Raw genomic sequence first — 72,089 nt, forward strand, 5'->3', positions numbered from 1 at the left:
CGGACCCATGCTTGGGCACCAAGCATGGCTTGGCCGACCCACATCTTGGGCACTAAGAGGGCTTCACTGGCCCCTTGCTTGGGCACCAAGCAAGGATGAGGTTGGCCCCTCATTTGGGTAAGAAGGAAAATCAAATCAGGTGAACACGAGGCTTTATAGAGGCTATAGCAGGGACCGAGAGGAGGAATTAGTTTTGACCTCCTAATGAGCTTTGAGCTTCCCGTGTTTGTCCCGAACACCCAACTCTAGTCCATCAATAATAACTCATACCACTAAAGAGTTACTATTGAACTACCGCACCAATCCCATATTACATTATGGGCTCCTTCTTATCATGAGTGCATTAATCTCCTTGTGTTTAAGATATCGAATGTCCATTAATTAAATGAGTTACTGACAACTCACTTAATTAATATCTAGCTCCAAAAGTAGTACCACTCAACTTCATTGTCATATTGGACTAAGTCCACCTGCAGGGTTTACATGACAATCCTTATGAGCTCCTCAAGGGGACATCATCAACCTAGATAACTAGGACACAGTTTCCTTCTTTAATCAACAACACACCATATAAATAATATTATTTCCCAACTTATCGGGCCTATTAATTTAACGAATAAATCTCATCCATTGATAAATTAAATAAATAAATACTAAGTATATGTGCTTATTATTATATCAGGATTAAGAGTACGCACAACCATAATAACATAGGTTATGTTCTTTTATGCAGTCAGTATAAAAGGAACAACCTCAAATGGTCCTGCTCAATACACACATAGTGTACTAGTGTAATTTTATAGTCAAGATAAACTAATACCAAATTACACTACAACCATTCCAATGGTTTGTCCCAATCTATCTTGGTTGTGAGCTACTATTTATAATTTGTAAGGAACTGATAACATGATCGTTTGTGTGACACCACACACTTGGTTATCTATAATATAAATTAAATGGGCAACTGCATTTTACTAAATACAGACATTTGACCAATGTGATTCTCATTTCAAAATAAATATTCATACAAAAAGCTAGGCTTTTAGTATACATCCTAACAATCACATCTCTATATTTCTCTTGTTCCCTTAGGGTCGAAACCTAAGCTTTCCCTCTTCTCTTTTCCTTGGTGGCCGGCCCTTCTCTATTTCTCTTCTCCCATTATTTTCTTCTCTTAAGGCCGGCGGCACATCAAGCTCCATCTTCTTGTGGTCGATTTGTTTGAAGGGGAAGAAGAAGAGAATGAATGTAACAACCCGCCTTCTACTACTAGGCTGTAAGGCCGATCGCTACATTATGCTGTGCTAAATTACTATTGCGGAAATCTGGATTGATTAAAATTTTACTAAACTGATTACTGTAAAATCTGAACTTCGTATTCTAGGTGTACCTAAGAGTTGTATGTTGGGTTCGTCGGGCTGCGAAAATCGCTTTTTCGCGTCGCGGAAACCCCGAGTCACCCAAAGCCATGGATCTCGTGCAAAGATTCGGAAACAAAACTTTTCAAAAAACCTTTTTCTTGTACGAGTTTGTAAAAACTTTAGATCTACACTAAAGTTAAGATCATTACCCTTGATGCGCGCCCCACGCGAATCCCGCTCGTCCAAATGGTGCCGGATCTCAAGACCGTCAAGCGTACGGTCCTCTAGAAGTATCCACACGGACACACTAGATGGAGGTGACCAAAAACCAAGGTGTGCTAGCACCTATGTGGTTTGGCCAAGGAAGGAGGAGAGGGAGAGAGCAAGAAGAACTCTAGGAGGAAGAAGAAGGAATGAATGATGGAATCATTTTCAAAAATGAAAATTGTTCTCTCCACATTCAAGTGGCCGGCCACCTTCACATGTGCAACTCCCATTTCCACATTAAGTGCAATTAATGTGGAGCCATTAAAGAGTTGTAACCCCCATGAGGTGGCACTCTAGGATGATGTGGATCAACACTATTGGTCCACATCTTGCCACCTCACTAAATGACATGGCAACAAGTGTAACTCCTCATTTAATGTGGGCCGGCCACATTAAATGTTATGGAGGCTTGTAACCTCCATGAGGTGGCACACATTGATGATGTGGAGCAATCCTATTGGTCCACATCTTGCCAACTCACTAGTGATGTGGCAAAAAGTCAAGTCAAACATGACTTTTTCTCTTCCTCTCAAATCAAGTCAAACTTGATAAAATCTCTCTCATGGTTGATCTAATCCAACCATATGATTCAAGCCAACTTAATATAATGAATCTAATTCATTAAATTAAGTTGATTTAATGAGTCATAATCTAAATTAGACTCATTGAATACATGAATCAACTTGAGTCTAACTCAATTAGCCCAATTTGAATTACTCTTAATCCAATATGATTCATCAAATGAATCTAATCCTCTTAGTTCATCATATGAACCATATCTCCATCTAATTGTCCTTAATGTGTGACCCTATAGGTTCTTGTAACGTTGGCAATGCCCTAAACCCATTTAGGAGCATAAGTAATGAGCGGTATCTAGCAACACATCATTACTACCCAAGTTACAAGAATGTCGAGATCCGACATCACCTGGTGACTACTAATTGTGACTCCTCACAATATATGTCATTGTCCTTCTATCCTAGACATCTAGATTGATCAATATGAGGCATAGTCCGTGTCATCCTCTAATCAATCAAAATCTTGAACTCCAAGTAGACTCACTCGATCAAATGAGCTCAACATCTAATGTTGACTCATTTGGGCATGGCCATGCACTTCGTGGTCTAACTCTATCAAGAATATTGATGTCGCTCCCGTCATATGGGAGGGATAAATCCCATCTACATCACTCACATCCCTCTGCATAATTTGTTACATACCCAGTAATCGCCTTTATAGTCCACCCTGTTACGGGTGACGTTTGATGAAACCAAAGTACATAACTCCTTATGTAGGGATCCATGGTGACTTCAGGTCTAAGGACTAATAGTCATACTAATAGCCACATGAGAAAGTATATGACACTCATATAACGATCCATGATACTTTCTCATGGCGGGTCATTCAGTATACATTCTCCAATGTATACCCATGTGTCAGCTTGATATCTCTATATCCATGACTTGTGAGATCAAGTCATCGAGCTGACCTACATGCTAGTCTTATTGCATTAACATTGTCCCTGAATGTTAATACTCGACTAGGAATGATTTAGAGTAGTGTTCCCTATATCATCTCACTATCGATTCAACTAATCGATTGATATAGGTATGAACCTTCTACTCAAGGACGCTATTATACTTAGTCTATTTGGCACTAATACAAATAAGTATAATAACCAAACAAATGCCTTTATTAATATACAAGAATATGATACAATGAGTCCATACAATCATCAGGCACCATGTGAAAGAATTCCTCAAAGAACTCCTTCTCGAAGTCAGCCCACAACATCTGGTTCACTGGGCGCTTCGCTTTGATTCTCTCCCACCACATGCGTGCATCCCCTGTCAGGCAGAAGGAGGCACACTTCACCTTCTCGTGTTCTGGCCAGTCCAGAAGCTCCATCGTACTCTCCAGTGTTTTGAACCAGGCTTGTGCATCCCATGGTTCACTAGTGCCTGAGAAGTTCTCTGGCTTGACTCTCTGCCACTGGATCAGATAGGCTTCTCTTCTTGCCTCTGTTGCTGTAGGCTGGACTGGTGGAACCTCTAAGACCACTAGAGTCATCAGATTTGGTTCCGGGGTGACTGTGGGGGTATTCTGCTGATTAGCCCTGAGGGTGGCTATCTCCTGTTGCTGTTCAGCTAGCTGCTGCTGTAACTGAGCCACTAACGTTGTAAGGTCTGGGGGAGGCACTGAACTGCCTGCCTTGTTAGTTAGAGCCCTAGAGCCAATCATTTGATGATTGTATGGACTCATGTATATCATATTCTTATATATTAATAAAGGCATTTGTTTGGTTATTATACTTGTTTGTATTAGTGCCAAATAGACTAAGTATAATAGCGTCCTTGAGTAGAAGGTTCATACCTATATCAATCGATTAGTTGAATCGATAGTGAGATGATATAGGGAACACTACTCTAAATCATTCCTAGTCGAGTATTAACATTCAGGGACAATGTTAATACAATAAGACTAGCATGTAGGTCAGCTCGATGACTTGATCTCACAAGTCATGGATATAGAGATATCAAGCTGACACATGAGTATACATTGGAGAATGTATACTGAATGACCCGCCATGAGAAAGTATCATGGATCGTTATATGAGTGTCATATACTTTCTCATGTGACTATTAGTATGACTATTAGTCCTTAGACCTGAAGTCACCATGGATCCCTACATAAGGAGTTATGTACTTTGGTTTCGTCAAACGTCACCCGTAACAGGGTGGACTATAAAGGCGATTACTGGGTATGTAACAAATTATGCAGAGGGATGTGAGTGATGTAGATGGGATCTATCCCTCCCATATGACGGGAGTGACATCAATATTCTTGATAGAGTTAGACCACGAAGTGCATGGCCATGCCCAAATGAGTCAACATGAGATGTTGAGCTCATTTGATCGAGTGAGTCTACTTGGAGTTCAAGATTTAGATTGATTAGAGGATGACACGGTCTATGCCTCATATTGATCAATCTAGATGTCTAGGATAGAAGGACAATGCCACATATATTGTGAGGAGTCACAATTAGTAGTCACAAGGTGATGTCGGATCTCGACATTCTTGTAACTTGGGTAGTAATGATGTGTTGCTAGATACCGCTCATTACTTATGCTCCTAAATGAGTTTAGGGCATTGCCAACGTTACAAGAACCTATAGGGTCACACACTTAGGACATTTAGATGGAGATTTGGTTCATATGATGAACCAAGAGGATTATATTCATTTGATGAATCAAATTGGATTAAGAGTAATCCAAATTGGTTATATTGAGTTGGACTCAAGTTGATTCATGTATTCAATGAGTCTAATTTAGATTATGACTCATTAAATCAACTTAATTTAATGAATTAGATTCATTATATTAAGTTGGCTTGAATCATATGGTTGGATTAGATCAACCATGAGAGAGATTTGATCAAGTTTGACTTGATTTGAGAGGAAGAGAAAAAGTCATGTTTGACTTGACTTTTTGCTACATCACTAGTGAGTTGGCAAGATGTGGACCAATAGGATTGCTCCACATCATCAATGTGTGCCACCTCATGGAGGTTACAAGCCTCCATAGCATTTAATGTGGCCGGCCCACATTAAATGAGGAGTTACACTTGTTGCCATGTCATTTAGTGAGGTGGCAAGATGTGGACCAATAGTATTGATCCACATCATCCTAGAGTGCCACCTCATGGGGGTTACAACTCTTTAATGGTCTCCACATTAATGGAATTAATGTGGGGGTTACACCTCCTTGAAGGTGGCCGGCCACTTGAATGTGGAGAAGAATTTTTCATTTTTAAAATTGATTCTATCATTCATTCCTTCTTCTTCCTCCTAGAGTTCTTCTTGCTCTCTCCCTCTCCTCCTTTCTTGGCCGAACCACATAGGTGCTAGCACACCTTGGTTTTTGGTCACCTCCATCTAGTGTGTCCGTGTGGATACTTCTAGAGGACTGTGCGCTTGACGGTCTTGAGATCCGACACCATTTGGACGAGCGGGATTCGCGTGGGGCGCGCATCAAGGGTAATGATCTTAACTTTAGTGTAAATCTAAAGTTTTTACAAACTCATACAAGAAAAAGGTTTTTCGAAAAGTTTTTGTTTCCGAATCTTTGCACGAGATCCATAACTTCGGGTGACTCGGGGTTTCCGCGACGCGAAAAAGCAGTTTTCGCGGCCCGACGAACCCAAGACTTCGAGTTCGTTTGTATTTTTATGAAAAATATACCTTATGTGATTTTCTGTAAAAATTGAGTTTTTAGAGTTTTTATGAGTAATTTTTCCGTAGAAGCGAAGCACAAGTGTCTCGACACTTGTAGGCTTCGGCTACCGGAAAGTTTTCTTTTAAACGGCTTCGTTTTGCCCCAAATCCGTTTGGGACAGCGGGGTCGGATGCCATTAGATCGCAAAGGAGCAACTCACGATGGTTAGATCGTGTGTAGGGGTACTGCCCCTAACCCCGCAAGGGGATTTGCTCGGCGATTGCACCCGAAATCGCTAAAAACGAACCCGCCGGGAAGATTTTTCCGAAACGGCAATGTCTCGGCCCAAATCGTTTTGGGACAGCGGGTTTAGGCACTGTTGGATCGCAAAGGAACCCTCGCGATGGTTAGATCGTGGGTAGGGGCGCTGCCCCTGGGCCCCTCAAGGGGATTTGTTCCGCGATTGCGCCCGAAACCGCTAAACGGGACCGCCGGGAAATTTTACTCGTAAAAATTTTAAAAATTAATTTTAAAATTATAGAAAATTATGAAAATATATAATTTTGAATTATATATATAAATTTGTGATAGTCATGGCCCAAAAACCCAATATGATTGGTTGTGTTGTAATTCATAATACGGCCTGCGTGCCGTTATGTGTTTGCGCGTGTTGTATGTTTTTATTTATTCGCGACCTGCACGTCGTGCCTTCTCTTATATTCTTGTTGTAAATTAGATTTAGACTCGAATGTAACTCGAGTTTCAAATTGTAATGTACAAATTGGAGCGGTGGAGGGTCCACACGAGACGGAGTTCCGAGGCGGGCACGAGCAACACAAGGTGGTCAAAGGGAGGAGCTTGGAGAAGCTGTTGACCCTAGGTTGACCATTCGATCTTCTCATTGGCTTGAGAAGATCGTAGTAGGGCCATGACTAAATCACAAATAGATTAATTAATTAATTGTTATGTATTTGATGCATGTTTAATAATTAATTAATTAATTAGTGCCTTAACGATTAGATTAGATCTAAGTCGTGCACATGATGCACCCTTGCGATTAGATTAGATCTAAGTCGTGCACAAGATGCATCCTTCTCGATTAGATTAGATCTAGATCGAACCAACTCTAAAATGCCTAACCGTGCCGTGATACCTATCACTACCTCGATCACATGTATTGTTGAATCTGCCAAAGCAGAGCAATACATATTATCTTGGTAGGGTACGGAGGGACAATTTTGGTCCCGCCTATCAACGCATGGGTGAATACAAACTCAATTAGATTGAGTATTCCTAGTTGCTCGGTTAGATCGAGTCAACTATAGGCATTCTTCCAACGGTTGGAAAAGATAGGTCAAAATCACATCTATATTAACTCTCGGGCGTATTAGCCAAAGCTAACTCGAGTTTTAATATAAATGCGGATATTGACACTATAAACAAGAGTTGCATAGAGATGTAATTGGTAATCGTTACCTACCGATCATACGAAGCCTTGGGCGTATTAGCCAAAGCTAACTCAAGGATTAGTATGATGTGGATCTTGTCCCACAAGAATTATAGTATTCAGTGGGAGCATCATTTAATTAAAGACCTAATTAAATGATTTTTTAAAGAATATGATATTTATTTCTGCAAATTTTCTGTTGTAGATAACCATGACGTCGAACACGAATTCCTTCTCCCTGCGATCTGTCCTTGAGAAGGACAAGCTCAACGAAGCGAATTTCCTGGACTGGTACAGGAACTTGAGAATAGTTCTCACCCAAGAACGTAAACTGTACGTTCTGGAGCGGCCCATTCCGGAGGCTCCTCCTCCCAATGCCCCGCGAGCCGACAAAGATGCTTACAAGAAGCATCAAGACGACGCATTAGATGTGTCCTGCCTAATGCTCGCGACCATGAACTCAGAGCTTCAGAAACAACATGAGTTGATGGGCGCTTACGATATGGTTGAGCATCTTCGCCAACTATATCAGGGACAAGCGAGGCATGAGAGATTTGAGATCTCTAAGGCACTGTTTCAGTGCAAGATGTCAGACGGGGCTCCCGTAGGTCCTTATGTACTCAAGATGATTGGGTACATAGAGAACCTACAAAGACTGGGGTTCCCACTTGGCCAAGAGCTGGCCACTGACTTGATCTTGCAGTCCTTGCCGGATAGCAATAGTCAATTCGTTCTCAACTATAACATGAACGAGATTGACAAGCCACTGCCCGAGCTACTTAGTATGTTACGAACTGCTGAGATTAACCTTAAGAAGGATAAGCCCATTCTGATGGTCCAGAAGCACAAGGGCAAGGGAAAGCCCAAAGGTAAGGGAAAGTCCCAAACCAAGGGCAAAGGCAAGGCACTGAAGCCTAAAGGAGGGGTCGCCAAGGATGCTACCTGCTTCCACTGCGGTCAGACCGGGCACTGGAAGAGGAACTGCAAGGTATACTTGGAGGATCTTAAGAAGAAGCGAAGTGAGACTTCTACTTCAGGTATATATGTTATAGAAGTCAATCTATCTATTTCTACATCATGGGTATTAGATACTGGATGTGCTTCTCACATTTGTACTGATGTGCAGGCGCTGAGAAATAGCAGAGTATTGGCAAAGGGCGAGGTGGACCTACGAGTAGGCAATGGAGCACGGGTTGCTGCTGTTGCTGTAGGAACTTATTAGCTATCTCTACCATCTGGGCTTGTACTAGATTTAGATGATTGTTGTTATGTACCTGCTCTTACTAAGAACATAGTTTCAGTTTCTTGTTTAGACAAGAAAGGATACTCTTTTATAATAAAAGACAAATGTTGTTCTGTTTATTTAAAAGATATGTTTTATTGTAGTGCACCACTAATAAACGGACTCTATATTCTAGACCTTGAGAGCCCTATCTATAACATTAGTACCAAGAGGTTCAAGTCAAATGACATGAACCAAACTTATCTCTGGCACTGTCGCTTAGGTCATATAAATGACAAGCGCTTATCCCAACTTCATAAGGATGGTTTGCTGGACTCATTTGATTTTGAATCATATGAGATATGCGAGTCATGCCTATGAGGCAAGATGACCAAGACTCCCTTTAGTGGGCACAACGAAAGAGTGATTGATTTGTTAGGACTCATACATAGTGATGTATGTGGCCCTTTCAATGTCGCTGCTAGAGGTGGTTATAGGTACTTCATCACATTTACTGATGACTTCAGTAGATATGGTTATGTGTATTTGATGACACACAAATCTGAATCCTTTGAAAAGTTCAAAGAATTTAATAATGAAGTACAGAACCAGCTTGGCAAGAGTATTAAGATACTTCGATCAGATCGAGGTGGTGAATACTTAAGCCATGAGTTTCGTGACTATTTAGCTGAGTGTGAGATTCTATCCCAACTCACTCCTCCTGGAACACCACAGTGGAATGGTGTGTTCGAAAGGAGGAATCGTACCTTATTAGATATGGTACGAACTATGATGAGTCACACTGATCTTCCGACATACCTTTGGGGTTATGCTCTAGACACGGCAGCTTTTATACTCAACTGAGTTCCATCCAAGGCCGTGATAAAGACACCATATAGGATATGGACTGGGAGAGATGCCCAGGTGTCTTTCATGAGGATTTGGGGTTGTGAGGCTTACGTTCGACGTCAAGTCTCAGACAAGTTAGAACCCAAATCCGACAAGTGCTACTTTATCGGATATCCCAAGGAAACTAAGGGATATTACTTCTACATTCCCAGTCAGCACAAGGTAGTTGTGGCAAAGACTGGGGTCTTTCTAGAAAGGGACTTTGTTTCTAGAAAGACTAGTGGGAGCACATTCGATCTTGAAGAAGTTCAAGATGCGAACAATAGCACTCATGCCTCGATGGAAATTGAACTGGAACCACAAAGTGTTGTGGATGATGTTGTTCCACAAAGAGTTGAGGAACAACAACCAGTTCAAGTAGACATACCTCTTCGCAGGTCTGATAGGGTACGTCATCAGCCTGAGAGATACTTATTTCTCTTGTCTGACCATGATGACATTGTGCTCATAGAGGATGAGCCCACCACCTATCAGGAAGCTGTGATGAGACTAGATTCCGAGAAATGGCTAGAGGCCATTCTCGGAGCTGGAATCTTCGATTCGATGATGCGATCAAACAGTTTAGTTTCATCAAGAACGAAGATGAGCCTTGTGTCTACAAGAAGGTTGTAGAAAACATAGTTGTCTTCCTCATATTGTATGTGGATGACATACTACTCATTGGGAAGGACATCCCTATGCTATAGTCTGACAAGACCTGGCTAGGGAGTTGCTTCTCAATGAAGGACTTAGGTGAGGCATCCCACATTCTTGGGATACAGATCTATAGAGATAGATCTAAGAGATTGCTTGGCCTAAGTCAGAGTACATACATTGACGAGGTACTCCTACGGTTTACCATGCAGAACTCCAAGAAGGGATTTCTGCCGATGTCACATGGCGTGAGTCTTTTGAAGACTCAAGGTTCCTCTTCTGGAGAGGAGAGAGACCGCATGGATCAGATCCCTTATGCCTCAGCTATAGGATCGATCATGTACGCCATGCAATGTACTCGACCTGATGTCTCGTATGCTTTGAGCATGACGAGCAGATACCAGTCAGATCCAGGTGAAAGTCACTGGATAGCGGTCAAGAATATTCTTAAGTACTTAAGAAGGACTAAAGAATATTTCTTGATATATGGAGGCAATGATGAGCTAACTGTAAAGGGTTACAGTGATGCCAGCTTCTAGACCGATCAGGATGATTACCGATCGCAGTCAGGGTTCGTGTTTTGCTTAGATGGTAGTGTTATGAGCTGGCAGAGTTCACAGCAGTTCTACAACATTTCCATCTTATTCGAGAGATTATCGATAGAGGAGATGTGAAGATTTGCAGAGTATCTATAGAAGCTAACATCGCAGATCCCTTGACCAAGGCTTTGGCACAGAGAAAGCATGATGGTCACACTAGGTCATTAGGCCTTAGAGCCTATACTGATTGGCACTAGTGCTAGTGGGAGATTGTTAGTTAGAGCCCTAGAGCCAATCATTTGATGATTGTATGTACTCATGTATATCATATTCTTGTATATTAATAAAGGCATTTGTTTGGTTATTATACTTGTTTGTATTAGTGCCAAATAGACTAAGTATAATAGCGTCCTTGAGTAGAAGGTTCATACCTATATCAATCGATTAGTTGAATCGATAGTGAGATGATATAGGGAACACTACTCTAAATCATTCCTAGTCGAGTATTAACATTCAGGGACAATGTTAATACAATAAGACTAGCATGTAGGTCAGCTCGATGACTTGATCTCACAAGTCATGGATATAGAGATATCAAGCTGACACATGAGTATACATTGGAGAATGTATACTGAATGACCCGCCATGAGAAAGTATCATGGATCGTTATATGAGTGTCATATACTTTCTCATGTGACTATTAGTATGACTATTAGTCCTTAGACCTGAAGTCACCATGGATCCCTACATAAGGAGTTATGTACTTTGGTTTCGTCAAACGTCACCCGTAACAGGGTGGACTATAAAGGCGATTACTGGGTATGTAACAAATTATGCAGAGGGATGTGAGTGATGTAGATGGGATCTATCCCTCCCATATGACGGGAGTGACATCAATATTCTTGATAGAGTTAGACCACGAAGTGCATGGCCATGCCCAAATGAGTCAACATGAGATGTTGAGCTCATTTGATCGAGTGAGTCTACTTGGAGTTCAAGATTTAGATTGATTAGAGGATGACACGGTCTATGCCTCATATTGATCAATTTAGATGTCTAGGATAGAAGGACAATGTCACATATATTGTGAGGAGTCACAATTAGTAGTCACAAGGTGATGTCGGATCTCGACATTCTTGTAACTTGGGTAGTAATGATGTGTTGCTAGATACCGCTCATTACTTATGCTCCTAAATGAGTTTAGGGCATTGCCAACGTTACAAGAACCTATAGGGTCACACACTTAGGACATTTAGATGGAGATTTGGTTCATATGATGAACCAAGAGGATTATATTCATTTGATGAATCAAATTGGATTAAGAGTAATCCAAATTGGTTATATTGAGTTGGACTCAAGTTGATTCATGTATTCAATGAGTCTAATTTAGATTTATGACTCATTAAATCAACTTAATTTAATGAATTAGATTCATTATATTAAGTTGGCTTGAATCATATGGTTGGATTAGATCAACCATGAGAGAGATTTGATCAAGTTTGACTTGATTTGAGAGGAAGAGAAAAAGTCATGTTTGACTTGACTTTTTGCTACATCACTAGTGAGTTGGCAAGATGTGGACCAATAGGATTGCTCCACATCATCAATGTGTGCCACCTCATGGAGGTTACAAGCCTCCATAGCATTTAATGTGGCCGGCCCATATTAAATGAGGAGTTACACTTGTTGCCATGTCATTTAGTGAGGTGGCAAGATGTGGACCAATAGTGTTGATCCACATCGTCCTAGAGTGCCACCTCATGGGGGTTACAACTCTTTAATGGTCTCCACATTAATGGAATTAATGTGGGGGTTACACCTCCTTGAAGGTGGCCGGCCACTTGAATGTGGAGAAGAATTTTTCATTTTTAAAATTGATTCTATCATTCATTCCTTCTTCTTCCTCCTAGAGTTCTTCTTGCTCTCTCCCTCTCCTCCTTTCTTGGTCGAACCACATAGGTGCTAGCACACCTTGGTTTTTGGTCACCTCCATCTAGTGTGTCCGTGTGGATACTTCTAGAGGACCGTGCGCTTGACGGTCTTGAGATCCGGCACCATTTGGACGAGCGGGATTCGCGTGGGGCGCACATCAAGGGTAATGATCTTAACTTTAGTGTAGATCTAAAGTTTTTACAAACTCGTACAAGAAAAAGGTTTTTCGAAAAGTTTTTGTTTCCGAATCTTTGCACGAGATCCATGGCTTCGGGTGACTCGGGGTTTCCGCGACGTGAAAAAGCGGTTTTCGCGGCCCGACGAACCCAACATGCCTCATGCTGGGGCTCAGTAGCTGGTGTCCTTCTAGCTGGGCGTCCTCGTGCCATTTCTAAAGACATGGAGGACAGGACATGCATAACTAATACAATTATAATTGTATAACTATTGCTATCATGTTATATACTATCACATACTAACATGCATCAGATATCTATAAACATGAGCTATAACAAGAAAGCAAGATACATAAATAAAGTAGAGGTATTCTTACTTGGAAGCTGCAGGTTCAATGCTGATGTGTGTGTATGAAGTATGGAACACTTCTCTGATACCACTCTGTAACGACCCGCCTCCTACTGACTAGGCTGCGAGACCGATCGTTACGTAATGCTGTGCTAAATTACTATTGCGGAAATCTAGATTGATTAAAATTTTACTAAACTGATTACTGTAAAATCTGAACTTCGTATTCTAGGTGTACCTAGGAGTTGTACACATGCTAGGGAAGATAATCTATGCCTCTCGGATGTCCTGCTAGCTTTAATCAGGCATTTCAATCGATCCATGAATCGATTGGGCTATCGGATCGATCCAGTGATCGATCCAGCTTAATACTGGCACGGAAGAAGACTCTGGATCGGTCGGCTGACCGATCCATGGCACGGAGCATTTCAATCTGAACTCAGTTGCTTCTGTATGCGTCTGGATCGGTCTACCGATCGATCCAGGAGTACACTGATCGGTCGGCAGACCGATCCAGTGGCTCACTGATCGGTCGGCTGACCGATCAGTAAGCTTCGATACTCACTGTTCGCATCTGGATCGGTCGGCTGACCGATCCATAACATACGCCAACTCTCTGTTCGCGTCTGGATCGGTCAGCTGACCGATCCAGCGGCACAACCCCCACTTTGATCGGTCTGTAGACCGATCTGGGTTCTGATTTCGAATCAGAACCCTGATTTCAGCACTAGTTCGTGCCAAAATCTCATATAAGAGTTCTAAAATCAATGGAAATAAATTCTAGCATCAATTAACTAGCATTGCAACATAATTACTAACAACTAAAACAAATCTTTCATGGTTTAAACATTCTAAGGTCTAAAAGTGCATAAAAGTACTTGAGAAAAGAAACTAAGTTCTTAATTTGCTAAACTCCCTAAGGATCTTCATTCCAGGTTCCTGCCACACACACCATCTTTGCATTGACCTTCAGCTTCCTCTGCTAATCCATTTTCCCTTTACCTTTATCTGAAGTATAAGGAAAAATTATCTATAAGCTTAAAGCTTAGTAAGAAACCAGCCACCTCACTAAAACATGCAACGATGCAAACATGTTTTTAAAGAATGCTATTTTAAAACATGCACTGAATTTGTTAAAGCATGGCATACTGAAGTTACATGGCATAAACACTGAAACATGGCATGCATAATAAAATCTAAACATGGAGCTATCTCCTGGTATCAACTAGGAGAACTAAACTGAAACTGAAGCTAAAACTGAGCTAAAACTATATTCACATAACTAGGTTGCGAATTTAAAAGCTATTATCATAATAAGTGAAAATAGTAATCATGCTGCTGTTTGGGCCCGACAACTGTACGTGCTGTGGGCGCATCCCTAACTAGACCCGGGTTTGCAAGTCCCGAATTTAGTAGGGTTACTAGGTTGTCTGAACCTAGGGACGACTATGGGAGTTCAACCCAATGGATATCTGATCCTGTACAGTGCCACTGAAAATAAAATACTGATATAGCTGAATTTACTTATCTTGCTATTACTAGGTTATCTGAACCTAGTGCTAGGTTGTCTGAACCTGGAGGCGACTGTGGGAGCCCACCCATTGGACCGTAGTCCCATGAAAGCTGTAGTAAGGCTAACTAAGCTATTTTAAATGCTTCTATTGCATTTACTGAGCTATTAAAAATGCCTAAGTTGCATTTTACTGAGCTAATCATTTAATCGAACATCTAGTGTGCTTAAACTCTCCCCTCTTTTAGGGAGACTACCTCTAGGCACCCGACAACATCTAAGACCTCCAACTGAAGGGGGAAAGACGTGTCCGACCCATCTAAAGGTACTCACTAAATCCCTAAACCTGCGAGGAGGGTTAAATACACCCTATGTGTCGAAAAATCTGCAGATAACTAAACTAATGCATAGAAAATCACACGGAAGCTACTTATACTGCAGGTGAGGGGTTTCTTACCTCGTACGCTAATTTCCTTACAATTCTATTCGCTAGAATTCCGGTGGAGACGATCCTTTCGACGATCTTCTCGCGTCTAAGCGTTCCTCTCGCGAAGGGGAACGTCCTCGTGTTAGAGATGTCGCCGGAAGGTGTCCTTGAAGCCCTAGGAAGGGAACCCTAGGTTTCTTCTTGTGGTTGGCGCCGAGAGAAGGAGAGGGAAGGGGAGTCGGCGTGAGTTAGGGTGAGGAGAAGAAAGTCACGAATAAAAATCTAATAACTCCTCTTCTAATTTCCTATTTATATTAAGTGGGTATTTCGGCCCAACTCCAATATAAATTTTATTGGTCCCCTTTCCTTTCAGCACGACCTTGCTGGGTTCAACTGGTTACTAGCATTATCCCTAAACCATAGGTCTCAGGTTCAATCCCCGCTTAGGCCATTTTCGTTTTCTATTTATTTTTGCTACTTCTGCTGCTCTAAAAATTCCGGAAAAATATCTAAAAATTCCAGAATAATTATAGAATATTTCTAATATAGTTTTGAGAATTTTTGGGCATTACAATGAAGTTTCCTATTTTGGCATTCCTTGGGTGGCTGAAACTTGTATGCAAAGAAGAAGGTTCGGGTGGATTTCATCTTGGTAGATCGTCGCTCACACGACATCCAAGAGGATGTGAGGAATACAACAGAAGATCAAGAGGTCTTTAACTGCAAAGAAAGGTATAACTAATTATTTGTTTTCGCTGCATAATTAGTTTGTGTTCTTTGTATGGATCCTGAAATACCAACACAAGAAGCTATCGATTTTGTGTTTCGATTTTGTGTTTCTATTGTGGTCTCTATAGTTAAACCTAAGGTTACTGTAAGAAGTTTAAATATTCAATTTCTTTGAAAGGCTTGATCTAGGAAGTGGTGGATGATCTCATACCCAAGAAGGCCGAGTGCCTCGCCATGTTTAACCTGGAAGCCAATCTTTGAAATAGATATTTAATCAACTTCTGTAATATGGTTTAACTTCTGAAGAACATATGGGTTGAACTTGGAGTAAAAATGTTAAGTTCTGTTTCCAATCCAAGTTTAAGTCCTAAAGAACAACTTGAATTAAAAATGTTAAGTTTTGTTTGCAATCCAAGTTTAACTTCTGTAGAGCAAATGGGCTGCTAGGAAAAGTTCTGTTCTTGTACAAATTTTTGAACAAGGGAAACAGAATGGAATTCCAAGTAGCACCCAACATAAAGTGGTGCTAATTTCTCCTTCAGGCTGAAAGCCTCTTTACATCAATGAAGCACAAAAAGATGAAGCTAAAACAAACAAAGAAGCATATACAAGTATTGCTTGAATAATTCTTGTTGTCTTTAGCTTCTGGGAGCAGGGCTGCTTATATAGCCCTACTAAAGGTGTATGGAAGGGTTCCAGGCACCTGGAGTGGGATAAAACTCTATTCCCGATGCAACGGTCAAAGGTCACGTCAAAACTGATAAAACTTGGGTTCTGGGTGCCCCGGACTGCTCCGGACACCCGAAATGGTTTCGGGCGCCTCGGACTTCACTGGCTCCACTTGCTTCGGTCTGGGTCTTCCACTCCGGCTCTGCTTGCTTCGGTCTAGGTCTTCCGCTTCGACTCCGCTCGCTTGGGTGATTTCTGCCATCCAGAATAGGGCTCACCCGAACCCAACTTCCAGCCTTCTCGAGCAAGCTTCTGCTCTGACTTCTCGTCCCTCAGAAACACCACACGTCTCCTTCTCATTCGCCCGCTTACTCTTCCACAGAACCTCATCCCTCAGACGCACCGAGCCCGTCAGCTCTCTCCCATTCCATCCTTCTCACTAGCTGCGTCTTTTGCTCGACATCCTGTGCTCTTGAGTTCCTGCACACTTAGACACAGGGTTAAACACAACAAGACCTAATCTAATTTATTTGATCACATCAAAACAATCTTGGGGTACCAACACAACGATCCTACACATACCTCATCTTCAAAATATAGTACTCAATACTTCTTATTGAGTTCCAATTCATCTTCAAATCTTCACAAGTATATAATAGTTCAAAATAAAAATGTTCAAGTATCCAATACACAATCAACAACTTGATGAATTTAAAAAATAAAAGAAATAGGAAAGGAAGTAGATCACATTCATTATTGGGAAGTTAGGAATATTGAGAGTTTGATTATCTGAACGGAAGAGACTGTAGGATCGAAAGAGTGCAATAGAGGGGGGGGGGTGAATATCACACTTTTAAAGACATTTCTTTTCGTGTTTTAAAGACAATCAGAATATGCAGTAAAAAGTAAAAGACTCGTTTGGTTACTTGGGTCGAAGCCTAGGTCGACTCCTACTCCAAGGCCTACGATCCTTGATTGCACTGATGGGTAATCCACTAAAACTCTTCTTTCCGAAAACCTCGGAAAGAAGTAATGTGTTCAAATGAACAAGATAGTAATAGCCTACAATCTTACTAATAAATAAGTACAATTACAAGGTAGTAAAATTATACCAACTTAAGAATGTGTATACAGCTTATCGACACTTCTTTGAGCAGTAGCTTGTGTGTGAAGAGTAGTTGTAGCATGGACAGTACCTTGCGTAGAGATGAACTTCAAACCAATCAGATTTCATTACCCAGCCTTGGACCTCGAGCTCACTTTTATAAGAGTTGTCGACGTTCGATCGACCGATCCTTGGGTTCGGTTGACCAAACCAGCTCCCTTCCATCTTCGCTGAGATCTGATGCTAATTCAATCTTCGACATTTAATGAAAATTAAGTGTTCAGTCAATCGATCCCCTTGTTGGGTCGGCTGAACATATATCCTTCCCTGTTCACCGAGATTTAGAATTAATGCGCCATTAAGTGATGATTGTTCGGTCAACTGAAATCGACCGATTCCTTGATTCGGTCGATCGATCAATCGCTCTTCCTTCTTTGCTTCTGCTCGATCTGAACTATGCTAAGTCATCAAGGTTCGGTCGACTGATCCTCTGGTTTGGTCGACCGATCAAGCTTTGATCAGACCAAGCTCTGTTTTGATCTAAATTGATATCTGCTCGGAGTTATCCTTTTTCGATCAACTGATCATCGGGTTCGGTTGATCGATTAAGCCAAACCTGTAAAATATTATTAGATAATAATCCTACAAACTAGATATTAGAACAGTAATAATGTCACGCCCCGGAGGAGTCCCTGTCGAAGAAATTTCGGCAGCATCTCCCCTGTACGACGGACAATCTGAAGCATTACTACATCACCATATACCTCAGCCACATGCGGCTGGAATAGATAACAATATAGAAATAACACAAACACGCAATTAATATACACAGCCTACCTGGCTAGACATAAATGAATAAAAACAACCACACAGTTAACAACAACCCACACTACTGGAAACATGCACAACGGAAGACACAAAATAATACGAACGTAAATCTAACAATGGCACTAACAAAAATACCTACAACCACCAGACTAGACTCCAAAATCCATATCGAAGCATACAATACCAAGTTCACAAAACCAAAACATAAATTGCGTTAGCAACCAAAACCAGAAAAAAAAAAACTATCCTCGAGTGTGTCGTGGGACTAGCAGCTGAGACTCTCCAAGCATCCATGGATCATCTACTGCTACCTGGCGAAAGAAAACCATTTTTTTACGGGGTGGTGAGTATTGGAACTCAACGGGTAAGGAAAGATAGTGCATGAACATAAAATACAACTAGAAAGTGAGCCAAGAGTATACAGTCTCATACAGAAATAGCATATACTACAATAGGACCAAAGTAATCACTCATACCTGAAACCATATCCTAGGCTAGGTATAGTAGGACAGAACTGGTACTAATCTGCTACAGTAGTACTCATAACTACAGAGACAACAAGCAAGGTATATACAAGCAATAGCAGCGTATGTATACAACAGCAGTAAATAAGCAATAACAGCATATATAAACAACAACAGCCCAAGCAAATATAATAACAGCGTATGCACGGATGGTCACTCCCGCCCACCTCTCTGCACCATGACCCCTGTATGGTCGAGAGGCCGGGTCAGTGACAGACTGTACACCACTCCAGCTACCACTCACACGAGTGGCCGAGGGGACAGTTGCATAGTAGCTAACTAGCTACGTCTGCGATGGGGTCTCTACTGCTCGTACTCCAGCTACCACTCACACGAATGGCTGAGTGTGGCACAACAGGACAAGCAACATCAACTCCAGCTACCACTCTCTCGAGTGGCAGAGGATGCGGCATGCATGCAATGGCATGATGCGAACAATGCCACAGTCATCATATGTATATATAAGCAGAAATAGGTATGCTACATGAGGCCAGCATGCTCAATATCGTACATAAATAAGCAACAGTCAAAGCATACAAACATGGTATCTAGTATCTGCTACTGATCATGGAAAACGACAAGAGACTGTATGGATATAAAAACGAGTAAATCAAAGATTTTGAGTGGAAGTATCAAGCATAGGAAAAATTATGAGTGGAGTCAAGGTAAAGCAGTTCTTATCCAAAAATAGCTCGTGCACCAAGTTCAAAGGACTAAAGAGACAAAGCAAGAAATACCCGCCTTTATATGTAAATCGTGTCAACCGTCTTCAATCAACGTCCTGCAAACCACGAGATACACAATTTAGCTAATTCCATAAACAACATCTAGCCAAACCCAAACCTAACTTAGGTTACTTAAGAAAACATTGTAGACACATCCACCTAACCACACTAAAACCTATCCCTTCGAATCTATCCAGAACTTCATAGCCAACACTAACGGTAAAACACAATGACAACCATTTTAAAACACCTCAATTCTATCTAGGATACAACAGCCCACACATGTGGAATCAACACTAAAATATTTCATTTCAAAGTCAGATCTGGATCCTAGCAACAATGTAAGAAAACAATTTCCAACCAAAACACGTAAACAATTTCAGATAGTAGAACGATTTTCTCCAGCAAGAACTTCACCCAAATTAAACTTCACGAAGGACACGAATTCAATTGAAGAAAATTCCCGAACCTTACCCAAAACCAGTATAAGAACAGACTCATAACAAAACCAATTCGAAAATTCCAGTAACAGCATACGATCTCAGCCAACAGCATATGCATTTCAAGTAAGAACTTCACAAGGTATCGAACCAAACTTCACGGAAGACACAAATTAAATCCTAAAGGTCACGAAAATTCTTGATCCAGAACTAGCACATCCTAAGGAACCCAAATCATAACTCAAACAGCCGATCGACAGTTCTGTCAAGCATTTAAACAAACAGAGACGTTGCACAAAAACTCAAAACATCGATCCTCATAGAAGAATTCATACACAAGCTCATTCTTAGCAGATCGGTAACCACGAAACCAAGGCAAAGAATCCTCCGACTGACACTCCAAACCCGTTGCCAAAATCACACAGAAATCAAACGATCCAAAAATGCACAGTAGCGAACATCACGTTAAAACAAAGAAAACCTAAATTGGTCAAGAACTTCACAGAATGAGTCAATCGAAGCTCATAGAAGACAATCCAACATCCTAGGTTCTAATCCCATATCTCACAGATCTCCCAATTTCATAGGAAAAATACTTGCCGGATCAGGTATGGCACGACTCGGAGAGAATTGGATCGACGGCAGTGGCTCGAGGTGCTCGTGCGAGGGAGAAGGATTGCCGCTGTGTTGTCCGCACAGGGAGGAAAGGCCGGCGGCTAGGGGCTCGTCGTGACCGGAGCTGGTGCGCCGTCTCGGGTGCTGGCGTGAGGAGGTGCCGGAGGCGCCCGGAAGGCAGGAAGGAGGCGGCGGTGGCTTGGCTGGAACCGAGAGAGAAGAAGGGAGAGACGGCTCGGGTTGTCGGCGTGAGTTTTAGGGCACGGAGGGAGATAAAAGAAAAGGAAAAGGAATAAATTTTTTAAACATTTCCTCGTTTAAATAGGATAGCTGAAACATGCTTTCTCGTAGCCCAATAACTGATCCCCTTAACCTACATCATACAAGCTCCGTTTAAATCCTAGAAAATTTCTAAAAATTCCTAAAAATTTTGTTAAAATTATTCGTCCATTAAACCTTATTATTTAATTATTATTTGGGCGCCGTACTTTACAAATAATATATCTAATGCATGAGTAATAATAATACACAGTTCAACTGTCTTGATCTCAACTTGAAAACCTTCTCAGTTTCTTCAATTGGATTAGTGACTTTAGGTTGTTCCTTTCAAGAACACGATCTCACTGTCTCTCCTCCAGTTCCTTTCCTCAACATACCTGCCTAACGTTGATCCTCCAGATTTGTTTAGACTTTGCCTGCTTAGTATCCGATCACCTAATCCACTAAGACTTTTCCTGCAATACTATATTAGCCAACAACAATAATAGTAATACAGAATACTATATATGGTAAACCTAAACTTAAATTTACCATGATCTGCTGGTCCGGTAAATCATCTGATTAACCTTGCTTGGAGTTCACTCCTCCAAGACTTCTCGCTACCTAAGCTTATCTCCCCCTAGGATTTTCACCATCTGACTTCACTCACCAGAACCTAAAGTTACCACCCCCCTAGGGTTTTCTCTACCTGGTTCCACTCACTAAGACTCAGTATTCGGCTACCCAGGGATTAGGTCCTCCAAACCTATCGAATCCACCTGGCTTCCACGATCTACCGAGATTTTCATTGCCTCAGTATTCGACTACCTAGGGATTAGGTCCTCTAGACCTATCGAATTCACTTGGCTTCCACGATCTACCGAGATTTCCCTTACCTAGCCTGCAACTAGGACTTCCCTTGCCTAACCACAGTTAGGACTAGTCACTTGGTTGACTTCCCACCCTTGCCTAGCCATGACTAGAACTTTCCATGATCAAGCTCCATTAAACTTACTTAAACATATTTGTTGGACATTAAAATCTTAGAGGTCAATTGCACCAACAGAGACGAGTTAGAAAAAGGAAAGATGATTCGTAAAACCACATAGGGCATTATTGTTTATGTACATTTTTTTTTTTACTATTTTTCTTCTTCTCCTCCCATATCTTTCATTCAAATAATCCAACCCCTTATATTTTCATAAAGCTTGTAGTTGTTATCATCAATCTTTGAAAAAAATCTTAGTGTTTCATCTATTTCTTTCTCATAGTGATAACCCAATTCAAGTTGTATCCAATCAATCAAATTCATATTTTGCAACATGTTACTTGTTTCCTTGAATAGGTTATTTACTCGTTCCTTTTGCTCATTTTTTTTTATAATCCAGGTGTCCAATTCTTACAACCCAACTAATCTTGAAAGTAACTGACCCAACCCTACGGAAGTTTTCCACAGAAGCACTATAGTAAGTCATCGGCAATGGACCCTGTGGTCTTGGTCATCCTTGTAAGATCATGTAATGCCAAATTGGTACTTCGCTCATAAAGGCAAACTCATGAGTTTTTTCGCCTATGGGTGCTTCGGCCTACAACTACCTAATCCAAATTTTACCATTAAATTCTTAGCCAGCACATGTCCCAGCAAAGGATCTTACCGTGACACTCTCTTTAGCTCTTTTATCAACCTTTGAGCAGACCTTACATCATCAAAATTCATTAGAAATAATAATATTTTATTTAATTGCCACCATTCATATACAATAAATTTACATTGAAAAAAAGATATTTGAGCATACCTCACCCTCCTAGTAAGAAAAAGATATGTCAATTTTGAGGGATAAATAGTGAATAAAAGAAACTTGAGATCATAGAATATTTATGTGAGATTAAGAGAAGACTTGGGTGCAATAGTCATGACAAATGTTAAGATGATATTTTATTAACTTATGAACTATCTCTTTGTTATCACTGACAAGGGTGATTGCTTACCAATCTTAATTATAAATTAGGTAAAATTTCAAATGATATCCCTATTTTATTTATTCCAAACAAGTATTCTATAGTTTTGTTTTACTTAAAGGGACTCTCACCCATATGTGAAAATCCACAAATTCCCACTAAACTTTTGTTGCACCATTGAGTTGCTAGATATAAGTTAAAACAACCTAAACTCACCATTCAATAAAAAATAAAAAACAATTACTCACTCAACCAGTTTAACCTATCTACGATAATTCGCTAGTCTATCCAAATATTAATTAATTTAGCTTAAACACTTTTATAAATCCTAGGTTAAACTTTAATGTTATTTCATGGTCTGGAAATTGAGTAACCTCTTTTTTTCTTTTACTTCTCTATTGACACTGTCATTCTCCACCATTGTGTATCAATCACAAAATTTGGAAATTTATGTATGTATGTTTGTTGTTATTCATGTAAAAACCATATTGTCTATTTTTATGGTGAAGTCATCTTCTATTTCTCCCTTATTTTCAATCTTAATATACACTTTATTTGAGTATTGGACTAATATTGTGTTATTTGTTCAATTGTCGGATCCCTAAAGATCATCTAACTTTTTGGATAAAACTACTAGATGTACTGAAATTTATGTAATTTTCCAAATCTAATAGTAATTGTGTTTGTTTACCCTCCAAATAGTCGTCGTGGTTTTTTTTAAAATTCATTTTTAAGTGTATCTAATAGTTTTGACCAAAACAACTAGATATATCTAAACTCATAAAATTTTACAAATAACTTTTTTTTGTGTTGCATCAAACCTCTTGAGTCATTATATTTTTCTATTTGTCTTTTAATATCATCTAAAAGTTTTGATCGAAAATTTCTAAACAAGCCATCTTCGGAGTTCATCTTCATAGAAGGCCACCATCATCCATCGCAACCAATGCTCATATCCGCAGATCTCAGATAGGATCACCTCTAAAATCATAATATGCTTTAGTTTTTCTATTTGGTCCAAAAAGTTCATAAAGGAATTTTGGATAAAACTTCACATAAAGCTACACTAGTTATATTTAACAATCAATATCCCTTATAACCTCAAAAGTCATCTTGCCTTCTTTTTTTTTTTTATTTGACAAGTTTAGATTCATCTAATAGTTTTGACTAAAATTGTAGATGAAACTAAACTTATCAAAATTTTGAAATAAATATTCTATTGTGTTTCTTAGAGCTTATGTACCGTCATTATATGCTATTATTTTCCAATTTTGATAAGATTGTCCATTCACCAAATTTAAAATTAATAGCATATATAAAATGATTATATTGTGTTTCTTAGAGCTATGCAATCATTCTATGCTATTATTTTCCAATTTTGATAAGGTTGTCCTTTCATGAAAATTTGAAAATAATAGTAGAAAATGATTCCATAAGCGCAAGAAACATAACAAAGAGCTTGTTTGTCATACTTAATCAATTTAGTTCCATAGCCATCTTTGTCAAAACTATTAAAAGAATCTAAACTGATCAAATTTTAAAATGAGCTCTTTATATATTATGTTATTTGGAAACCACTAGAGTCTTTTTACCTGTTAAGTGAATTGTATCTTTTTCTTGTTAAGTTTTAGTATGATAAATTCCTCATCATCAAAATTTTCTACCAGTTTTAGCATCTTCGAGGCATACATGAAAACTCCTTCAGCATGATGTTCTAAATTACTTGTTGATTAGTAAGTGCCTTAAGTTTTGTAGCAAGACTAACAATCAAATTCTATATGGCGGTATGAACCTATCCATATAAACCATAGAAATGGATTTCATAGGTCTATTTCAAAACAAGTATTTTAATTTTGCTACTCATCGCAGTACTATGGGTTTCCAACTACATTGAAAGAATGAGGATGTGAAGGAAACCACAAGAGAAGTACAATGAACTCGTTGAAGTAGTCAAAGACAACATCAAGGTGGGTCACAGAGGAGTCTAAAAATTCATTATTTATTCAACTATTATACAAATCTAATTGATTGAAAAAATAGCAATTAAGGTCAAATTTTTATGATTTTGTTATATCTCCCAAGTCAAATTGCAAATTTTATTAAGCGAGTCGTATACTTTATTCAAACATTGACTGAGTGTTGAGTATCTTCACACTATAATGGCTGCCTCTGATAGCCCTCAACATGCTCTTCTCACTATGACTTATTGAAGAAGTCACACTCTTATACAGGAAAAGCTTCAACCAACACTAAAGTGATATTACCTTTCATCTTAGTGCCGGAATTGGTGTACATATCATTAGACATGTATATTTCTTCCATTGATCTTGAAAAGTTGACCAGTCTTTCAATTATAAGTCGAGATATATTTTTTTGATTAAGAGACTCTTGGTTCAGATCCTTCCATGCTTTCTCTACTATCTCTTGCAGCTTCTTACATGCGTCTTTTTCATTTGTACCATGATCTTTCATGTAACTTTCCACTGTAGAGGCATTATCGCCTCTCCCTTGCTCCCGCTAAAAATTTTTAAATGTAATTGTCAAACATTATTGCTAAACTATTCTAACAAAAGAAGTGTCTAAAATGAATACCTCATATGATGTTATATCATTCAAGATTCTTCCAATTGCACAACAAGCTTCTACGGCCTTGGGAAAACTAGAATGCCAGTCGAATACCTCTTTTGTTGCCACTTCTCCCATACCTACGTAAGAGGCACAAGGGACTAAAGAACACCCAGAGGTAATTAACGAATAATGCAAGTGTTCATCAAGTGATGGCACATGTCGCTCAATACTCCACTTAGCTTCTTCAAGATAAGCTACCGCTATAGCCTTTATCTATGTAAATCAAAGGAAAACAAACTTAGTCTATAAGTTCAATGATAACATAAGCCACTCCTATCAACATACTTGATCTTGAAGATATAGCATACGATATTTCTCATTATGTTCCAACTCTTCTCCAATTTCTTCAAAAGTCTTTAATAGCTTGAGATAGAAATATTTCAAATATTCCGGTAAACTATCAATAGCTTGAGGTTTCCACCTAAATGTAAGAAAACATAAGCAAATACATGATCATGGTATTCACGATCGAGAGAATGAATATGACAATTTATCATTTTACATTATTTCTTACATTTTAAGTAGGACTTGTTTTACAACATTTCTTTCCTTATTGTAGATAGACAATATAACTACAACAACATTATAAAAGGAAACAAGATAATATTAAAATTTTGATGTATGAGAAACTAACCTTTTGATTGCTTCAGTTAATTGTCTGCACTCTTCCAATGTGCCATAGTTATCATAGATATCATCCATAATTGATACAAGAGAAATCACTTTGGAGCAAATCAATCGGGAATGAGAATATTGAGGATCAAAATATAAAGTAAGAACCCAATAATAGCATTCCACAATTCGGTCACGAGTAAAACTTAGTGATTTAGCAAGTGCTAAATCATACCACCATCTTGAAATATGTCATAATAGAAAAAAAAATATAAAGAAGTAAAACAATTAGTTTAAATCACAAATACAAATAAAATGCAAAAAACTTATAATTATGAAAATAGAAGTAACCAACTAACATAATGTATGAAAATTAAATTCATGTAAATAATAAGTAAAAACATTTTCTATTAACTACAAAATGCCCATTTTTAAATTCCTTCCAAATGTCTAACTATATTTACAAATAGATATTTAAGCAAATGTGATGATTATAATGTTGGTGTGTATTCAAAAACATTGGAAAAATAAGTATTTAAATTTACTTACATTGAAATTTTCTTCAGTTCTTCTTGATAAAGAGATTGTAGTAAATTGAAATTCAACTTTGCAAATTCTAATAGGACATTGTTTCGCATTGCACCCTCTTGATAAATAAGTATATATTTTCTCACCAAGAGAATTTTGACTCTTTTATGAAGTGGTAACTCAAGGAAAAGTGTGACCTGCGCGGCTAAAGATTGTTCAAGTTCACTCAATAAGGATATAAGCTGAGGCTTTGCAAAAGACTTGGCTTCATCAAGTATAGTCTCTCCATGTGTTCCAAGATAAGACGCATTATATAAGCTTAATAATCCCTTGGCATCTCCATTCAAGGAAGATATAAAGCTTCCATTGTCACCTTTGAACTTGTTAAAAATATCTACAAGAGTGGGTATGAAATCAATAGTATGTGTTAATAAAAATTATTAGTTATTAGTATACTATAGAAAACTATTAAAAACTAAATCTATCCACTTTATCTTTGTAATAATATGTACTAAAATAGGTTTTCATCTTAATTAAAATAAATCTTCAACCTAGACATTGCCATCAATTTTCCTTTTATCAATATGATCATTGGCACCTCTTTGTTCATCATTCTTTCATTAGAATAAATATGTAAAATTTATAGCTAGCATATTAGAAATTTGAACCAAAATATATTACAATAATTAAAGCCTTTTAACTTTCTAAGATATTGTTTATCATGGCATGCCTAAATTTATTTTATATTTTTTCTGTTTTACAAATAACAACATATGTATATATAGCATAATAATTGTAACCTATTTTTAGCGTTACCTGTAGATACATGATTTCCATGTTGCCTAAGCAATCGAAATCTTAAAGAAGTTTCATAAAGTCCATAGCTCTTATCATCAACTTCATTGATCAATCTTAGTGCTTTATCTATTTCATTCTCAAAATGGTAGTCCAATCCAAGCATTTGAATTGAATCAATCAAATTCATAAGTTGCAATATGTCACTAGTGTCCTTGAACATGCTCTTTACTTGCACCTTTAATTCTTCCACCCTCTTTATCATCCTTTGAGTGGACTCCTACATAATAAAAATTATTAGATATATATCCAACAATATCTACTTGATCACCATCTAGTTTTACTCGGCTAATTAATATATATGTCTCTACCAATCAGATTTCAAGTTTTAAGAACTCCATGAGGAACATTAAATAAACGTGAGAAGGTTATAGATCATACCTCTGCGTGAGAGAGCGAGGAGTTTTGGATAAAATAATCACCCCAAATGCTTGGATGAAATTTTGTTGACTTACGAACCTTTGCTTCTTCATCACCAACAAAAGTTAGAGATTGGTTCTCCATTGTTGTTAGGAGTTGTGGTATTCAGCTACCTTTCTATTGATATTTATAAGATCACATTTCCAATGTTCCAGTTTCCTTCCGGTGTATAAATTGTCTTTTAATTTTAGGGTACTAGAGAAGGAAATAAGTAAAGATATTAATTGAATGCTTCTCAATCTTGACAATAAAGAGGTGGTCCTCGTCACTTTAATGAAAATGAACCAAAAATATTAATATATTTTTTAATGTTTTGGAATTTTACCAAATCTTATTTAGTTTAAGAAAGCATTCCCTTTCTTAATTCAACCTTAATCCACAAGTTTCCTTTTATCAGCCTAAGTGGACCAACATACTTTAACTTATTTAATAAATTTTCAGTCTTCTTTATTACTACACATTGATGATTTCATGTAATTTGATGTATATGCTTATAATGCATTGTTTTTATATAGGAATGAAGTCCTTTAGAAAACCTAACTTTAATTAATGAAACATTCTTTTGAATGTTTTTTCCATATATATAATATCATAACCGTATGTTAATTATTATTTAAGTTTGTATCTTTTTCATGAAGGTTCATGGAAGTAAAATATCTTTTTGATGACGGTTCATGGAAGTAATCGGTATCTTTTTCATGAAGAGTCATGGTACCTTTTTCATCAAGAGCATATAATATATTAGAACCATTTGTTAATGATTTTTAGGAAGCATGTGTGAGAGTGTTTTACGAGAATCTATGAGACCAATTTAATAAATTATTTAAGTTTTTGTTTTTTTCGTGAAGGACCATCGAAGTTGATTATTTAAATAATTGTCAGAACTATATATATATATATATATATATATATATATATATATATGTAAAATATCGAAAAATGACGAATAATGATAAGAGAATTCTTCAGAATTTTTGAAAAATTTTCGGAGACCGTATGCCTTTGTTTACAGGGATAAAATTGGGTTCCGAAAAAGCCTATTTAGGTTTCTCCGTTTAAGCGAGGAAATGTTTTATTTTCTTTTGTTTTTCTCTTTTCTTTTATTCTTCTCCGTTTTCCTTTTTCTCCGTGTGCCCGAGCCATCCCCGAATGCCCGATCCTTGCCCTAACCGGCGGCGGTTTCCTTCTCCCTCGTGTACAAAACCTTGGGCGAGGGATGCACATCTCCTTTCCCTTCACTCTTCTTCAATGCCGATCCTCTTCTTCCCCTTCCTCTCTGATTGACGTCGGCCACACCTTCTCCACCCGATGGCGCCGCACACCCGATGGCGCCGCACACCCGACGCCACTGCCGCCTCCCTTCCTCCACTCGACACTGATCGTTGACCTGTCTATGTGCTAGTGCCCTAGCCTTCGTCCACCGTCGATCGCCTCACAGTCGTCCTCGACAGATCGCCGCCCCTTCTTCCTAATCAGAGTGTAGCCTCGGTATGGGCTGGACTTCGACCAAGAGAAAGGATTCAAGCCCTAGCCTTGATTAATCGTTGTTTCTTCCTCCTTTTCTTGCCGTCACCGCCAGTGTAGCCCTAGCCCGGCCGACCTGCGATTTTTCCCCCTTCTCCTCCTCACTTCTGTCGACGATTTTGGAGGTAAGTGCCATACCAAGTTGTAGTTGGGTTTGATCTCTGTACTTGATCTTGATCCTCTTATTTGTTTCTGATCTAGTCACGGTTGGGGTTGTGAGGGAGAGGAAGGCTCTGCCGTGAAGTATTCCGACAGCAACATTTGGGGTTTTCGGCTTGAATCCTGGCCAACAACACTGGTTCGGTAAGGCAGATTGAGTATGTGAATATGTGAATATGATTTGGGATGTTTGTGTTGAGTTGTTAGCTGATCACAGTGGATTCTGTCACTATTGGTTTCCACAACAACAACTCCTAGTTCCAGTCACTATAGCCCCAAGGCACGTGTCTTCGGTAGTGACTCAACAGCCGGGTATACGGATTTGGGTGAGTCTTGATTTTATTTCATTTCTATAAAGGATGATAATAGTGTGATGTGGATTAGGGTTTTGCCCTAATTTAGTGTTAGAGATTTTATTTAGCTACTTATTTAGATTTAGCTAAATAAAATATACACATTATTTGGTACAGGATTTTGACGCGAGACGTGTATCTCGATTACCGGATTGGATCTTTTTATTGGAGGCGGGTACTTTGACTTTATGTCATTTGATATGCATAGTAGTGTTTTTAACAAATAGCAATGATTATGTTTCTTATCTGCTTCGGTTGGTCACTACCCGATTTGTTACATGCTTGTTTTGTTTATTTGTTATGCACTTCATGTTAGTACCTACCTGATTATATATGCTTATAGGGGTAGTGACACAACCATATTTTTATTATGTTCAGGGCCTAGGTTTTGATACCTTATCTGGCCTATGTACCTAGACCATTGATTAAGTCGATTTGTTCTAGAGTACACAATATATATATGGATAGGTTCAGGATATTTTCTATGCTTAGTGTCATGCACCATCTCGCATGATTGCATGCTGTGCGATAGTCGGCTCCATTATTGTTGAGCACATCGCCAGTTACATGGATCTGCACACACAACCACTCATGGGTTAGTGGTTTTTATCAGGCAGGGTGTGTTGCAGCAGGTGCTCTGTCGGTGCTTCGCTGGTCCACTCATGGGTACCGTGGCGCAGCGTGGTAGCACGTCAGGGATCTCTCCTCTAGACTGGCTCAGGGAGATGAGAGCATTGAGCTCTCCCACTTATAATTTGGGGTAGGAGGATAGGTGTACTCCGACAGCATTCCGTTCACTCGGTCACTCATCAGGAGCACTGATGGCAGAGTGCACGGTTGTCATAGCCCTACCCACTCGGTCTCACCATCGTGTGTGAGATGGCTGACTGGCGTCAGGGGTGACCAAGACATGTCATTGACATCATATGCATGATGCATTTATTGCTTGTGTTTGCTACATTTATTTGCTGAATATTGGATGGATGCATTTGTTTGACATGCATACAGGATTTCTATACCTCTCGGTCTGATGACCTTGTTATACTTATATCTAGGTCCTGGTTAGTAAGGTTTTCTTCTGTTTATTCAGTTGCATTTTATTTTTCTAATATCAGGAGACTGTACGCATGATTACTCCTAGTTGTTATTTTCTTACTATGCACGTCAACATTACCCGCTGAGGAGTTGACTCACCCCGTGGTTATTATTACATTTCAGGTTGAGGTTGTCCGGAGAGTTTCAGTCGCTAGTCCCCTGCAGGTCGCGAGGATGTGTTGTTTCAGACTTTTGGTTCTTATTTTCTTATTGCACTATCTGGACTTGTATTAGTTTACTTTATGGATGTTGTCGATGAGTTTATGTGGATTTGTTTTACTACATGCCTGCCTGGACGGCAGAAGAGGTGAGTGGATTTTGTTTCGTCGTGTTTTGAGCTTTATGGGTGTAGTTGAGTAGGGTTGCTTTGAGTTTTCTTAACACTTCTTTAGTTTGTTTACTATTAAACTACGTGGATGCTTGGTTGTTGCATTTTTATTATTGTTATTGTTCCAGCCGTGTTGGCCGAGGTATATGTGGCCCTGAGGGTAATGTATAAAGTTTCAGATCGTCACCCGTACAGGGGAGATGCTGCCGAAATTTTCTTCGGGCATGGACTACCTGGGGCGTGACAATTTATTTGGTATCAGAGCCAGGTTGGCGATATTTGTTTATTTTCCGTGTTACGGATTTTTGAGAGTATCTAATACCAATTTATTTGATATCAGAGCGGGTTATGAATACCTATTTTTGGTGTTTTGGATTAGCCCAAGTTTGCTAGTAAACTTGGGTACTTATTTTCGGATTTGTATCGATTTCCGTGGGTTTTCTCGTACGAAATTCTGAGATAAAGAGGGGACTGGATAGCGAAGGAATATCTCCAGACAGTAAATCGGTATAAAGGTAAATTTTATAATTTTTATACTTGTAGTGATATTTGTGTTATAACTTAACAGATATGAGGAGATCTACACGAATAGCTGCGAGACGTGGTGCTGGACGACCACTTATGAGGACTTTGGAATCTCTGGACTCGCCAGAGATTCCTACTGGGGTTGAGCTATTGGAGTGTATACTGAAAGCCTAAGTTTTTGTAAACATTTATTTGGAATAAAGAATCACATTTGGTCAAATTATCTACATTTGTTTGTAGTTGTTCAATTAATTTATATTGTAGATAACATAGTATGTGGTGTCACATGCAGAAGATGATGTTATCAGTACATTATAAATTATAAACAGTAGCTCACGACCAAGATGGAAAGGAACAAACCATTAGAAGGTCGTAGTGTAATTAGGTATTAGTTTATCTTGACTATATAATTACACTAGTACACTCAGAGTGTATTGAGTAGGACCATTTGAAGTCGTTTCTTTTATACTGACTTTATAAAGGAACAAAGACCTCGGTTATTATGGAAGTGTGTGCTCTTAAACCTAATATAATAACAAGCACATATATTTGATATTTATTTCTTTAATTTATCAATGGGTGAGATTTAGTTCGATGAATCAATAAACTCGATAAGTTGAGAAATGATATCACTTATAGTGTGTGTTGTTGATTATAGAAGAAAACTGTGTCCTAGAGATACTAGGTTGATAATGTCCCCAAGAGGAGCTCATAAGGATTGTCATGTTAAACCCTGCAGGTGTACTTAGTCCGACATGACGATAAGGTTGAGTGGTACTACTCTTGGACTAAGATATTAATTAAATGAGTTGTCAGTAACTCACTTAATTAGTGGACATTCGATATCTTAAACACAGGGAGACTAACACACTCATAATAAGAAGGAGCCCAAAAATGTAATTTAGGATTGGTGCGGTAGTTCAATAATAGTTCTCTAGTGGAATGAATTATAATTGATAAAATTAAGTTGTGTGTTCGGGGCGAACACGGGATGCTTAATTTTATCGAGAGACCAAAACCAATTCCTCCTCTCGGTCCCTATCGTATCCTCTTATTTATAGAGTTCTATACCCACCTATACCCACCTTCTATACCCACCTAAAGGGGGCCGGCCAAGCTAGCTTGGAATCAAGCTAGGGCCGGCCTAAGCATGGTTTAGGGTGGCCGGCCCTAGCTTGAACCCAAGCTAGAGGGGCCGGCCATAATTAAATTAAAAAAAATATTAATTTTTATTTTTATTATGTGGAAGATATAATTTATTAAAGTGAATTAAAATTAAAATATCTCTCTTGAAAAGGATCTACAAAAGATTAAAGAAAGAGATTAAATCTCTTTCCTTATTTGTAGATTGGAGAAATATTATATTTTCTCTTTAAAAATTATTCACATGTTGAAAAATTAAAATTAGAGAAATTTATTTTATTAACTATGAAGGAATTATTGAAGAGAAATTTTATTTTTAAAATTTACGGAAACAAATTAGGAAGTTTTAATTTGTTAATTGAAACTTGTCTAATTTGCTTCTCTTTGATGTGGCCGGCCAAGACATGTTGTTTTAAGAAATTTTGTTTAATTTTTCTTAATTAATTCATATCAAGGAAAATTAAGGAAATTTTATTGTAATTAAATTTTCTAAATTACCAAGGCCAAGGAATATAAAAGAAGGGGAGGGGGTGCCTTCATGAGACACAACTTCTATTATTTCTCTTCCTCTTTTCCTTGGTGTTGTGGTCGGCCAACCTCTTTTCTTCTCTTCCTCTTTGTGGTGGCCGAATCATCCCTATTGCTTGGAGATCTTGTGGAGGCCGGATACTACTTGGAGAAGAAGAAGAAGAAGGAGAGAAAGCTTGCATCCCTTGGAGCTTGGTTGGTGATTTGTTCTTCATCCTTGGTAAAACTTCTTTGTTGTGGCCGAACCTAGCTAGGAGGAGAAGAAGGTGGTTGGTGGTTTCTCATCTCGGAAGATCGTTGCCCACACAACGTCCGAGGTTAGAAGAGGAATACGGTAGAAGATCAAGAGGTCTTTCTAGAAGGTATAACTAGTAATTTTTCCTTTCCACATCATACTAGTTATTTATGGAAATAATACCAAATACAAGAGGTTTACGATTCTAGTATTTCGAATATGTTTTTCGATGTTGTGTTCTTTTGTTTTATTTTTCCTTGTGATTTGATTGTTCTTTTCGGTTAACCTAAAGTTATTTTAGGAAATTAAATATTAGCTTTCCATAAAAGGTTTTGACTAGTCGGTGGTGGTTGCTCCCATATCCAAGAAGGTCGTGTGCCTCGCCACGTCAGTACTGGGAACTAATTATGGAAATTAATATTTAATGGAATTAATAACTTAAGGTGATTTGGGTCGAACGTGTTAAGTTCCGCAGGAGACCCAAGTCAAAACCTAAAAGAATGAATAGATTAAGTTTTGGATCAAACGTGTTAAGTTCCGCAGGCGATCCAAAATTTAATTTAAAAGAACACATGGTAGCTAGGAAAAGGTTCAGACCTTTGTACAAAATTTTTGTACAGTGGAACCTCTAGGTTTTCCGAGTAGCAACCAACAATTGGTATCAGAGCTAGGATTTTGCCTCTGTGTATTTGGTATTAGTTTAATTATGCACATGTCATACATAATTTAGGCAGGATAATAGTAGGATGTGCTAACTTTGTGGATGAAGGATCCAACTATTATGGCTTATAGTTTTATGTGTGTGATTGGACCCTTGGACATGTCAAGGGCATTTATATGTGTGTGCATGATTGTATTATATAATACAGCAGGAGCTGTATTTAGTTTTATTAGGATTTTATTTTTGATCTAGATACATGTACATTCCTTTTATGGAATATAGGATCAAAATTGTATAATTCTATTTATGTCGCGGATCGAATCTTGCAAAGCGTGGAACCTTCTGAGGACCAGAGGCGCAGCGGAACAAGGAACAAGATGGATACGACAGCTAGACCCGGTAGCGGTGGCCAAATATGGCAGCAGCTTGGGATGACAACACACGGAGGACAACTATAGATAAAAGCCATAATAGTTGAAATTTAGATTTTCTATTTATTGCTTTTATATTGTGTTGTGTGTGCATGTTAGTATACATGTTTAGTAGGCTAGCATAGTTAAAATTCCTCATTTATAAATAACTAAGTGGGAGAGGGATTTGTAAGTGATGCAAACAAGCTTGCGCGTTGGCTCTGAGTGCCTTCCTCCATATCGGATGAGCTTGTTTGTGGATCACTAGAACAGACTTCCATTTTGGATAACTATAGAAAGTTAATTAAGAGCGTGTGATCTTCCCCATCGGAAAGGGTATAATCTTATTAATGGACTTAGTGTCAAGTAATGGTATACACTTAGACACATCTAATAGTATCCTCCCCATTGGAGTCACTGCTATTATTTGTGTGACCAAAGGATACCAACTATTAATTTTATTTGTCAAAAAGTTAGGTTGACAAGATAATAAAATTAATGGGTTAAAACCCTCTTTTTACAAATGTTGAATTTGTATACGTCCACACTATCGTGGGATACAAAATTCACGGTGGTTTGAGGTGTTGGTTAATTTAAAATAGTATTGTTTGAGGAATCAATATTATTCTAAATTTAGAGTTCTGACCAAAAGTTATTTGTGATTCTTAGGATGACTTTCAACCCACTGTCCATCATACTTCAACAGAATAGACTTACTGGACCTAATTACATAGATTGGAAAAGGAACCTGGACATTGTCCTTACTGCTGAAAGCTATAAATTTGTACTGACTGAGCCTTGTCCTGAAGCACCTACTGGTGAATCTACCCAAGAGGAAATTGAATATCATAGGAAATGGGTAAAAGAAGATGAGATTGCGCGGTGTTACATTTTGGCTTCAATGTCAAATGTATTGCAACATCAGCATCAAGATTTACCAACAGCCTATGATATTATGAACAATCTCAAGGAACTCTTTGGTCATCAGGATAGGGCTTCTAGACAAGAAGCCATGAGAAAGATAATGACAGCCACCATGCAAGAGGGTACTCCTGTGAGGGATCATATCCTAAAGATGATGGCTTATCTGAACGAGATACAGATCCTTGGAGGAGAAATTGATGGGGAAACCCAGATCGATATGATCCTCCAAACACTACCTAGAAGTTTTGAGTAATTCCACCTGAATTACAATATGAACAAAAGGGTATATTCATTGGCAGAACTACTGACAGAACTTCAGGCAGCAGAAGGATTGTTTCGTCACAACTCTCATATTCACTATGTTGAAAATGGTTCTACTTCTAAGCCGAAAGGAAAGAAGAAGAAGAAACAAGTTGGTTCAGCAAAGAAAGTGAATAAATCTCAGAGTACAGGACCTAAAGCTGGAATGAAGAAGCTGAAGGGCAAGTGCTTCATCTGTAAGCAGTCAGGGCATTGGAAGGCGGACTGTCCTCGTAGAAATCAGAACAACAAAGGTATAGCTCATGCTCTAGTTGTTGAAACATGTTTAGCGGTGTTATCTACCAGCACCTGGTGTGTAGATACAGGAGTCACTGATCATGTCTGCAATTCCTTGTAGGGGTTCCAGGAAACCCGACGACTAACTGAAGGAGAGATTACCGTCTACATGGGCAATGCTACTAAGGTGGCGGCTGTTGCAGTGGGAGACGTCTACTTATCTTTTAGTAGAAATAAAAATTTGGTTTAAGAAATTGTCTTTATGTACCCAGTTTTAGAAAGAATTTAATTTTAGTTTCTAAATTGTTTTTAGATGGATATTCAGTTTCCTTTAGTAACGATGTAGTTATTATGAGAAATAAAGTGATTATCTGTTCTGGTACATTAGTTGCAATTTATATATTTTAAATCCAATTTCTCCCACAAAGCAAAACATGGAAATTTATAACTCATCTTCTAACTCAAATAAGAGAAAAGAACCGTCGGAAATGAACCAAGCATATCTTTGGCATCTAAGGCTTGGTCATATTAACTTAAGTATGATTCAGAGGCTAATATCCGATGGACTTTTGGGTTCATTAGAGTTGGAAAATTTTCCAACTTGTGAATCTTGCTTGGAAGGTAAAATGACCAAGAGGCCGTTCAAGGCCAAGGGGTATAGAGCCAAAGAAGTGTTAGAATTGGTTCATTCTGATTTGTGTGGTCCTATGTCTGTCCAGGCAAGAGGTGGTTTTGAATATTTTGTCTCTTTTATAGATGATTATTCAAGATACGGATACATTTACCTAATGTGCAGCAAGTCTGAGTGCTTTGATAAGTTCAAAGAATACAAGGCCGATGTGGAGAAACGACTAGGTAAAAGTATCAAGACGCTACGATCTGATCGTGATAGCAAATACCTCTTAGGAGAGTTTAGGAATTACTTATCAGAGGCCGCGATTCAATCCCAATTGTCTGCACCTGGAACACCCCAACAGAATGGTGTAGCAGAACGAAGGAATAGGACTCTTATGGAGATGGTTAGATCGATGATGAGTTATTCAAAATTACCAAATTCGTTTTGGGGATATGCTCTGGAAACTGCAGTATACGTTCTGAACTTAGTACCTTCTAAATCAGTTTCTTCTACTCCCACAGAATTGTGGAATGGGCGAAAACCCAGTCTAAGACATTCGGACTTGGGGTAGTCCAGCACATGTGCTGAAACTAGATGCTGATAAGTTAGAATCTCGTACAGAAGTTCGAGTGTTTGTAGGATATCCCAAAGGAACGAAAGGAGGTTTATTTTATAGTTCTAAAGACCAGAAGGTCATTGTTAGCACCAATGCCCAGTTTTTAGAAGAAGACTATATAATTGATCACAAACCCAGTAGTAAAGTTGTTTTAGAAGAACTAAGAGAGGACACGTCTACTTTAGTACCAACAGTACAAGATGGAGTACCACAAGAAACTGCAACACGTGTCACACATGATACACAACCACAGACAGTGCCTCGTCGTAGTGGGAGGGTTGTAAGGAAGCCTGAGAGATTCATGTTTTTGGGAGAGTCTTCGGACTTGATCCCGGGTAAACATGAACCTGATCCCCGGACATATGACGAAGCACTCCAAGATATAGATGTAGCATCTTGGCAAAAGGCGATGAATTCTGAAATAGAGTCTATGTACTCTAATAAGGTCTGGGAGCTTGTAGAACCACCTGATGGTGTAAAAGTCGTTGGATGCAAGTGGATCTACAAAAGGAAAAGAGGGACAGACGGGAAGGTAGAAACCTTCAAAGCTAGGCTTGTTGCGAAATGGTACACTCAGAAAGAGGGAATCGATTATGAGGAAACCTTTTCACCGGTAGCCATGCTTAAGTCTATCCGGATACTCTTATCCATTGCTGCTCATATGGATTATGAGATTTGGCAAATGGATGTCAAGACAGCTTTCCTTAATGGAAGTCTTGAAGAGAACATCCATATGAAGCAACCAGAAGGGTTCATTGAAAAAGGCAAAGAGCATCTAGTGTGCAAGCTCAATCGGTCCATTTATGGACTGAAGCAAGCTTCAAGATCTTGGAACATCCGGTTTAATGAAGTAATCCAGTCATATGGATTTATTCAAAGTCCGGATGAGTCTTGTGTATATAAGAAGTGTAACGGAAACGTGGTGGTATTTCTTGTATTATACGTAGATGATATTTTGTTAATTGGCAACAATGTCAAGGTATTATCAGACGTAAGGGTATGGTTGTCTAACAATTTGATATGAAGGACTTAGGAGAGTGTACACACATTCTTGCGATCAAAGTAATAATGGATCGCAAGAAAAGAATGTTGTGTCTGTCCCAAGCTTCATATATAGATACAATCCTTGCTCATTTTAGCATGCAGGATTCCAAGAAAGGTTTCTTACCTTTTAGGCATGGAATAGCTCTATCTAAAGAGATGTCTCCTAAGACATCAAAGGAGATAGAAGACATGAAAGCAGTTCCTTATGCCTCGGCTGTAGGAAGCCTTATGTATGCAATGTTAAGTATGAGACCTGATATTTGTTTTGCCGTGGGCATGGTCAACAGATATCAGAGTAACCCTGGACAAGGACATTGGACTACGGTAAAACATATATTAAAGTACCTGAGAAGGACTAGAGATTATATGCTAGTTTACCAAGCAGACGATTTGCTCCCTGTGGGTTACACGGATTCAGATTTCCAATCAGATAAGGACAACAGTAAGTCTACATCAGGCTATGTGTTTACTTTAGGAGGTGGAGCCATTTCATGGAGGAGTGTTAAGCAGAAATGCGTTTCGGACTCAACCATGGAAGCTGAGTATGTAGCAGCCTCTGAGGTAGCTAAAGAAGCAGTATGGCTCAGGAACTTTGTAATGGACTTAGATGTGATTCCTGGTTTGCCCAAAATCATCACAATTTATTGTGATAATAGCGGTGCAGTTACAAACTCGAAGGAACCACGAGCTCATAAGGCAAGTAAACATATAGAGCGCAAGTACCACCTGATTCGAGATATCGTGAAGCGAGGAGAAGTTGTCATCGCCAAGATTGCATCAGCGGATAACCTGGCAGATCCTTTCACTAAGGCCCTTCCAGCGAAAGCTTTCGATCGGCATGTGGAGGGAATGAGAATCAGATGTATGGTAGAAGATATGACAGCTTAGTCATTAGTATAAGTAGGAGATTGTTGGAGTGTATATTGAAAGCCTAAGTTTTTGTAAACATTTATTTGGAATAAAGAATCACATTTGGTCAAATTATCTACATTTATTTGTAGTTGTTCAATTAATTTATATTATAGATAACATAGTATGTGGTGTCACATGCAGAAGCTGATGTTATCAGTACCTTATAAATTATAAACAGTAGCTCACGACCAAAATGGAAAGGAACAAACCATTAGAAGGTCGTAGTGTAATTAGGTATTAGTTTATCTTGACTATATAATTACACTAGTACACTCAGAGTGTATTGAGTAGGACCATTTGAGGTCATTTCTTTTATACTGACTTTATAAAGGAACAAAGACCTCGGTTATTATGGAAGTGTGTGCTCTTAATCCTAATATAATAACAAGCACATATATTTGATATTTATTTTTTTAATTTATCAATGGGTGAGATTTAGTTCGATGAATCAATAAACCCGATAAGTTGGGAAATGATATCACTTATAGTGTGTATTGTTGATTATAGAAGGAAACTGTGTCCTAGAGATACTAGGTTGATAATGTCCCCAAGAGGAGCTCATAAGGATTGTCATGTTAAACCCTGTAGGTGGACTTAGTCCGACATGACGATAAGGTTGAGTGGTACTACTCTTGGACTAAGATATTAATTAAATGAGTTGTCAGTAACTCACTTAATTAGTGGACATTCGATATCTTAAACACAGGGAGACTAACACACTCATAATAAGAAGGAGCTCAAAAATGTAATTTGGGATTGGTGCGGAAGTTCAATAATAGTTCTTTAGTGGAAAGAATTATTATTGATAAAATTAAGTTGTGTGTTTTGGGCGAACACGGGATGCTTAATTTTATCGGGAGACCAAAACCAATTCCTCCTCTCGGTCCCTATCGTAGCCTCTTATTTATAGAGTACTATACCCAACTATACCCACCTTCTATACCCACCTAAAGGGAGCCGACTAAGCTAGCTTGGAATCAAGCTAGGGCCGGCCTAAGCATGGTTTAGGGTGGCCGGCCCTAGCTTGAACCCAAGCTAGAGCGGCCGGCCATAATTAAATTAAAAAGAATATTAATTTTAATTTTTATTATATGGAAGATATAATTTATTAAAGTGAATTAAAATTAAAATATCTCTCTTGAAAAGGATCTACAAAAGATTAAAGAAAGAGATAAAATCTCTTTCCTTATTTGTAGATTGGAGAAATATTTTATTTTCTCTTTAAAAATTATTCAAATGTTGAAAAATTAAAATTATAGAAATTTCTTTTTATTAACTATGAAGGGATTATTGAAGAGAAATTTTATTTTTAAAATTTCCGGAAACAAATTAGGAAGTTTTAATTTGTTGATTGAAACTTGTCTAATTTGCTTCTCTTTGATGTGGCCGGCCAAGACATGTTGTTTTAAGAAATTTTGTTTAATTTTTCTTAATTAATTCATGTCAAGGAAAATTAAGGAAATTTTATTGTAATTAAATTTCCTAAATTACCAAGGCCAAGGAATATAAAAGAAGGGGAGGGGGTGCCTTCATGAGACACAACTTCTATTATTTCTCTTCCTCTTTTCCTTGGTGTTGTGGCCGGCCAACCTCTTTTCTTCTCTTCCTCTTTGTGGTGGCCGAATCATCCCTATTGCTTGGAGATCTTGTGGAGGCCGGATACTACTTGGAGAAGAAGAAGAAGAAGGAGAGAAAGCTTGCATCCCTTGGAGCTTGGTTGGTGATTTGTTCTTCATCCTTGGTAAAGCTTCTTTGTTGTGGCAGAACCTAGCTAGGAGGAGAAGAAGGTGGTTGGTGGTTTCTCATTTCGGAAGATCGTTGCCCACACAACGTCCGAGATTAGAAGATGAATACGGTAGAAGATCATGAGGTCTTTCTAGAAGGTATAACTAGTAATTTTTTCATTCCGCATCATACTAGTTATTTATGAAAATAATACCAAATACAAGAGGTTTACGATTCTAGTATTTCGAATATGTTTTTAGATGTTGTGTTCTTTTGTTTTATTTTTCCTTGTGATTTGATTGTTCTTTTCGGTTAACCTAAAGTTATTTTAGGAAATTAAATATTAGCTTTCCATAAAAGGTTTTGTCTAGTCGGTGGTGGTTGCTCCCATATCCAAGAAGGCCGTGTGCCTCGCCATGTCAGTACTGGGAACTAATTATGGAAATTAATATTTAATGGAATTAATAACTTAAGGTGATTTGGGTCGAACGTGTTAAGTTCCGCAAGAGACCCAAGTCAAAACCTAAAAGAACAAATAGATTAAGTTTTGGATCAAACGTGTTAAGTTCCGCAGGCGATCCAAAATTTAATTTAAAAGAACACATGGTAGCTAGGAAAAGGTTCAGACCTTTGTACAAAATTTTTGTACAGTGGAACCTCTAGGTTTTCCGAGTAGCAACCAACATGAGCTTGTCAGTCTGGGACAGACTCAGGATACTGCGGACGCGTCGGACTTTCAGACCCCGATGGCTCCTTTAGAGGTACCTACCTCGGCTGCAACGGCTGTACCCACCCCTACCGTATTTACGGTACCACCAGGGGTACCATTGGCATACCCGACAGATGCTCCAGCAGAGCCTACGGCGTACCCGGTACCATCACCACCTGGACCTGCCGTGTACCCAACACCAACAGCGCCCGTGCCCCAATGCCTATTGTGTATCCAGCAGCACCTGCACCAGTGGTACCGGTTGCTCCACATTCGGTACCACCCACCAGACCTCCACCCACGACCACCTATGCTGACCCAACAGTGCCACCGGTGGTATATACCCCAGTTTATGCAGCAGCACCGGGAGTACCTCCCCCGGTCTATTCAGCGGTACCACCTGTAGCACCAACTCCAGTGTTTCCGCCAGTTCCAGTAGCTGTCCCTACCCACTTCATTGACATTGTCGCGGCACGAGCTCGGATCCCAGCATTGGCAGTGTCGATGAAGAGTTGATTCACACTCTTCCGAGGAGAGACTGATCCGAGTGTGGCCCAGTCCTGGTTAGAGACTATGGAGCGGATATTCTTCTACATGGCTTGCTCTAAGTGGGAGAAAGCAGAGCTGGCTGCTTTTCACTTACGGGATGAGGCCGACACCTGGTGGGTTACGCAGCGGTCCATCATAGGCGAGCAGAACATCACTTGGGCTAGCTTCAGAGAGGCTTTTGAGAGCCGCTATTTTCCACGGGCATATCAGATGACCCGATGGCAGGATTTTCTGAGTCTGCAGCAGAACGACTGATCGGTGATAGAGTACAATGTCGAGTTTAATCAGTTGGCCAGATTTTATCCAGAACTGGTTGCTGAGGACAATTCCCGTATGTAGCAGTTTATTCAGGGACTGGATAGACATCTGTAATTAAAGTTTGCCGATTTTGGGAATGCATCTTACTTAGAGACACTGGACAGAACCCTTATGATTGAGTCAGCTCACTAGAGAGTGTATCCGGATAAGAAAAGGAAGTAGACTGAGCGGACATCAGGACAGATCCAGCCGACACAGGCTACACAGCAGTAGATTGTTCACAGTCGGCCAGGTTAGGGTACTTCTGGAGCATCTGGTCGGTCTCAGAAGTTAGGGCAATCTTTCTCAGGACGTTTCTGGTCTCCTCAGCAGAACCAGAAACAGTCTCCTAGTGATATTCACTATTTCCGATGTGGGTCCAGAGACCACATCATCTCAGCATGTTCTCTGGGACAGTCAGTTTGTTATTATTACAAACTACCTGGGCACCAGGGCCGAGACTGTCCGCTGAAGGCTCAGCATATGGCTTCCGGAGTCTCTGGTCATGGAGGACAGCTCAGTTAGACAAGGATTCGACAAGGAGGGCGGAGATTCCAATCCTCACATCGTCAGCAGGGGACAGCTTCCCCTGCACCAGCTGCGTATGGCATGCATGGACAGGAGCACCCTAGTGCCTTACTGGTACCCCAAAGTTCTGGCGTGGTACCGCAGTATCAGTTGCAGCCTCAGCCCCTAGTCTAGTATTTGCAGCCTCAGCCTCTGGTTCAGTACTAGTCCAACCGCAGGTACAGTATCAATCGCCACCCTCTCAAACTTCTCTGGCACAGTATCCAGCACCGCCTCAGTGGAAGTCTCCTGCCCAGACGCAGCAGTCGCTGGCAGCGTTACTACCTCCTCCTCTGCCAGAGATGGGGCGTATTCATGCAGTGACCAGAGAGGATGCGCAGCGAGCCGACGGATCTATTTTCCGTGGTATGATTTCTATTTATGCCTTATCTGCTGATATGTTGAAAGATACTGGTAGCTCACATTCATTTATATCCCGTACCTTTATGCGGGAGATTGGTAGATTACCCACTTTTAGACCGCAGCGACTGATTGTCTCTCTACCATCCGGTGATACCTTGGACGTCACTCAGGAGGTCAGAGGTTGCCCGTTAGATTTTGGCAACATGATACTTACGGTAGATTTTTTAGTATTGGAAATGGTCGACTTTGAAATTATTCTTGGCATGGAATGTTTGTCAGCATATCATGCCACTATTGATTGCTAGACGATGGTGGTCACATTCCGACCTCCGAACAAACCCTCGTGGGATTTCACTGGCATCAGAGTCGACGATATATCGATCATTTCAGTGATTCAAGCTCAGAAGCTGCAGTCACATGGCTGTCAGGGTTTTCTGTTATCGTTGATTCATACTGAACACTGTTAGAGTGTATACTAAAAGTCTAGTTTTTGTAAACCTTTATTTTTGAAATAAAAGAATCACATTGGTCAAATGTCTACATTTATTTGTTAAGTGTAGTTGTTCAATTAATTTATATTGTAGATAACATGGTGTGTGGTGTCACACACAGAGGATTATGTTATCAGTTCTTTATAAATTATAAATAGTTTCTCACGACTAAGATGGAAAGGAACAAACCGTTGGAATAGTCGTAGTGTAATTAAGTATTAGTTTATCTTGACTAATAAATTAACTAGTACACTCTGAGTGTATTGAGTAGGACCATTTAAGGTAAGATCTTTTTATACTGACTTAATAAAAGAACAATACCTTAGTTATTATGGAAATGTGTGCTCTTAATCCTAATATGATAACAAGCACATATATTTAGTATTTATTTCTTAAACTTATCAAAGGTTGAGATTTAGCTCGATAAATCAAAAGGCCCGATAAGTTGGGAAATGATATTACTTATAGTGTGTGTTGTTGATTATAGAAGAAACTGTGTCCTAGTAATCTATGTTGAGAATGTCGCCCAAGAGGAGCTCATAAGGATTATCCTGTTAAACCATGCAGGTGGACTTAGTCCGATATGACAATGAGGTTGAGTGGTACTACTCTTGGACTAAGATATTAATTAAAGTGAGTTGTCAGTAACTCAATTAAATTAATGGACATTTGATATCTTAAACACAGGGAGACTAACACACTCATGATAAGAAGGAGTTCATAATGCCATTTGGGATTGGTGCGGTAGTGCAATAATAGCTCTCTAGTGGAATGAGTTATTATTGATGAACTTGAGTTGTGTGTTCGGGGCGAACATGGGATACTCGAGCTCGTCGGGAGGCCAAAATCAATTTCTCCTCTAGGGCCCTGTTGTAGCCTCATTAGTGCCTCATATTTGATGGATCGAAAGTGCTAGAGGGGGGGGGGGGTGAATAACGCTCGTGGCTATTTCGTTTTTCGAAATTATAAAAGCTTGTTCAGAAATAACGCAGCGGAAAGTAAATAAAGTGGACATGAAGGATTTACTTCGTTCGGAGCTTGTGACGACTCCTACTCGAAGGCCCGCGATCCTTGATCGCTTCCGGTGGGCAACAACTATAATTCGTAAATCTATTACAAGCTAAGTACAATTTAAGCAGAAAAGAATATTGTACCGACAATAAAAAGACTAAAACTGAAGCTCCGGGTTGTCGTTGCAGCACTTCTGAGTCGAGACGTTAGAAGCTTGTCGCATCGAGAATGCTTAGAAGATTGTCGTATTTAAAGCTGCACCTCAACCCTCCTTTTATATGAGGTTCCGGGCGCCTGGGACCTTTCCGAGCACCTGGAGTGTGACGTGGCCAGCCAACCGGGTTACTCCACGTCGCGAAGTCGCGCAGGGGATAAAAGTTGGTCCCGGGCGCTCGGACCTGTTCCGGGCACTCGGACCTCCGGGCGCTTGGACCTCCGGGCGCCCGGACCTCCGGGCGCCTGGATCCATCCCAGGCGCCCAGACCTCCTTTTTCCAGGAGCCGCTTCTCCTGCAAAACAAGGTTAGTCCGAGCAATTGCATACCCTGCAAGACAATGTTAGAATCTGATAATTCATAAGTGAAAAAGAGCTGACAGTCTTCGGACTATCCGAGTCTGACTTCGGATTTCCAACCGAAAACCCTAGGTCGACCCGACGCCTACTGTTCCCTCTACGGGGAACGCGTCCTCACCTACTCCACTCAGGAGATTTACCTGATGCCAGTCCGGTCCTCCAGACCGACTGGACTTTCCTCCTAGGGTTACCCCCCCTACGACCTAAGGTTACCGCCCCCTAGGGTTTTTCTTCACCTAGGGTTACCGCCCCCTAGGACCTAAGGTTACCACCCCTTAGGGTTTTCCTCCACCGAGGGTTACCGCCCCCTAGGACCTAAGGTTACCACCCCTTAGGGTTTTTCACCTACCTAACCGCAGCTAGGACTTTCCTGAAACACTCATTCAAACATGTTAGATCACACACTAACTTAACTTTGAATCCTTTGCCATTATCAAAACTAAGGTTCGATCGTCGGATGCTTCCCGCACCAACAATCTCCCCCTTTTTGATAATGGCAACCGAAATTCAATGTTAAGTAAAAAATATGCAGTTATGTATAAGCACAAGAAACAAGATAAGCGTGATAGCAAGATAAGCATAAACATAGCTCCCCCTTAATATAAGTTATTCTGTTTGAATTTTTTACTAATAGCCATAGCTCCCCCTTAATACAAGCTCCCTTTAAAATATTTTCTTTGAATTTCTCTACTCTCCCCCTTTGCCATATATAAAAAATGAGCTAGTTTTTAAAAACTTAACTTTTCAAGACAGAATTTAGCAGAAAACATTTTAACTTAGGCAAGGAGCAAGTGAAAGGCAACACCTTAGAATTGATTTTGCTCGAAGAGATATAGCAAAAAAGGAGCTCTTTTTAACTTAGTGTATTTTGAGGAGTTTCAAAAATTTTCACAGAAAAGTTTTCAAAACACAATTTTCAACTTCAGAAATTTTCCGGAAAAATATTCAGGTTTTTTAAGGAAAATTTCCAAGGAAAATTTTCAACTTAAAGAAGTTAATTGCAGCTTAACAAAATTTTTCAAACTTTAAAGAATTTTCTAACTTAAGAAAAAAATTTTAACTTAACGAATTTTCGAAAAAGTTTCAGCTTAAATAATTTTCTAACAAAATTCTAAAAAAAATTTTCAAAATAGAGGACACTTGAAAGTTTTAAATTTGGAGAAGTTTTTGAAAAGTTGTTTAAGGCATGTTTTTGAAATGAATTTCAAGAATACTTAAGGCAAAGGAGAAGCGATAACCTTAATGTTTAATAGCTTGCCATTTTGTTTTAGTAAGGTATCAGAGCCCTAAAGACCAAGCATGAGTCAAGATTTGTTTTGATCAGGTATCAGATCCCTTAAGTACAGACATGCTTAAACTTATTATTTCCTTCACCAACTGTCTAACCGTTTAGCTACTTGCTGATTGCCTAGAGGGCAACAGTGTTCACTTGGTTAGTCAAGTCAAGTCAATTGATCCAGTTATGATTACTGTTAATCATGTATTTAACGCCCAGACTCATATTGATGCACAGAAATAAGCATTCTTGAGTCCAGGCTGTACCCTATGCATCTCACACCATTCTATGTTTTACAAACACAATCAAGGTAGACCTAGGTGTTTGTGAGATGCTCTGGCTGAGTCCTGGGGGAACATGATTTCTAGGGGAAAAGCCTAGGCTAAGTTCAAATTTAGAAAGTCTAGTAAAATGGGGATTTTTTTAAAAAAAAAATTTGCCTAGAATTTTTGAAACGTAATTTTAAAACAGTTTTTGAAACACCTTGGTCTATTAAATTACGGCAGAATCAATCAAGTCTGAAGTAATAGTCAACATAGATAAAGGTGCTGCTATATGCTGTCATAATATCAACATAGATAAAGGTGCTGCTACATGCTGTCATAATGTCAACATAGATAAAGGTGCTCCTACATGCTGTCATAATGGAGCTACAGTCGAGCACCTGAGATGATGAGGGTGGTGGTCCGGAACCCAGCGACCGGAGTAGTGTCAGGAGCTCAGTGTGACGAGCCCGATCATCCTCTCGTAGATCTCGGCGCAGGTCGGAGATCTCCTGCCGTACGTCACGTCGTAAGTCGGAGACCTCCTGTCGTACCTCTCGTCGTAGATTGGAGACCTCTCGTCGTATGTCTCGATGAAACTCGGAGCTCTCATGCTGGAGGATCGACATAGCCCTCTCTAGTCCAGATACTCGATCGGCTAGAGTACGGGGAGCTGGGCGTGGTGCTCGAGCTGGTGGTGGGGCAGGGGCGGCGTCCTCAGGAAATAGTGCCAACATTAACTCATCCTGCTCTGCCTCCTCCTCCTGCTGGTGTTGTGCCCCCCTCTGCCAGGACATGGTACCCTCATCGTCTATATGGATACTAGCTAGGGAGAAGTTCCTAGCTCCTATAATGTCAAATTCGGTCATGTAGCGGGTGTCACCTCTGGTGACATCAATGTGCAAGGAGGACATGTAAGCTGTCAGAATGTGACAGTAGGGTATATGTATCCGTCCGCTGGTCTCGTATCCAACCGCGTAGATAATAGTGGAAAAGATGTGTAGGCTGAAGTCTATGTCTAACCTATGACACAGGGCATAAAGAAGAAAGGAGTGGAATGGACGCATTACCGCAACGTCGCGGGTGGTTAGCGGTAGAATGCAACACACTAGGACTCTATAAAGGGCGTAGTACTGGACTCTAAGGGTAACTAACCTAAACTGGGTCACAGTGGGATCACGTTGGTCCTCAAAAAAATATGAATAGATTGTATCAAGGGTAATATGTGAGTAGGGATTTTCAAAAGGTAGCTCCCTGGGAGGATAGCACAAAAAGGTGCAGGGTGACTCTCGTAAACCTAGAAACTCACGAATGGTAGTGGGGGATAGTGAGATATCCATCCCAGCTGCCCTAGCGGTATAGGTAAAGTCGTCTATTTTTACTAGGTTGTTGTAGAATTCGGCACACAAACTTATGTTTATCGAGTACACTCAACAAGGTTCCGCAACCTATAATGGTTTATAGCCTCGACGACTGGAACACAAGAGCGTAGAAAGAACGCTCTATCTATACATTTGGTTCTAATGAAAATTTTAATTTTGAAAGTCTTCGCAGTGAAGCTAAAAAGCTTAAGGAAGACTTGGAGGTGCAAGGGTAGGGGGCGCCCCCTGCCCCCTATTTATAAGGGAGTCCGGGCGCCCGAGTCCTCTGCGGGCGCCCGGGTTCGTAAACCGGGGGCGCCTGCCCCTGGTTTTTGACCCTTGTTTTGGGCGGTTTTTTTTTAAGAGTTTAATTTTAAGAATAAATTTCTAAGTTACTTAATTTTGAAAAAATAATTAAGTTAATTAATTTGGAAGAATATTTAAATTTTAATTTGCTTAGTCATCTCACCCGATGTATGCTTTAAATCATGGGATCCTATCATTTTGTGAGATGAATTAGTTCAATTTATAGGGTTTTCTTTAACTTTATGTTAGATTCGGGTTTAGCTTTGGGTTCAACAAGTAAGCGTTCTTTGGATAAACTTCTAGGCTATAGTGAGTCACAAGGAGCTCATCAAAGTAACCATGCCTTCGAGGTTTCCCAAATAGTACTACCCATTGAGCTTAATACTAAACCTTAGTCTAACTAGTTAGGATCCATTTAAGGGTAGCTTCGATCAGTTCCACTTGGCCAAATGCACCAGGTTGAAGCCATATCTTCCTAGACATGCGATGCCCAAGCTTCCCTAACGTACTATCATCCAAAAACTTCACCAGTACTGTGGGTCAAGTTAAACCTCACCCTTTTAATCTATCCTTACTTACCCTGTCGGGTAATTTACTCTTGTTTACCCATTTCGGGTAGATAGGTTTCGGAGTTGCCAGCTATTCTGGACCCTCCTTCTATTTTGAATTAATTTTGAATAATTGATTTTGAATTTTGAATTTTGAGTTTTAATAATTTTGAATTTTAATAATTTCAAATTTTTGAATTTTGAATTTTGAGTTTTAAATTAATTTTGAATTTTGAATTTTATGTTTTAGTAATTAATTTCGAATTTTGAATTTTGAGTTTTAAATTAATTTTGAATTTTGAATTTTGAGTTTTAAATTAATTTCAAATTTTGAATTTTGAGTTTTAAATTAATTTCAAATTTTGAATTTTGAGTTTGAATTTTAAATTTTAATTACAAATTTTGAACTTGAATTTTAAATTATGAATTTTGAAATTTAAATTTAATTATTAATTTTAATTGTTTTTCTGCTAGCTCCCCCTGGATCATAACCTCGATAAGGTTTATCGAGGTAATGTATTTGATCCTTAGGAACCCAATAATGTCCAAGTCCTACTTGATTGATCAGGTTGGACTTGGCAACCCAAGCTTGGACCGATTTACTATTTGGTTTGTTTATTAAGGATAGGTAAGATTTATATTTCTTTTTATATCCTAGTCCAGTTCGATTGTAGATTGCCCTTTGTGTTCCAAGAATCAAGTCAAGATTCTTGGATCCCAAGGAAAATCGTTCTAGGATTGTTTTCAAATTCTTTACCTGACTTTTCAGATTGGAATTCTCTTCCTCAAGTTTTTGAACTTGAGTTGAGGTTCCAGTCTGAACTTGATCAGTTAAGGATTCGTTGTTAGGCGTTTCTTTAAGGAGTGTTACCTCCTTTAGAAGTGATTTGATTCGAATCTTGGACTTAGCTACTTTATGCATTAAATAATTAATTAAGCTATATAAACGATTTTTATTTATAGAGGGGTTCGGTCCTTCGGAAACGGATGCAGATCCGTGGCTTCTCTCGGACTCGGCTTCCGATTCGTCCTCACTTCCGGATCCGTTGGTGTAGTCCCGGGCTATCAAGGTGAGAAAGTTCGTCTGTTCTAGTTCTTCGTCGTCGGATTCCTCGGAAGAAGACTCGTCCCATGTTGCCTTCAATGCCTTCTTTCTTTTGGGTTTCTTTGGATCCTTCTGGTTCGGGCAATTTGCCTTGATGTGACCCTTCTGATTGCACCCGTAGCAGGTCACTTTGAATTTAACCTTCGAGCTTGGTTGGGTTGGGCTTTTTTAGACTGGATGGCCTTTCTGAGATCCTTTTTGTTGAAGCCCTTCTTTTTGCAGAGCTTCTTTACTAAGTTGACTATCTCGGTTGTAAGTTCATCGTCGTCTTCCGAATCTGGTTCTTCTTCTGACTCAGGTTCGGTTCTCCGCTTGATTTTTGACTCACGCGATCTCCCTGTTCCTGCAACCAAAGCCAACCCTTTCTCGGTCGGGCGTGCATTAGTCTGTTCGTGAAGTTCGAGTTCTGCAAAAAGTTCATCTAGTTTAATGGTAGATAAGTCCTTGGAGACCTTGTAGGCATCTACCATGGATGCCCACAAGGTGTTCCTTGGAAAGGCGTTTAGAGAATACCTTATGATGTCCCGGTTGTCTACCTTCTGTCCAATTGCATGAAGACCATTGAGCAGATCTTGAATCTGGGCATGGAGTTGGGCAGCTGTTTCACCTTTCTGCAATTTGATGTTAAATAATTTATTAAAAATTAGGTCTCTTTTACTTACTTTGGTGTCGGATGTCCCTTCGTGAAGTTCAATTAACTTCTCCCACAACTCTTTGGCACTGTTGAAGGGGCCGATGCGGTTGAGTTCTTCTTTTGATAGGCCACACTGGAGGGTGCAGGTTGCCTTGGCATTATTAGCTTCCACCTTCTTGATCAAAGATGCATCCCAGTCCTCGTACGGTAGTGGTTTGCCGGAGCTATCAGATGGTAGTTAGAATCCGGTTTTGACAATCATCCAGACTTCAAAGTGAGTCTGGAGATATGCCTCCATCCGACCCTTCCAGTACCCGAAGTCGTCTTCGGTGAATAGCGGAGGGCGGGCTTTACTGTAGCCTTCTTGAAGGGCCATTTCAGATTAACCTAAAACGAAAAACAACCAACAAAATGTCCCAGGACTTGGTCCTGGGTTAGTAGTGCGAAAGGAAAAAAAATGGATCACGAACTCGGGTGGTGTTGTACGAATTCCGAGAAAAACCGATTCGAGGGAAAAAGAATTAGAATATAGCTATGAGGCTAAATTCTAATCGACTCCGAAAATCTAAAAATTACCACAAAAAAATATTTTGAATGGTGGTTGCACCGATTCAAAATGACCCCGCTCTGATACCAATTGATGGATCGAAAGTGCTAGGGGGGGGGGGGGGGTGAATAGCGCTCGTGGCTATTTCATTTTTCGAAATCGTAAAAGCTTGTTCAGAAATAATGCAGCGGAAAGTAAATAAAGTGGACACGAAGGATTTACTTCGTTCGGAGCCTGTGACGACTTCTACTCGAAGGCCCGCGATCCTTGATCGCTTCCGGTGGGCAACAACTATAATTTGTAAAAGCTATTACAAGCTAAGTACAATTTAAGCAGAAAAGAATATTGTACCAACAATAAAAAGACTAAAACTGAAGCTCCGGGTTGTCGTTGCAGCACTTCTGAGTCGAGACGTTAGCAGCTTGTCGCACCGAGAATGCTTAGAAGATTGTCGTATTTAAAGCTGCACCTCAACCCTCCTTTTATATGAGGTTCCGGGCGCCTGGGGCCTTTCCGGGCGCCTGGAGTGTGACGTGGCCAGCCAACCAGGTTGCTCCACGTCGCGAAGTCGCGCAGGGGATAAAAGTTGGTCCCGGGCGCCCGGACCTCCTTTTTCCAGGAGCCGCTTCTCCTGCAAAACAAGGTTAGTCCGAGCAATTGCATACCCTACAAGACAATATTAGAATCTGATAATTCATAAGTGAAAAAGAGCTGACAGTCTTCGGACTATCCGAGTCTGACTTCGGATTTCCAACCGGAAACCCTAGGTCGACCCGACGCCTACTGTTCCCTCTACGGGGAACGCGTCCTCACCTACTCCACTCAGGAGATTTACCTGATGCCAGTCCGGTCCTCCAGACCGACTGGACTTTTCGCCTAGGGTTACCCCCCTAGGACCTAGGGTTACCACCCCCAAGGGTTTTTCTCCACCTAGGGTTACTGCCCCCTAGGACCTAAGGTTACCGCCCCTTAGGGTTTTCCTCCACCTAGGGTTACCGCCCCCTAGGACCTAAGGTTACCACCCCTTAGGGTTTTTCACCTGCCTAACCGCAGCTAGGACTTTCCTGAAACACTCATTCAAACATGTTAGATCACACACTAACTTAACATTGAATCCTTTGCCATTATCAAAACTAAGGTTCGATCGTCGGATGCTTTCCGCACCAACAATATCTACTCATGAAAAGCCCATCTTGGTGTCCAAGAGGGGGTCGCCCCATGGCTTGGTGACCAAGTCATGGGGGCTGGCCACTTCCTTCTCAAAGGGGTCGGTCGTTTGCTTAGTGCCCAAGCAAGAAGGGGCCGACCAACATAATTCAAAATAAGAGGGTAGTTTTGAATTTTTAAAATCTTCTCTTTGTAGATATCTACAAGTTTTAAAAGAGAGATTTTAAAATATAAAACTTTCCTTATTTGAATTAGGCTACATGATTTAAAAAAAAGTTTAAAAGTTTTTAAACTTTCCTTTTTTAATAATCCTCATGGTTTTTAGAAAAAAGGAAGGGAGTTTTAAATTTGAAACTTTCTATTTTTGTAACCATGTTAAAAATAGGAAATTTTAAATGAGAAGTTTTAAATCTTAAAACTTGTTTTAAAATTTTCCTTTTTTAACATCCACATTAGAAAATTAAAAGAGAGCTTGCAAAATTTTATTAGAGTTTTCCTTCTTTGCTTATAAAATTTTTACAAAGTTTTTGTTGGAGTGTATACTTAAAAGTTTAGCTTTTGTACACATTTATTTTGAAATAAAGAATCACATTGGTCAAATGTTTACATTTATTTGTTTAATGTAATTGTTCAATTAATTTATATAGTAGATAACATGGAGTGTGGAGTCACACTTAGAAGATCATGTTGTCGGTTCTCTATAAATTATAAACAGTTGCTCACGACTAAGATGGAAAGGAACGAACCATCAGAATAGACGTAGTGTAATTAAGTATTAGTTTATCTTGACTAATAAATTACACTGATACACTTTAAGTGTATTGAGTAGGATCATTTAGGTAAGTTCTTTTTGTACTGACTTAGTAAAAGAACTAGACCTTAGTTATTATGGAAGTGTGTGCTCTTAATCCTAATATAATAACAAGCATGTATATTTAATATTTATTTCTTTGACTTATCAAAGTGTGAGGTTTAGCTCGATAAATCAATATGCCTGATAAGTTGGGAAATGATATTACTTATAGTATGTGTTGTTGATTATAGAAGGAATCTGTGTCCTAGTTATCTAGGTTGAGAATGCCCCCAAGAGGAGCTCATAAGGATTGCCTTGTTAAACCCTGCAGGTGGACCTAGTCCAACATGACAATAAAGTTGAGTGGTACTACTCTTGGAGCTAGATATTAATTAAATGAGTTGTCAGTAACTCACTTAATTAGTGGACATTCGTAATCTTAAACACAGGGAGACTAAAACACTCATGATAAGAAGGAGCCCATAATGTAATTTGGGATTGGTGCGGTAGTGCGGTAATAACTCTCTAGTTGAATGAGTTATTATCGATGAACTTGAGTTGTGTGTTCGGGGCGAGCACGGGATACTCAAGCTCATCGGAAGGCCAAAACCAATTTCTCCTTTAGGTCCCTGTTGTAGCCTCAATAAAGCCTCAAGTCTATCCAAAGAAAAGCCTATCTTGGTCTCCAAGAAGGAGCCGGTTCATTGCTTGGTGACCAAGCAATGACCGGCCACATATTCTCTAGAAATGGCCGACCCTTGCCTTGGACAAGGGGGCCGACCACAATATTTAAATTAGGAAGGTTGTTTTTGAATTTTTAAATTTCCTCAGATATTTACAATTTGTAAAAAGAGAGATTTTAAAAATTTATAAAATTTTCCTAATTTAAATTAGGCCACAAGGTTTTAAAGGAGAGTTGTAAAATTTATAAAACTTTCTTTTAAAAAGAAATATTATTAGAGATGTTTTAAAATTTAAAACTTGGTTTTAAATTTTAAAACTTTCCTTTTAATATCCACATTAGAAAAAAAGAGAGAGTTTGTAAAATTTTATTAGAAGTTTTATTCTTTTAAATTTTTTTAAAAAAAATTTCTTTCTTTTCCTTTTAATAAGTGGCCGGCCACCTTGCTTGGTGCCCAAGCAAGGGGCCGGTCAAATAATTAAACATCAACAAATAGTTGTTTAATTAATAAATCAATCTAGGATTGATTAATTAAAAGGAAAGAAAAAAGAAAAAGAAAAGGAAATAGGAATGAGTCTAATTTTTTATAAAACTCTTTCCATAATTTTCCGTTGGGAAACTAATATAAAAAGGGGGGAAGGGGAGGCCTTGAAAAACATAACAATTGATATTGTGTTGTTGGAGATCATCAAGTGGCTGGCCCCTCTCCCTCTCTTCCCTTTGCTCTCTTTTGCTCCTTTGTGGTGGTTGTAAAATACGACACCCAAATAATAATTAAATAATAAGGTTATTTGATAAATAATCTTATTGGATTTTTCAGGAATTTTTAGGTATTTTCTGGGAATTTTTCGGAGTCCGTTTGGCGTAGTTTAAGGGGATCATTTATAGGCTAAGTGGAAGCCCGTTTAAAATACCCAAAAGTGGGAGTTGATTGAGGAAACCAACTTAGGGTTTAATTGATTTAACCTAAGTTTTAATTAGGCTAGGTTTATAAGCCGAAATCTTCTCCATTCCTTCTTCACTCTGCCGATCCCTTCTCCCCACTTGCGCCGACTCTTTCCCCTCTTCCGCCCGATCGGTGCCGATCAACCTCAGATCGTCGGCCAGCCGGGGTTCCCTTCCAACTCCTCAGCATCGCCGTCGACTCTCACGGGCCGCCTCTCAGCATCGACCTAAGCCGAGCCTTCGTCTCTTTTCACCGGCGCCGACTGCCAAGCCTCAATCCGGCCATTGTTCTTTCATCCCTAGCCGCGGATACTCACCGGAAAACCAGGCATACGAGCTGCCTCTTCTCTGTGCCCTAGCCATCTCCACTGTTGCTCTCCCTCTCGCCACTGCCAAACGCGACCGCTGCCACCCGAGGCCGTGCCACCCTCCGTCGATTGCCGAGCATCGCTGCCGACCCTCTCCTCATCACCAGATTTGGATCAAGGAAGTCCAGCGATGTTTTCTCACCGTATTTTGGAGTATTCAAGTTCATCCTCCGATCGTCCATCTGGTTCCAACACCAGTACGGGATCCCATGCTCTAGCAACGATCTCTGGACGATCACTTTGGAGGTAACCACACACTATTAGTAGATGATTAAGAGCATATCTATGGTTGGCTTGATGATTTAGAGTTTTGGTTTGGATGACAGCAGTTTCACCTAGCAGCAGCCATCCTTTCTAGCAGTAAGAATCCCGACTGTGAGTTAACAAGGGATAGCTTCGTTTCTACTGTTGCTATGAGTGGATTTCTTCTTCAAGAGTCTGTGGATCAAATTAGGGTAAGTGGTGTATTAGATTTACATAGTTGAATTGCAATTTCTACATTGGGTTTATTTGCTTAGATGATGGTGTTTGGATTATGAACTCAATTGGGCATCTTAAATGTGAAGATTGTAGATCTGTATAGGGGATTTTAATTTAAAGTAAGTTATGTGTGGAGTTTCGGTTGTATTTCTATGAGGATTTGGTGGATATGCATTTGTATCGGATTTGGATTAGAGGTAAGGTGGTTGAATCCAAGCTTAAATCTGATTACAAGGTTGGTTTCGGGTTTAATAACAGATTGGTGTGGTCTAGTGATTGATTTATGATGTGTTGTGGATGATAGCATGGATTAAAAGGATTGTGGATTGAATTAAACCTAATTGAATTAATGAATTAGGATTATTATTCAACTAGGGGTTTCCTCTAATTAGGTGGGGGAGTTATTTAGTTATTTATTTGTGATGTAAATAGCTAAATACGCTGTGTGATCGCAGGACTTGGGTTCGAGGCGAGCATCTCAACGTGGAATTATTTTTGGCACGATCTACAATTAAGGCGGGTACTTCTTGCTTTACCTCTTTAGTATTTTGATCCTAGTGCATGAGCTTTATGTTCAGATAGTTGCTGTATCTATCTTGACTCCACTCTTACTTTTCCTGCGTTTGATACTTCCACTCAATCTTTGAGCTACTCGGTTCTGTATCTATACAGTCTCTCGTTGCTATCCATGATATTTAGCAGATACTATAGTACTAGGTATTGGATACCAGATACCGGACATTAGATAGTAGGTATTGGATATATGGACACCTGATACCATGTTTACTTACTTTGATTACTGTTTATTTATGCTTCGTATTGAGCATGCGGATTCATGTAGCATACCTGATTTCCTGTTATATATATATGATGACTGTTGCATTATTCGCATCATGTCATTGCATGCATAGCCGACGACTTTGGCTCCCTTGTGGTTGAGACGGTCGTTGGCCTGGGCCGCACGCTCGGCCACTCATGGGTAGTGGTAGCTTGGAGCGTGCCGCTTGTCCTGTCATGCCTCCCACTCGCACACTCATGGGTAGTGTTTGCTGGAGTCGCGGGCAGCAGGGACCCCGTCGCAGACGTAGCTATTCAGCTACTATGCAACTGTCCCCTCGGCCACTCGAGAGTAGTGGTAGCTGGAGTGGTGTACAGTCTGTCATTGTCCCGGCCTCTCGTCCATACTGGGGTCATGGACTTGAGGGGTGGGCGGGAGTGACCATCCGTGCATACGCTGTTATTATTATACCTGCTGATACTGTTGTTTACTTATGCTGTTGTTGCTTATCTATGCTGCTGTTGCTAGATTATGCTGCTGTTGTTTATTTATGCTGTTATGGTTACATAGGTTGAGATTTATACCCATGATATGTGTTTAGACACTGGCTTACTTACCATTGACCTGTTTATACTTCACATGATACCATGTAGTTATGAGCAGTACTGTAGCAGGACTTTGCTACATCTACCTTCCCTTACTAGCCTAGGATATGGTTTCAGGTATGGATATATATATACTTTGTTTACCCTGTAGTATCTGCTATTTATCTTTCCGAGACTGTATCCTTTTGTATTCCTGTTCTTTATGATACTCATGCACTGTCTATCCTATTACTCGCTGAGTTTTATACTCACCACCCGTATTGGTAATTTCACCAGGTAGCTGATAGCGATGCTAGTATGCTTGGAGGAGGATCCCGACTGCCGGTCCCATGTCACTTCCGAGGATGGTTTTACGGTTTTGGTTTTCATTTTATTGTGAGTTAAACCTTTGAATTTAGCATTGTAATAATTGAGCTGTGGACTTGTTATTTGTATTTGGTTGTTTGCCGATGAGTCAAGCCGGGCCGGCCCGCGGTGAGTTTTTGTTATTTTATCTTTGTTATTCTTGTTTTCCGCTGTGTTTGATTGTCCAGCCGTGTGAGCTGTATGTTATCTGCGTGGTTGTGATATATACTTGTATATGTATTATCTGTGGTGTTGTATACCGGTTCTATTTGTCACTGCTACAGGGGAGGTGCTGTCCGATTTTCGTCGGACAACCTTACTCTCGGGGCGTGACAATTTATTGGTATCAGAGCCAAGGTTTACGAGGCTTATTTTCGTTTGGTTTTTCGTGATTTGGTTTCTCGATGTGACTTTTCGGGTTTTGGGACCAGGCAGCGACAGGATTCTCCAAGCTATAGGAGGTATGTTTGCATGTTGTTATCTTACATTTCGGTTAGTGCATGCATATAGTTATGTTATGTGTTAGTATGCTTTTGTTAGCACCTGTCCAGTTGTTTGTAGTACATCACATGTGTTGGATCAATCACTATCACGGTTGACCTTACTAGAGATCAAGGAATACAGTCTCATATGACTTCTTTTACCATACCACTAGTGTTATTAATTTTTATTATCACTAGTTTAGTAGTGGTTAGTATCTGCTAAATATCATCGCTTCGGTTCGTAGAGAACCAATATCTATTAAATATCATATTGTTTCGGTTCGTGGAGAACCAATTTACTCGTATTACCTTGGTTCGTAGAGAATTGATTTACTCTTATTGGCTTGGGTAGTAGAGGATTGATTTATCCTAGTTGGTTTGGTTGTAGAGGACCAGTTTACTCTTGTTGCTTCGGTTAGTAGAGGACCGATGTACCCTTGTTGACTTGCTTAGTAGGGTTGATTTACTCTGTTGGTTTGGTTGTAGAGGACCAGTTTACTCTTGTTGCTTCGGTTAGTAGAGGACCGATGTACCCTTGTTGACTTGTTTAATAGGGTTGATTTACTCTGTTGGTTTGGTTGGTAGATGATCGACTTATCCTAGTTGATTTAGCCTATAGAGGTTCGATTTACCGTTGTGACTTGGTCAATAGAGGACTGATCCATTCTTATGTTCTTAGTTCGGTCAGTAGTTCAGTTAGTAGGAGACCGACTTACTCTATTTCATGAAGATTCTGACCATTGGGTTACTTGTATTTGGTTAGATAACCTAAAAGGCACATTTGAGTTCATGACTTGCACAGACGAAGAATTGACTGAGTTAGCTGCGTACTATTGCTGGCTTGACTAGTCTGTAGATGATCGAGGTATCCTATCCTATGGAGACTTTGACCATGAATTGTATGTACCTGGTAGGATGATCTTGAGGGTACATTTGGATACATATCTCCACTGATGTGGATAAGTGTAAAACTACATGCTTAACACTTATGAGATACATTCATTACTAGAATGTACGAGTTGGAGAGTACATTTGGATATATGATTTGTACTGACGTGAGAGAGTTGAAGTTAGCTGCTTAATCTTTACGTGACTCGGTACCACATGAAGGAAGAAGCAGAGAATGCTTTTTGGAGATCAGGTCATCACTTAGTGGATATTTGATTTGATGATCTATTGTTTAGTATTTGATGCTGATAGAGACATGAGGAGTAGTACTTGTATGATATTTATGGATTTGGTGATTTATAGTTGGTGATCAGATCACAGATTTGTTGGGGATCTTATGGTTGAGAATGTCTGTGGTATGGATATTACGAGTCCTTGGTGTTACCATTTAGGCATACCATGCTCTAGATGTTTTTATGGATTCGATGTATTTGGTATTCCTAGGGTGTTTGGATAATTTTACATGGTCTTCATTGACGATGTGTTGATCTGTTTTCGATCCGAGGTGAATCACGTACACTAGCTTTGCATAGTTTTAGAGATGTTTCGACGGGAACATCTATATGTGAAGTTCAGTGGTGCGTATTTTGATTATCTTGTGTGCGATTTTTGAGATACATTGTCTCTGGTAGAGGGATATCGGTGGACCCGCAGGAGATAGAGGCTGTTATTAGTTGGGAGTGGTCGTAGTCTAATTAGGAGACTCGCAGCTTCCTTGATCGGGCTAGATATTATCGGAGATTGGTTGAGGGTTTCTCCAGTATTATTATGTTGTTGACTGGACTGTTTAAGATGAGTATGGAATTTTCCTAGATAGATGCTTACGAGATCAGTTTCAGGAGTTGAATCGAGAAGCTGATAGCTACACTTGTTTTAGTAGTACTTTTTAGTGTAGACGGATTTGTACTCTGCACAGAGGTATCATACCTAGGGTTTGGTGCAGTTCTGACATAGCATGAGCAAAGTAGTCGCGTGCTAGTAGTTAGAATTCTCGAATAATGAGAATTAGATTCTTTATCTCTATGGGAGGTTAAGTGTGATCCTGAGTCACTTCTTATCCGGGAGGAGTTTTTGTAGGAAAACACTTCGATAGAGATTTGTGATACATCCGGGTGACACCCGATGTATAGGGACTTAGAGCGTTTCTATTGGTTGAATGACATGAAAAAGACATCGCGGATTTTGTAGCTTGATGTCTAGTATGTTGGCAAGTGAAGGCTGAGCACCAGATACTAGAAGGATAAGGATGGTCACCGTTGATTCAGATACTAGAGTGCAGTTGGGAGCATGTTATGATGGATTTTGTTGTGTGATTACTCAGGACATGGAGAGGATACGATGCGTGGGGAAATCAGTGATTGGTTGACGAATTTGCTCCCTAGCTATTGATTTGTAGGATGGATGTTTTAGATCGAGTAGCAGGATTATATGGTAGAGAGATTACCGGATCTCAGGGTATATCTCTGAGTATTAAGATGTAGATTCATGATTCACATCACGATAGTGGCGGATTTTACAGTAGACCATGAGTATAAAGTTCGGTTTTGGAACCGCTTTACATCTTTAGACAGATGAACAGACTGAGAGCGTAATGTGGATGTTAGAGGATTTGCTGATACTAGGTGTTGTGGATTTTGGAGATGATTGATTTACTTACGGTTGGCTAGACAGCAGTGTGAGAGTAGTGGAAGCAGGATGAGCTCATAACCCACAGAGTCATCTTTGACAGTTGGAGATTTGTTATGATACGTGGATGGAGTGGTATATGAGTATGTTATTGGATTGTTACACTTAGACGTGGATCCCTGAGTTGAGCAGTAAATTTGGGGACCAAATTTTTATTAGTGGGGGAGAATGTAAAATACGACACCCAAATAATAATTAAATAATAAGGTTATTTGATAAATAATCTTATTGGATTTTTCAGGAATTTTTAGGTATTTTCTGGGAATTTTTCGGAGTCCGTTTGGCGTAGTTTAAGGGGATCATTTATAGGCTAAGTGGAAGCCCGTTTAAAATACCCAAAAGTGGGAGTTGATTGAGGAAACCAACTTAGGGTTTAATTGATTTAACCTAAGTTTTAATTAGGCTAGGTTTATAAGCCGAAATCTTCTCCATTCCTTCTTCACTCTGCCGATCCCTTCTCCCCACTTGCGCCGACTCTTTCCCCTCTTCCGCCCGATCGGTGCCGATCAACCTCAGATCGTCGGCCAGCCGGGGTTCCCTTCCAACTCCTCAGCATCGCCGTCGACTCTCACGGGCCGCCTCTCAGCATCGACCTAAGCCGAGCCTTCGTCTCTTTTCACCGGCGCCGACTGCCAAGCCTCAATCCGGCCATTGTTCTTTCATCCCTAGCCGCGGATACTCACCGGAAAACCAGGCATACGAGCTGCCTCTTCTCTGTGCCCTAGCCATCTCCACTGTTGCTCTCCCTCTCGCCACTGCCAAACGCGACCGCTGCCACCCGAGGCCGCGCCACCCTCCGTCGATTGCCGAGCATCGCTGCCGACCCTCTCCTCATCACCAGATTTGGATCAAGGAAGTCCAGCGATGTTTTCTCACCGTATTTTGGAGTATTCAAGTTCATCCTCCGATCGTCCATCTGGTTCCAACACCAGTACGGGATCCCATGCTCTAGCAACGATCTCTGGACGATCACTTTGGAGGTAACCACACACTATTAGTAGATGATTAAGAGCATATCTATGGTTGGCTTGATGATTTAGAGTTTTGGTTTGGATGACAGCAGTTTCACCTAGCAGCAGCCATCCTTTCTAGCAGTAAGAATCCCGACTGTGAGTTAACAAGGGATAGCTTCGTTTCTACTGTTGCTATGAGTGGATTTCTTCTTCAAGAGTCTGTGGATCAAATTAGGGTAAGTGGTGTATTAGATTTACATAGTTGAATTGCAATTTCTACATTGGGTTTATTTGCTTAGATGATGGTGTTTGGATTATGAACTCAATTGGGCATCTTAAATGTGAAGATTGTAGATCTGTATAGGGGATTTTAATTTAAAGTAAGTTATGTGTGGAGTTTCGGTTGTATTTCTATGAGGATTTGGTGGATATGCATTTGTATCGGATTTGGATTAGAGGTAAGGTGGTTGAATCCAAGCTTAAATCTGATTACAAGGTTGGTTTCGGGTTTAGTAACAGATTGGTGTGGTCTAGTGATTGATTTATGATGTGTTGTGGATGATAGCATGGATTAAAAGGATTGTGGATTGAATTAAACCTAATTGAATTAATGAATTAGGATTATTATTCAACTAGGGGTTTCCTCTAATTAGGTGGGGGAGTTATTTAGTTATTTATTTGTGATGTAAATAGCTAAATACGCTGTGTGATCGCAGGACTTGGGTTCGAGGCGAGCATCTCAACGTGGAATTATTTTTGGCACGATCTACAATTAAGGCGGGTACTTCTTGCTTTACCTCTTTAGTATTTTGATCCTAGTGCATGAGCTTTATGTTCAGATAGTTGCTGTATCTATCTTGACTCCACTCTTACTTTTCCTGCGTTTGATACTTCCACTCAATCTTTGAGCTACTCGGTTCTGTATCTATACAGTCTCTCGTTGCTATCCATGATATTTAGCAGATACTATAGTACTAGGTATTGGATACCAGATACCAGACATTAGATAGTAGGTATTGGATATATGGACACCTGATACCATGTTTACCTGCTTTGATTACTGTTTATTTATGTTTCGTATTGAGCATGCGGATTCATGTAGCATACCTGATTTCCTGTTATATATATATGATGACTGTTGCATTATTCGCATCATGTCATTGCATGCATAGCCGACGACTTTGGCTCCCTTGTGGTTGAGACGGTCGTTGGCCTGGGCCGCACGCTCGGCCACTCATGGGTAGTGGTAGCTTGGAGCGTGCCGCTTGTCCTGTCATGCCTCCCACTCGCACACTCATGGGTAGTGTTTGCTGGAGTTGCGGGCAGCAGGGACCCCGTCGCAGACGTAGCTATTCAGCTACTATGCAACTGTCCCCTCGGCCACTCGAGAGTAGTGGTAGCTGGAGTGGTGTACAGTCTGTCATTGTCCCGGCCTCTCGTCCATACTGGGGTCATGGACTTGAGGGGTGGGCGGGAGTGACCATCCGTGCATACGCTGTTATTATTATACCTGCTGATACTGTTGTTTACTTATGCTGTTGTTGCTTATCTATGCTGTTGTTGCTAGATTATGCTGCTGTTGTTTATTTATCTGTTATGGTTACATAGGTTGAGATTTATACCCATGATATGTGTTTAGACACCGACTTACTTACCATTGACTGTTTATACTTCACATGATACCATGTAGTTATGAGCAGTATTGTAGCAGATTATGCTACATCTACCTTCCCTTACTAGCCTAGGATATGGTTTCGTATGGATATATACTTTGTTTACCCTGTAGTATCTGCTATTTATCTTTCCGAGACTGTATCCTTTTGTATTCCTGTTCTTTATGATACTCATGCACTGTCTATCCTATTACTCGCTGAGTTTTATACTCACCACCCGTATTGGTAATTTCACCAGGTAGCTGATAGCGATGCTAGTATGCTTGGAGGAGGATCCCGACTGCCGGTCCCATGTCACTTCCGAGGATGGTTTTACGGTTTTGGTTTTCATTTTATTGTGAGTTAAACCTTTGAATTTAGCATTGTAATAATTGAGCTGTGGACTTGTTATTTGTATTTGGTTGTTTGCCGATGAGTCAAGCCGGGCCGGCCCGCGGTGAGTTTTTGTTATTTTATCTTTGTTATTCTTGTTTTCCGCTGTGTTTGATTGTCCAGCCGTGTGGGCTGTATGTTATCTGCGTGGTTGTGATATATACTTGTATATGTATTATCTGTGGTGTTGTATACCGGTTCTATTTGTCACTGCTACAGGGGAGGTGCTGTCCGATTTTCGTCGGACAACCTTACTCTCGGGGCGTGACAATTTATTGGTATCAGAGCCAGGTTTTACGAGGCTTATTTTCGTTTGGTTTTTCGTGATTTGGTTTCTCGATGTGACTTTTCGGGTTTTGGGACCAGGCAGCGACAGGATTCTCCAAGCTATAGGAGGTATGTTTGCATGTTGTTATCTTACATTTCGGTTAGTGCATGCATATAGTTATGTTATGTGTTAGTATGCTTTTGTTAGCACCTGTCCAGTTGTTTGTAGTACATCACATGTGTTGGATCAATCACTATCACGGTTGACCTTACTAGAGATCAAGGAATACAGTCTCATATGACTTCTTTTACCATACCACTAGTGTTATTAATTTTTATTATCACTAGTTTAGTAGTGGTTAGTATCTGCTAAATATCATCGCTTCGGTTCGTAGAGAACCAATATCTATTAAATATCATATTGTTTCGGTTCGTGGAGAACCAATTTACTCGTATTACCTTGGTTCGTAGAGAATTGATTTACTCTTATTGGCTTGGGTAGTAGAGGATTGATTTATCCTAGTTGGTTTGGTTGTAGAGGACCAGTTTACTCTTGTTGCTTCGGTTAGTAGAGGACCGATGTACCCTTGTTGACTTGCTTAGTAGGGTTGATTTACTCTGTTGGTTTGGTTGTAGAGGACCAGTTTACTCTTGTTGCTTCGGTTAGTAGAGGACCGATGTACCCTTGTTGACTTGTTTAATAGGGTTGATTTACTCTGTTGGTTTGGTTGGTAGATGATCGACTTATCCTAGTTGATTTAGCCTATAGAGGTTCGATTTACCGTTGTGACTTGGTCAATAGAGGACTGATCCATTCTTATGTTCTTAGTTCGGTCAGTAGTTCAGTTAGTAGGAGACCGACTTACTCTATTTCATGAAGATTCTGACCATTGGGTTACTTGTATTTGGTTAGATAACCTAAAAGGCACATTTGAGTTCATGACTTGCACAGACGAAGAATTGACTGAGTTAGCTGCGTACTATTGCTGGCTTGACTAGTCTGTAGATGATCGAGGTATCCTATCCTATGGAGACTTTGACCATGAATTGTATGTACCTGGTAGGATGATCTTGAGGGTACATTTGGATACATATCTCCACTGATGTGGATAAGTGTAAAACTACATGCTTAACACTTATGAGATACATTCATTACTAGAATGTACGAGTTGGAGAGTACATTTGGATATATGATTTGTACTGACGTGAGAGAGTTGAAGTTAGCTGCTTAATCTTTACGTGACTCGGTACCACATGAAGGAAGAAGCAGAGAATGCTTTTTGGAGATCAGGTCATCACTTAGTGGATATTTGATTTGATGATCTATTGTTTAGTATTTGATGCTGATAGAGACATGAGGAGTAGTACTTGTATGATATTTATGGATTTGGTGATTTATAGTTGGTGATCAGATCACAGATTTGTTGGGGATCTTATGGTTGAGAATGTCTGTGGTATGGATATTCTGAGTCCTTGGTGTTACCATTTAGGCATACCATGCTCTAGATGTTTTTATGGATTCGATGTATTTGGTATTCCTAGGGTGTTTGGATAATTTTACATGGTCTTCATTGACGATGTGTTGATCTGTTTTCGATCCGAGGTGAATCACGTACACTAGCTTTGCATAGTTTTAGAGATGTTTCGACGGGAACATCTATATGTGAAGTTCAGTGGTGCGTATTTTGATTATCTTGTGTGCGATTTTTGAGATACATTGTCTCTGGTAGAGGGATATCGGTGGACCCGCAGGAGATAGAGGCTGTTATTAGTTGGGAGTGGTCGTAGTCTAATTAGGAGACTCGCAGCTTCCTTGATCGGGCTAGATATTATCGGAGATTGGTTGAGGGTTTCTCCAGTATTATTATGTTGTTGACTGGACTGTTTAAGATGAGTATGGAATTTTCCTAGATAGATGCTTACGAGATCAGTTTCAGGAGTTGAATCAAGAAGCTGATAGCTACACTTGTTTTAGTAGTACTTTTTAGTGTAGACGGATTTGTACTCTGCACAGAGGTATCATACCTAGGGTTTGGTGCAGTTCTGACATAGCATGAGCAAAGTAGTCGCGTGCTAGTAGTTAGAATTCTCGAATAATGAGAATTAGATTCTTTATCTCTATGGGAGGTTAAGTGTGATCCTGAGTCACTTCTTATCCGGGAGGAGTTTTTGTAGGAAAACACTTCGATAGAGATTTGTGATACATCCGGGTGACACCCGATGTATAGGGACTTAGAGCGTTTCTATTGGTTGAATGACATGAAAAAGACATCGCGGATTTTGTAGCTTGATGTCTAGTATGTTGGCAAGTGAAGGCTGAGCACCAGATACTAGAAGGATAAGGATGGTCACCGTTGATTCAGATACTAGAGTGCAGTTGGGAGCATGTTATGATGGATTTTGTTGTGTGATTACTCAGGACATGGAGAGGATACGATGCGTGGGGAAATCAGTGATTGGTTGACGAATTTGCTCCCTAGCTATTGATTTGTAGGATGGATGTTTTAGATCGAGTAGCAGGATTATATGGTAGAGAGATTACCGGATCTCAGGGTATATCTCTGAGTATTAAGATGTAGATTCATGATTCACATCACGATAGTGGCGGATTTTACAGTAGACCATGAGTATAAAGTTCGGTTTTGGAACCGCTTTACATCTTTAGACAGATGAACAGACTGAGAGCGTAATGTGGATGTTAGAGGATTTGCTGATACTAGGTGTTGTGGATTTTGGAGATGATTGATTTACTTACGGTTGGCTAGACAGCAGTGTGAGAGTAGTGGAAGCAGGATGAGCTCATAACCCACAGAGTCATCTTTGACAGTTGGAGATTTGTTATGATACGTGGATGGAGTGGTATATGAGTATGTTATTGGATTGTTACACTTAGACGTGGATCCCTGAGTTGAGCAGTAAATTTGGGGACCAAATTTTTATTAGTGGGGGAGAATGTAAAATACGACACCCAAATAATAATTAAATAATAAGGTTATTTGATAAATAATCTTATTGGATTTTTCAGGAATTTTTAGGTATTTTCTGGGAATTTTTCGGAGTCCGTTTGGCGTAGTTTAAGGGGATCATTTATAGGCTAAGTGGAAGCCCGTTTAAAATACCCAAAAGTGGGAGTTGATTGAGGAAACCAACTTAGGGTTTAATTGATTTAACCTAAGTTTTAATTAGGCTAGGTTTATAAGCCGAAATCTTCTCCATTCCTTCTTCACTCTGCCGATCCCTTCTCCCCACTTGCGCCGACTCTTTCCCCTCTTCCGCCCGATCGGTGCCGATCAACCTCAGATCGTCGGCCAGCCGGGGTTCCCTTCCAACTCCTCAGCATCGCCGTCGACTCTCACGGGCCGCCTCTCAGCATCGACCTAAGCCGAGCCTTCGTCTCTTTTCACCGGCGCCGACTGCCAAGCCTCAATCCGGCCATTGTTCTTTCATCCCTAGCCGCGGATACTCACCGGAAAACCAGGCATACGAGCTGCCTCTTCTCTGTGCCCTAGCCATCTCCACTGTTGCTCTCCCTCTCGCCACTGCCAAACGCGACCGCTGCCACCCGAGGCCGCGCCACCCTCCGTCGATTGCCGAGCATCGCTGCCGACCCTCTCCTCATCACCAGATTTGGATCAAGGAAGTCCAGCGATGTTTTCTCACCGTATTTTGGAGTATTCAAGTTCATCCTCTGATCGTCCATCTGGTTCCAACACCAGTACGGGATCCCATGCTCTAGCAACGATCTCTGGACGATCACTTTGGAGGTAACCACACACTATTAGTAGATGATTAAGAGCATATCTATGGTTGGCTTGATGATTTAGAGTTTTGGTTTGGATGACAGCAGTTTCACCTAGCAGCAGCCATCCTTTCTAGCAGTAAGAATCCCGACTGTGAGTTAACAAGGGATAGCTTCGTTTCTACTGTTGCTATGAGTGGATTTCTTCTTCAAGAGTCTGTGGATCAAATTAGGGTAAGTGGTGTATTAGATTTACATAGTTGAATTGCAATTTCTACATTGGGTTTATTTGCTTAGATGATGGTGTTTGGATTATGAACTCAATTGGGCATCTTAAATGTGAAGATTGTAGATCTGTATAGGGGATTTTAATTTAAAGTAAGTTATGTGTGGAGTTTCGGTTGTATTTCTATGAGGATTTGGTGGATATGCATTTGTATCGGATTTGGATTAGAGGTAAGGTGGTTGAATCCAAGCTTAAATCTGATTACAAGGTTGGTTTCGGGTTTAGTAACAGATTGGTGTGGTCTAGTGATTGATTTATGATGTGTTGTGGATGATAGCATGGATTAAAAGGATTGTGGATTGAATTAAACCTAATTGAATTAATGAATTAGGATTATTATTCAACTAGGGGTTTCCTCTAATTAGGTGGGGGAGTTATTTAGTTATTTATTTGTGATGTAAATAGCTAAATACGCTGTGTGATCGCAGGACTTGGGTTCGAGGCGAGCATCTCAACGTGGAATTATTTTTGGCACGATCTACAATTAAGGCGGGTACTTCTTGCTTTACCTCTTTAGTATTTTGATCCTAGTGCATGAGCTTTATGTTCAGATAGTTGCTGTATCTATCTTGACTCCACTCTTACTTTTCCTGCGTTTGATACTTCCACTCAATCTTTGAGCTACTCGGTTCTGTATCTATACAGTCTCTCGTTGCTATCCATGATATTTAGCAGATACTATAGTACTAGGTATTGGATACCAGATACCAGACATTAGATAGTAGGTATTGGATATATGGACACCTGATACCATGTTTACCTGCTTTGATTACTGTTTATTTATGTTTCGTATTGAGCATGCGGATTCATGTAGCATACCTGATTTCCTGTTATATATATATGATGACTGTTGCATTATTCGCATCATGTCATTGCATGCATAGCCGACGACTTTGGCTCCCTTGTGGTTGAGACGGTCGTTGGCCTGGGCCGCACGCTCGGCCACTCATGGGTAGTGGTAGCTTGGAGCGTGCCGCTTGTCCTGTCATGCCCCCCACTCGCACACTCATGGGTAGTGTTTGCTGGAGTCGCGGGCAGCAGGGACCCCGTCGCAGACGTAGCTATTCAGCTACTATGCAACTGTCCCCTCGGCCACTCGAGAGTAGTGGTAGCTGGAGTGGTGTACAGTCTGTCATTGTCCCGGCCTCTCGTCCATACTGGGGTCATGGACTTGAGGGGTGGGCGGGAGTGACCATCCGTGCATACGCTGTTATTATTATACCTGCTGATACTGTTGTTTACTTATGCTGTTGTTGCTTATCTATGCTGTTGTTGCTAGATTATGCTGCTGTTGTTTATTTATGCTGTTATGGTTACATAGGTTGAGATTTATACCCATGATATGTGTTTAGACACTGGCTTACTTACCATTGACCTGTTTATACTTCACATGATACCATGTAGTTATGAGCAGTACTGTAGCAGGACTTTGCTACATCTACCTTCCCTTACTAGCCTAGGATATGGTTTCAGGTATGGATATATATATACTTTGTTTACCCTGTAGTATCTGCTATTTATCTTTCCGAGACTGTATCCTTTTGTATTCCTGTTCTTTATGATACTCATGCACTGTCTATCCTATTACTCGCTGAGTTTTATACTCACCACCCGTATTGGTAATTTCACCAGGTAGCTGATAGCGATGCTAGTATGCTTGGAGGAGGATCCCGACTGCCGGTCCCATGTCACTTCCGAGGATGGTTTTACGGTTTTGGTTTTCATTTTATTGTGAGTTAAACCTTTGAATTTAGCATTGTAATAATTGAGCTGTGGACTTGTTATTTGTATTTGGTTGTTTGCCGATGAGTCAAGCCGGGCCGGCCCGCGGTGAGTTTTTGTTATTTTATCTTTGTTATTCTTGTTTTCCGCTGTGTTTGATTGTCCAGCCGTGTGGGCTGTATGTTATCTGCGTGGTTGTGATATATACTTGTATATGTATTATCTGTGGTGTTGTATACCGGTTCTATTTGTCACTGCTACAGGGGAGGTGCTGTCCGATTTTCGTCGGACAACCTTACTCTCGGGGCGTGACAGTGGTGGTGGCTGAATTCTAGAGAAGGAGGAGAAGCTTTCCGGGTGGTGTTCGTCTTGGAGGATCATCGCCCACACGACGTCCAAGAGGAGGCGAGGGATACGGCAGAAGATCTCGAGGTTTTTAGCATACAAGGAAGAGGTATAACTAGTATTTAATTTCTGCATCATACTAGTTAATTTTTCTTTGTATAAATACCAAATACAAGAGGCATTCGATTCTTGTTTTTCGAATTTAATTTCGATGTTGTGTTCTTTTCTTTTTTCCTTGTGATTTGATTGTTCCTTTTGGTTAACCTAGAGTTATATAAGGAAATTAAATATTAACTTTCCTTAAAAGGCTTTGTTTAGTCGGTGGTGGTTGCTCCCATATCCAAGAAAGCCAAGTGCCTCGCCATGCAGTACTGGAAGCCAATTTTAGAAACTAATATTTAATTGAATTTATAACCTAGGTGATTTGGATAAAACGTGTTAAGTTCCGCAGGAGATCCAAATCTAAACCTAAAAGAACATATAAGTTAAACTTGGAATCAAACGTGTTAAGTTCCGCAGGAGATACAAGTTTAACTTAAAAGAACACATGGTAACTAGGAAAGGTTCAGATCACGTACAAAATTTTTGTACAGTGGAGACATAGGGTTTTCTGAGTAGCAACCAACAGTTTTTCTTCTTTTAAGGGCCGGCCACCCTTACTTGGTGCCCAAGCAAGGGGCTGACCATACAATTAATCAAGAGGAGAAAAAGGAAAAATAAAAGGGGAAAAGCAAAAACAAGAGGAAGATTTTAATTTTTGTAAAAAATCTTTCCTTATTTTCCTTGGGCAAGTAATATAAAAGAAGGGGAGGAGAGGCCTCATGAGATATCAATTCTTATTCTCTTTCTTCTGCTCCTTCTTGTGGCCGATCCTCTTCCCCTTTCCTTTCCCCTTGCTCTCTTTGTTCCTTGGTGGTGGTGGTGGTCGAAACTTAGAGAAAGAGGAGGAGCATTTGCGTGGTGTTCATCTTGGAGGATTGTCGCCCACACGACGTCCAAGAGGAGGCGAGGAATACGGCAGAAGATCTCGAGGTTATTAGCAAACAAAGAAAAGGTATAACTAGTAATTGTTTTTCACATCATGATTGTTTTTTCTTTGTATGAATTCCAAACACAAGAGGCATATGATTCTAGAGTTTCGAATTTGTGATTCGAGTTTATATTTTTTTTATTTTTTGAATTTTTGATTCGATTGTTCCTTTTGGTTAAACCTAATGTTATTTTAGGAAATTAAATGTTTAATTTTGTTAAGAGGTTATGTCGAGGCAGTGGTGGATACTCCCATACCTAAGAAGGTTATGTGCCTCGCCATGTTTGACCTGGGAGCCGATTTCTGAAATAGATATTTAATTGTAATTTGTAACATAGGTTGATTTGGATCAATAGTGTTAAGTTCCGCTTGTGATCCAAGTCTAAACTATTAAGAACAGATAAGTTCAATTTGGAATCAATAATGTTAAGTTCTGTTTGTGATTCCTAATTTAATTTCTAAAGAACACAATAGGTTGTTTAGGAAAGGTTCGACACTTGTACAAAATTTTTTTACAGTGGAACCGGTACGATCTTCCTAGGACCAACCAACAATTGGTATCAGAGCTAGGGTTTGTCTCTGTATGTTTTATTTTCAGTTAGATTAT

The 72,089-nt window shown here is 39.9% G+C and overlaps 1 protein-coding gene and 1 long non-coding RNA gene across 2 annotated transcripts; one reads left to right on the forward strand and one right to left on the reverse strand.

Annotated features, from left to right (window-relative positions):
- Positions 1 to 24,909: 24,909 nt before the first annotated feature.
- Positions 24,910 to 28,035, reverse strand: LOC122001961 ((+)-germacrene D synthase). The gene is made up of 7 exons (XM_042556956.1): positions 27,843 to 28,035; positions 27,423 to 27,681; positions 26,628 to 27,000; positions 26,101 to 26,319; positions 25,752 to 25,887; positions 25,431 to 25,679; positions 24,910 to 25,355 (listed from the first exon to the last, which is right to left on the reverse strand). Exons 1-7 carry the CDS (start codon positions 27,963 to 27,965, stop codon positions 25,062 to 25,064), a joined length of 1,653 nt encoding a protein of 550 aa, XP_042412890.1. The 5' UTR covers positions 27,966 to 28,035; the 3' UTR covers positions 24,910 to 25,061.
- Positions 28,036 to 29,012: 977 nt separating this feature from the next.
- On the forward strand, positions 29,013 to 29,889 carry LOC122000353. Its single transcript, XR_006117097.1, has 3 exons — positions 29,013 to 29,530; positions 29,607 to 29,708; positions 29,782 to 29,889. It is a non-coding gene; the product is annotated as an uncharacterized LOC122000353 (long non-coding RNA).
- Positions 29,890 to 72,089: the final 42,200 nt, after the last annotated feature.

Source organism: Zingiber officinale, chromosome 7A, assembly GCF_018446385.1.
Source record: "Zingiber officinale cultivar Zhangliang chromosome 7A, Zo_v1.1, whole genome shotgun sequence".
Classification (NCBI taxonomy): Eukaryota; Viridiplantae; Streptophyta; class Magnoliopsida; order Zingiberales; family Zingiberaceae; genus Zingiber; species Zingiber officinale.

Coding starts and splice junctions, on each gene's coding strand:
- LOC122001961 (XM_042556956.1), bottom strand. CDS start 27,965: ATGGAGAACCAATCTCTAACTTTTGTTGGTGATGAAGAAGCAAAGGTT. Junction 27,682..27,842: donor CCTCGCTCTCTCACGCAGAG/GTATGATCTATA, acceptor TTTATTATGTAG/GAGTCCACTCAAAGGATGAT. Junction 25,888..26,100: donor TTAACTGAAGCAATCAAAAG/GTTAGTTTCTCA, acceptor TCTTACATTTAG/GTGGAAACCTCAAGCTATTG.